The sequence below is a fragment of the Hippopotamus amphibius genome, chromosome 8 (genome assembly GCF_030028045.1).
Source record: "Hippopotamus amphibius kiboko isolate mHipAmp2 chromosome 8, mHipAmp2.hap2, whole genome shotgun sequence".
Taxonomy (NCBI): Eukaryota; Metazoa; Chordata; class Mammalia; order Artiodactyla; family Hippopotamidae; genus Hippopotamus; species Hippopotamus amphibius.
The window spans coordinates 77,209,209-77,279,445 of record NC_080193.1 but is presented as its reverse complement, the minus strand read 5'-3'; the positions used below and the strand labels follow the sequence as shown (position 1 = coordinate 77,279,445).

Genomic DNA, 70,237 nt, shown 5'->3' with positions numbered 1-70,237 from the left:
AAGAAAAATACGTGTAGTCTTGTCCAAGCCACTGTGCTTAGTAGCTATGGCAAGAATTAACAAATCACTTGGAAGCAAAATCCTACATTATGAAAAATACAGGATGAGCTGTTTGAAGCATTTTACTCAGGAGCAGGCAATCATCCCTGGGTACCACGTAGGTACCAATCTAGTGCACCACAATCAGCCCAGAGAATCCCTGGGATGATTCTTGTCTAACCCCTCAGGTTGTCAGCAGTATATAGCATTACCACCCACACCTCACCCCTAATTATCCTGCAAACAGGAACCCAAGAACTACCAACACAATGCCTTACCGTCTTCCTCGTCATCCTCATCCTCATCCTCTTCATCGTCATCTTCATCCTCGTCATCCTCATCATCTGAGGCAGGAGCAGCAGCAGCTGCTTTCATCACTGCTGGCTCGAATTCATCCTCATCCTCCTCTTCATCATCCTCATCCTCTTCTTCACTGTCATCTTCATCTTCCTCATCACTGTCTTCCTTCTTGGCATTCTTGCCGTTCTTTGCTCCCTTGGCTGGAGCAGCTGTTCCCTTCTTACCAGGGGTTGCTACCAATGCTTTGCCTGGTGTGGCTCCCTTTTTCCCAGGTGTTGCTACTGCTTTGGCAGGTGTAACTGTCTTCTTGGCTGGCGTAGCCGCTGCCTTTTTGCCAGGAGTGACAACTGCTTTCTTTGCCGGTGCGGCAACCGCAACCTTCTTTGTTGGGGAAACCATCATCTTCTTTGCTGGAGTTGTGGCAGCCTTTTTGCCTTTTTTCTGAGGGATAACAACCTTAAGAATAAATAAAAACCAACATAAGCCTGTTTCCAAACTCAGATAGCCATAGTCCCATAAATTAACGCTAAATTCTAGCACTGCCTCTAGTTGCAGACCACAGGCACTAGATGTTAGCAAGCTAAACTGTAGGGTCAAGTAACATGTCCTTCTGTACGCTTGAAGTCACAGTCCTCATCTTGCAGCACACCCTAACATGGACTCTGAAAAAAGACTGGATGCCACTGCGTGGGCTTAGGCAAAGTTTTAAAACTTGATTTTAAGCCTCAATACTTTTCCTATCTGAAAATAACTCCTCAACTTTATTTTGCTGTAAGGATTATGAGTTGACATATGTAATTAAAAATAAAAGCCTTACACATAGAAAGGACTAGCTTTTAAGTATTATTAAGTCATTTGGGGCTCTCACAGTAGGTGGAGGTATAAAGTTCACTGAATGCTCATTCTTAGGATCAAAGAGAAAATAAAACATCAGATAGTCAAGTTGTACAATCGTTGAAAAATTAATACAAAGAGTGAGCACAGTAGCCTGATAAAAACCATCATTTATCTACATCTGTCACACTCAAAACCACTTTTTGTTGACTATGGGTTTTATCAGGTTATGTGTGTCAAAATGAAAATTTTTTTATAGCCATTACTTGTCTTTACAGTGAGCCAACAGTAGCTGAGAGTGCTAAATAAGTCCCAACACTATGGGAGGTGGACACCCTCATTCACACATTTTAACAGTGATTACTATTATCAAGCCCATACAGGAATAACAGAGACCAATTAATCCTACTTGGAGGCTAGAAGAATCTGGGAAGGCTAACCTCAGACCTGAATATAATGCTCAGAGCTGACACTTGCAAGGACAGTTATCTGTCCTGGCTGTTTCTCCACCTGGTATGTGGGGCTAATGTTGAAATCAGAAAACTAATGATTTATTGCAATATATCACACCAAGCCCTGAAGAGAGCACATGAAAACTCTCAAGTTCATTCAAATACTTAATTCTTATGGTACCTTGACAGGTCAATAAAAACTCTGTGAAACGCTAGACCATTACAGCAGGTCATATATGAATGATTATAATCCTATTTTTTGCCAGTATTTTCAGACATCCAGTATTACCTGCTTTAACTCTTCATTTTGTAGTTTAACACAATTTGGCATTAAACTATATACCATTACCTCTTCTCCACTGCTATCATCCTCTTCATCTTCTGACATTTCCTCATCTTCACTATCTTCTTCTACCTCCTTTGGGGGAGGAGCCATTTTCTTGGGGTCACCTTGATTTTTACCGGCCTGAAACAGACATATTACACATTACACCTCCCACAGTTCAGGCCATTCTTCATAGTAAAACGGCAGTTGTCCCCTTAGAACCCATTCTTCATACTGTTAAGTACAATTAACAAAAACTATATTCTTCATACCAATCTTAACACAGGTGAATTCTCAACTTCCCACATATTTCCTGCCAAGTTCTTCAAAAACCTTAGGATAAAAAGGCAACTTCAAGAAAACGGTCTCTCTCTTCTTGCTGCCTTCTTTAACCACACCCGTTTTAAAAACAATACCTCCAGCCAGAATCGAACCCTGCACCACGACACAATTTTTCAATACAGCCCGCTGTAACGGCCAACAAATCCATGGCCCTTCACCCGCGGAAAACCACCTTCGAAAAAAGCTTTTGGGGTAAAGTGTGGCACCTAATTCCACAACCCTCGTCTGAATTTCAGTCAGAGCAGCCTCAAAAAAGGAAAAAAAATCCACGTCTTAACTTTTAGTCTTCCATTAAGTTGTCCTCTCCCAGGTTATCAGCCCCGCCCCTATCAGCCCCGGCACGGCCACGTGGGGGTAAGTCGCAGGCCACCACGTGCGCGCAGCCCGGTGCAGAAAGCACGCGGCAGGGTCTCCTTCCGGGACCCACTTCCCGTCCGCCCGCCCGGCTGGAGCGGAGACGCCGTAGGCCGCCGCTCTCCGCTCCAGGGCCCGGTCCCCTCCGCAGGCGCCGCGACCCACGAGGCGCGGCCCACGTGGCGGGCCGCGCGCTGGGGCACGTGCGTCAGGTGGCGGGCCCCATTCGGGCCCGTCGCAGGAGTTTGGCCTCATCCGTCTGAAGCCCAGCTCCCCCTCCCCGCGCTCAGCCCCAAAGTGCTTCGCCGCATCCACCACCCGCGGCACCTGCCGAAGCTCTTCACGTCGCTACCAAGCAGCCAAAAGCCGCGAGACCTCCCAACTAATCGCGCGAGACTTCCCGCAGCATGGCGCCCTGGAACGCGCCTGGGACGGCGCGCAGGCCCTCCTCCTGGCGGCGCCGCGCGCGCGCTCCTCGGAAAACAGGCCTTGATGTCCGTGCTCGCGCGGGCAAGGCCTCTTACCTTTGCGAGTTTTACCATGATGGCCGCTTATGACGGCGGAGTATGTGGCGGGCGAGTGGCGCAGATAAGCCCAGAGAAACCCAAGCAACGTCGATGGCGGCCGCTGATCCCAGAGCGCGTACGCTTGGCTGCCAGCTAGAGCTCGAGACTGAGGCGAAAGACTGAGCCTGCCCAGTAATCGCCTCTGGAAAGGCGACGACGGCACCCTCGTGACTCCGCCTCGACCAACCAGAGTTCGCGTCCCTCCCATGAGCCAATCGCGAGCCTCTATCTGAGAATGGGGCGGGGCGGGGCGCGGGCAGGAGTGGGCAGGCCGAGGAGGCCAGAGAAGGGGGAGGGGATTCGTGGCGGCAGCCTTGGGGCGGGACTCGCTTTGTGCAAGGTCAGCGCTGATTGGGCCATGGGCGCGCGGTTCCCGAAGTATCCATCCACGGCCCGCGCTCGCGGCGCCTGCGCCGGGGGACGGACATTTTTGGCGCCGCGTGTATTCTAACTCAGGGGTAGTGGAAACGGATGGTCTCCGGTTTACCAGTGTGTTCGGGTCTTGTCGACTGTGGTGTTTTTTTTTTTTCTTTTTTTTTAATTTTTGGCTGGGTTGGGTCTTTCTTACTCGTGGGGGCTACTCTTGCTTTTGATGCATGGGCTTCTCAGTGCAGTGGCTTTAGGCGCCTGGGCTTCAGTAGTTGTGGCACCTGGGCTTAGTTGTTCCGTGGCATTTGGAATCTTACGGGACCAAGGATCGACCCATGTCCCCTGCATTTGGCAGGCGGATTCTTAACCACTGTGCCACCTGGGAAGTCCCGACTGGGGAGGTCTTGAGTTTCCTGGGAGGCCTCACGGGTGGCTCCGGCCCACACTCCTCGGAGAGCCTCCTGGAGGCAGTACACATGAGTTTGCCCCGTTTCGTCTCTGCTGAGCCCGAGACCTTCGGGAATTTAGGGTCCATTACCTTGAGAGCCCACCTTAGCGTCGCCCCCCCCCCCCCCCCCACTAGCGAACCAGGCCAGAAAGTGACCCGTCTGCTGGGACTCCCCCCGCCCCACACACACAAGTGCCTGATGCTGCCTCCTGAGAACTTTTAGTATAGACAGTCGCATATGTTTGTGAGGTTTATGGTGAGCACTGCACAAACATAATATTTAATCTCAAGAAACCTTATGCACTAGGTGTTTTTCCTAGTGGGAAACACCCTGGTGGTCACAGGATGTTATAATTGCGGGGTGGGGAGAAGAACTTGGTCAGGCCAACTACAGAGCAGGGCCTTTGACCACTCAGAAGTTCCTTCTTTGTTATTTGGGACTAAAGCACATATTTTAAAATGGTGGCTGCTAAGTCAGTGTCACCAGATGATCTAGGAGTGAGTCAAAAGAGTCAAAGGAAGATTCCCTGGGTGGTGGAGGCACAGAAGATTGCTTTTGCATTGAGCTTTTGACAATTATTCAGATGGGTCACTGTGGCAAAACTTAATTTGTGTTAAACTTAACCCAGAGCACTTTCTTCAGTTTAGAGCCTGCCCAGGTAGGATGGTTACATCCTGGGCATCTGGTATCTGGTACAAAATTAAGATACCTTCGGCTATGACGATATTTCCTGAACTGAACTAATGTTCAGAACCACTTCTGCAGTTTCTAAGTAAAGAGGTGTGGGATTGGGCCCAGGATTTTGTATTTTAACAAGGGCCCATGGGGTTTCTGTGAGCAATCAGGTTATTTTGCAATTCTTAATAGAACACTCTTGTGACTGAGTGAAGAGGAAACTCACAGCTACCCACTGGGGCTCTCCCATTAGGGAATGGGCTGGGGCCAGTTTTGTGGTCTGCACCCTCCTTTCTTATGATCTGTGGAGAGCATCCTGAGGAGGGTCTCAGTTTGAATTCTGGGATGGAGGCCAAGGGGACATTTAGGGTGATGGGGGACAGAAAGAACAGCATAAGGCGAGGTGTGGTGGAGTGTTTGCAAGCAGTTTGGCACAGGGCAAGATTAGGACACTCAGGAGGAGGCTGGAGAGAGGAGCAGACAGGGATGGGTTATAGAAATATTGGCGTGGCTGGCTTTACATCACCTCATAAGAGGCCTTCCTTAATCCTCCAATGAAAAGTGCCACCCAGAGGCTCCCTACCACATCACCCTAATTGAGTCCTCTGCAGGTATCAATACTTACCACTACCTGGCATTTTTCCTGTTTGCTTACTGTCTGTTTGCTCCTTCACCAGCCATGAGAAAAGACTTTGTTCTTTGCTGTATTCCTGGCACCTCAAGCATTGTCCGACATAAGTAGTGGTGAAAATTATTTGTTGAATGAATTAAGTATTTAGGTAAAAGGAGCAGTGGAGAAAGCCAGTATAGCTTAGTGTTCAAGTGCCTTGCTTTGGAGTCGGCCTGGGATAGAAAAATAATAATAGCTAATACTTGCATAATACTTATAAAATTCCAGGCACTATTCCAGTTTGATATATATGTGTATTCATTTACTCTTAGAAAAAAATCACAGTTTTATAGAAACTGGGGCATAGATAAATTAACTTGTCCAGGGTCACATAGCTAGGAACTAGAATTTAAATTGAGACCCTGCTCTGTCATCCAAGTTTCTTCATGAAATGAAGATAATAATAGTACATGGCTTTGGGGTTATTATGAGTATTAAGTGAGGTGTGTAATAAGTCCGCAGTATTAGCTATTGTTATTATTGACAGACTTGGTGACTTGAATAGAGAGGGAGGACAGATCATTTATTTCCATTATCTGTCGCGTGTGGGTATGTAAGTGGAGTGACACCAGCAGGGCTCACTCAGGGGAGAAGCCCCTGAGTTCAGTGTAGGACATGTTGCGTGCATGAGAAATACCCATCGCTTTAGGCAGTTGGCTGTGGGGAGGTGATCGCACAGCTGCAGACACAGATAGCATGAGGGACCAGCCTAGAATAGCAGCCAGAGTGAGGAGGGGAGAAGGCTGGGCAGACCCAGGCCCAGTTGTGGGAAACATCTTGGATGGGAGAAGGCCCAGAGGCAGCAGCCAAGCTAGAAAGGGGAGTTTTGGAAGCCAAGGGAAGAAAGGGTTTCAAGAAAAAGGGAAGAAAGAACAGTATCCAATGCCACAGAAAAGTCAAATAAGGTGAGGCCTGAGAGGGTCTCCTGGATTTGGTATTAAAAGATGTTGGAGATTTTGGCAAGTGTGATGGGCTAGAAGCTACACTGCTGTGGATGGAGCAGTGTAGGGCCCCTGTAGGAAGCCCTCCTGGGAGAGGGAGGGGCCGCAGCGCGAGCTTTGCCATCGTTTATAGCCTATGGGAAAGGAGCTAGTAGAGGGAGAGTTGTAAGCTTAGAAAAGAAACATGAGGACAAGATTAAGCAAGTGAGGATTCTCAAATTAAGGGACTACCTCTTGGTCCAGACCAATTTGAGACTAAAGGTAAGTGTACCTGTGTAACTAACACAGAAGAGTAAGTCAGAATGTGTGTCGGGGGCGGGGGGGCGGAGCTTACTGCCAGGGTGGCTTAGTGCCTGTTAAATGACCAGACAGGGCGTGTGCATAAAAGGTGCTTAGTAAATGTCCATTCAATGAATGGAGTATGGGTGTGAGAATTATAATTTCTGTCGCTGGTGTCTTCTTTTGGAAGAGTAGGAGGCTGTCTTTTAAAAGAAAAGAATGCTTAATGGGTGTTTACTGGGCACCAACTGGCAGGAGAAAAGGAGGGGACACTTTCTTAAACTCCAAAGGATTGATTTAAAAGGTAAGTAAGGGAATGTAAATTGGTACAGCCACTATGGAAAACAATATGGAGGTTCCTCAAAATATTAAAAATAGACTAAATAGGCATTTCTCCAAAGAAGACATACGGATGGCCAAAAAGCACATGAAAAGCTGCTCAACATCACTAATTATTAGAAAAATGCAAATCAAAACTACAATGAGGTATCACCTCACACCGGTTAGAATGGGCATCATCAGAAAATCTACAAACAGTAAATGCTGGAGAGGGTGTGGAGAAAAAGGAACACTCTTGCACTGCTGGTGGGAATATAAATTGATACAGCCACTATGGAGAACAGTATGGAGGTTCCTTGCAAAACTAAAAATAGAATTACCATATGACCCAGCAATCCCACTACTGGGCATATACCCGTATACCCAGAGAACACCAACACCGTAATTCAAAGAGACACATGCACTCCAATGTTCATTGCAGCACTATTTACAATAGCCAGGACATGGAAGCAACCTAAATGTCCATCAACAGATGAATGGATAAAAAAGATGTGGTACATGTATACAATGGAATATTACTCAGCTGTAAGAAGCAATGAAACTGGGACATTTGTAGAGACATGGATGGACCTAGAGACTGTCATACAGAGTGAAGTGAGTCAGAAAGAGAAAAACAAATATCGTATATTAACACATATATGTGGACTGTAGAAAAATGGTACAAATCAACCAGTTTGCAAGGCAGAAATAGAGTCAGATGTAGAGAGCAAACATGGACACCAAGTGGGGAAAGCAGGGAGGGTTGGGGGGGAATGAATTGGGAGATTGGGATACCAAATTGTGCACTAAATATATGCAGTTTATTGAAAAAAAAAATAGAACTACCATGTGATCCAGCATTTCCACTTCTGGGTATATATCCAAAGGAAATGAAATCATTATTATCAAGAGACATCTGCACTTCTGTTTTCGTTAAAACATTATTCACAGTAGCCAAGATATGGAAACAACCTCAGTATCGGGCAACAGATGAATGGATAAAGAAGATGCGATATATTTTTAAAATTGTGATTCACTGTGTTGTACACCTGAAAATTATATAATATTGTAAATCAATTAGCCCTCAATAAAAAAAATCTGTGTACATAAAAAACAAGATGTGGTATATATATACACAATGGAATATTATTCAGCCATAAAAATGAAGAAAGTCTTGCCATTTGCCTCAACATAGATAGACCTTGAGGTCATTATGCTAAGTGAAGTTAGCCAGACAAATACAAATACTGCATGGTATCCGTCATATGTGGAATATCAAAAAAAGGAAAAAGAACTCATGGAAACAGGGAATAGAAAAGTGATTGCCAGGAGCTAGGAGGTGGGAGAAATGGGGATAGGTTGGTTAAAAGGTATAAACTTTCTGTTATAAGATGAATAAGGTCTAAGGATCTAATGTAAAACATGGTAACCATAGTTGATAATGCTGTATTGCATAATTGAAAGTCGCTAAAATAGTAGAACTTATATGTTCTAACAAAAAAAGGATAAAAATGTGAGGTGATGGATGTGCTAATTAATTACTTGGGAAATCCTTAATACAATGTATAGATATATCAAGTCACCACAATGTGCACTTTAAATATCTTAAAATGTTATATGTCAATTATACCTCAAAGCTGAAATTTAAACAGAAAACCAGAGCATCTAAGAGTAACTTTTAAAGATAAATTAAAAGTAAGTAAACACCAAATGAAGTAAATTGCCTACAGCCAGAACAGGGAAGAACAGGTTATTGTTTTGAACAAGATGATGCCCCTCAGGGTGTACCTCCCTAGCAAGTGCACTGGACCTTGGAGGAGTGGAAATTATGAGATCTGAACCTGCCCTGACATGTGATAGGTGGGCAAACATGAAATATTGCCTCTTCACTGTGTGGTCTTCTGCCTCTGTGTTTTTCATCTATTAAATGAAGGCAGGAATTCCTGTTCCCTTTTCTGAGGGTATGCTTAAGTACTAAGAATAAGGCAAAGTTGGTTCAATCCACATCCTCAAGAGGCCTGAATCTGAGAGTCTGGAAGGGAAACCTTGGGTGGCTACCCAAATGCCCAGGAGCATGCTGAAGTCTACCTCTGGCTTTATTCTATTGCCACGAGAGTCCGAATGCTCCCCCTATCCCTAACGCATAACCAGGACCACAGCGCTGTGCAAAGTAGATTGGCGGGGGTGTAGCAGTTTTGTTTCCAAATCTGCCCTTTTTTTTTTTTTCCGTTTGCTAGAAGTGAATTATTTATTTGTTGAATTGTAAAGCACATGAAGTTCAAAAAGTTCTAGAAGATAAACAGTAAACTGTCTCCTCCTTTCCTGTCCTCTAGCCACCCTGTCCTAAGACAGGGCCAGAAGCAGTCTCTTGTGTGTCCTTTCAGATTTAACCGGTGCATTTACAATTAGGTATGTTTATTATATTTCATACGAATGTAGTCATACTACATACACTGTTCTGAACTCTCCCTTTTTTTTTTTATAAAACTAGGTTTATCTCATAATTCATTCCACTTCAGTGCATGCAGAGCTGCCTCATTCTTCTTGATAGCTACAGAGTGTTCCTCATGTGGAAGGATCATTTATTTAACCAGTCCCCAGTGCTGGACATTTAGGGTTGTTTCCTATGTTTTGTTTTTACAAGTTCCATAGTAAATAACCTTTTGATAGACTTCATTTTGCATGTGTACAAATTACACATGTAGAATACTTAAATGTAGAACAGCTGGGTCAAAAGGGATGGCCTTTCACACTTCGATAGATGCTTTCTCAGATGCTGCCTTTGGTTGGGGTTTTTGGTGGGGATTTCAGCCAGGAGAGAGCCCACCTGCCCTGGCTATCTGGGGTCATCTGCTGCCCCAGAGCACTGTACACCCTGGCGGAGGAGGGACTGGGTGGGGGAGAGGTGTGAGGCTACCATACCCCCTACAGGCATTGCTCTAGTTCTATTCCCTGAATTTTCACATCAGGGAGTTTGACCAGCTCCTGACACCAGCCCAGAGCCTCAGAGGTACTTAAGCAGCAGCTGGCCACCTCTTCTGCTCGCTGCCTGGCCTGGCTGGCCCCCAATATCCGCTGCACCTGTCTGCGCTGAGGTGCCCACTCTGGGCATCTATGGGCAGTTCTGGACCCTTCTGACCCACTCGACCACAATAGGCCGCATGTGAATGTGAGGGTCTGACAGCCCACTAGAGGAAGTCTGCCCATCTTCAGAAGGGTTAACTCCAGTGCCCAGTTCCAGGCCACCAGGAACCAAATGCCTCAGACTCCAACCAGCAAAAAAAATCACATCAGGTATTTTAAAACAGAAGGAGTTTGGGAATTCCCTGGCAGTCCAGTGGTTAGGACTCTGCTTTCACTGGCAAGGGCCTGGGTTCCACCCCTCATCTAGGAACTAAGATCCTGCAAGCTGTTCAGTGCAGCCAAAAAAGAAAAAGAGAGGCAGAGGGAGGAAGGAAGGAAGAAAAAAGAAAACAGAAGGAGTTTAATGCAGGGAGTTGGTTACAAGGTTGATAGCATTTCTGAGAGGCCAAATGGAATGTAAGGCACAGGCAGGAAGCTGCAGACTGTGTTCCCCTAGAAGGCTCGTCCACTGAAGGCAGAGCCATGGTGGAGGGACCAGGGCTGGTTCCAGGGAAGGTGCCCAAAGCAGAGGACCAGTGGGTTCCCCACTTGGCTGTGAGGGGAGTTCACAGCCTTAACTCCAATGCTTAAGACTGCTTGAGCCCAGAGGCCTGGGGTGTCTGCTGTGAGGCTGTGAAGATGGCCAGAGCCAGGTTCCCTTTACCAACCCAGCCTGCTTTTGTCTTTGGGCGTTCCCTGAGGCCTCCAGATGCTTTCCAGAACTTTCAGCCAGATACTGAAAGGGGATCCTAAAATCTTCCTCCCTTGCTAGGACTTGCTTGGCGATTAGGCCCGTGTTTTCATGCACAAGGCAACTTGTGCCTCCTAGCCTCTGGGGCTCAGAGGCCTGGGTGAAAGGACCTAGCCTTTGTCTCGCTGAGAGCCCAAGAAGCATCATCTGCCAACTCAGGAGTCGACTCTCAGATCCCCAACCATGCCAGTGACTAGGAGGCCTCTGAGTCTGATGGAGGAGGGCTGGCAGCAGGCTCCAGTCCAGGCCCATGGTCTCCCTTCTCCTACAACCAAGAGGTTGGGCCCTGCTGGAGAGAAATCTTGTGATGACACAGATCTGGGGTCTCCAACTGTCCTGCCCTCGGCAGCTGCCCGGGAGCGCCCATTCCCATCTCCCCAGCATCTATTCCAAGTCTCTTCTCCCAGGAGGCTCCTCACCTCTCCCCCCTCCCCTCCCTCTCAGCAGTTTCCCCATCTTCTACTTCACAGAGAAAAACAGACCTCCCAGGGCATTCCACCCTCTGATTTACACACAGCCCTGGCCCTTAGCATCCACCCTCCAGGCCCAAGGGAAATTGGAATCCTCTAAAACAACACCTTTCTAGGGGCCCTGAAGCCCCTCCCCTCCCTGGGGAAGCCCACTCCAATTATTTCCTCAGCCACGTATTTCATTTCAGTATCCTCCTTCCCTTCTTTTGTCCTTTACAGGAACTAGCTTCTGGGAAGAGTGGAGAAGGGTTGCTGCCAGTCCCTCTCAGACCCTGCAGGGCCTCCAGCCCTCTGCTCTGGGAGCAACCCTTCTCCCCTGCTCTTCACCTTCTTTGTGGCCAGCCAAGGGACACTTTGAGACCTTATCTTTCTGGACCTCTCTTCCGCTTCCTTCTCTTGACCACACCTTCCTTGGAACTTCTCTGCTGCCTCCTTCCTCTTCGCCTACCTTCTGTCTACCCCCTCTATGTTCTCTCCCTGGATGACTCCTTGGCCCCGTGGCCTCAACTCCTTTCTATATATACGCCCACTTCCTGCCCCTCTGCTTGGGGCACCCTCTCTGGTTTTGGCTCCACCTCCTGGGGACAGCTTCCCCCTGACAGCCCCCAAATCAGGGTCTCTGCAGGAGTCACTTTCCTCCTGAGCTCCAGGCAGCTCCCTTTGGTGTGTTACAGATCTTCAAATTCCAAGCATCACAAACTGAACTCAGCTTCTTCCTCCACTCTGAATCACCATCTTTCATACCTCTGTAGATGAGACACAGCAACAGGCCCTCCCAGGCCAGAGCCAGGCATCCTCTTAAACCCCGCCCTCCCCCTCAGCCCAGAGCAGGGGCTTCCCATGGCCTGGCCCTGGATGTCTTTGGAATCAATCCCCTGCTCTTCCCACTGCTTCTCTCTTACTTCAAGCTTCATCATCCTGCCTGGATTAAAGCAGCAATTCTGAAATGGCCTCCCTGACACCAGTCTTGCCCCCTGTATCTTAATGTATCTGTAGCCACATCAGTTTTTGTTTTGTTCTGTTTTGTTTTGTTTTTTGGCTGCTCCACGTGGCTTGCAGAATCTTAGTTCCTCAACCAGGGATTGAACCCGCCCCCTCCGCAATGAAAGCTCAGAGTCCTAACCACTGGACCGCGAGGGAATTCCCACTACATCAGGTTTTTTAATCAACAAATACAAACACATGCTAATAATTAAAAGATTTCAATGATTTCTCCTAGCCAGCAAGATGAACTCCCAGTGCCTCAGACCACCATTGAAAGCCCAATTCGTGCTGCAGAGAGGGGGACTAAGGTGAGGTGGGGGAGGCATTTGTCTCAGGAACAAGACCTAAAGGATACACACAACTCAGTGATCAAGATGATTAATATTTCAGCGCAGTATTTTTTCATTAATGTGAGAAATACACAATGAACACAAAATCAAATTTTAAAAACCCACAGGATCAGAATTACTGATCTTTCTTTGGCCTCAGGCTCCACTATGGCTTGCACGGCACTGTTTATTGATCCTGTGTTTATTTAAAACTTGACGTTTTGTGTATCATGAATTTCCTCACACTACTTTTGGAAAGAGACATTCTTACAATATTCAGTTTTCTATCCTGAAATGTGTTTCATATCTTGCATTAAAATATTGTCTTGATTACTGAGTTTTTGGCCTTGAACCTTGCACCCAAGACAACTGCCTCACTTGTTTCACCCTAGTCCTGGTCCTGTGCCCAGCTGTGACTGCCAGGCTTCAGCCAGCTGGACCACTGGCCTTCCCCCAGTGGGCCCTCTGGGCTCTGTCTCCCTTGCACCCTCTCCTGTGCTCCCCCACTGCCTGAGACCACCTCCCCCAACCCCTGGCCTCCTGGTCCACCTTGCGGACTCAGCCAACTCTTCCTGGTAGGCCCCTGTTATCCACAGACTGGGTTGGAAACTCTTCTCTGCTTCTAAAGCACCAGCTGTCATGATGCCTCTGGGTGAGTATGCTTCCATGTCTGTTTCCCTGTTCAGCAGTGAGCCTCTTGAGGTCATGTGGAATCCATTCTTTTACCCCTAGGCTCTGCACAGTGTCAGCAAACAGGTGGTGCTCAGTAAATGCTGATTCTGTGAATGATGCCCACATGACAGAGCTGTTGGAGGAACTCAGAATTAGCCACGGAGAGCTTAGGAATTCTGATGGGTATTCCAGAGACTGTGAAGGTCTCAGATACTCCAGAGAACAAGGCAGCTGCTTCCAGGTCCTCCAGTTTAACCCCAGCCCAAGGCCACCTTGCCTGAGCTGGGACACCCTGCCTTTCCTGAATCCCCACTGTCCACCACTGGGCCTCCGCCTCTGTTCCTGTCCATCCCTCCAGTTGTCCTTCTGGCTCTAGGAGGGTCAAAGCTGGGTCTAGGGCCCTGCCTTGTGCAGAGGATTGAAAGAAGGTGAGATGGAAAGGAGTTGAGGATCTGGACCTCAGCTTTGTAAATTCAGAAACCTGAACTTTTAAAAGATAATTTATACCTCATACCTATTAGGATGACTGCTATTGAAACAAACAAACAAACAGAAAACAAGTATTGGTAAGGATATAGAGAAATTTAGAACTCTGTGCACTGTTAGTATAAATGCAAAACAGTGCAGCTATTATGGAAAACAGTATGGTGGTTTCTCAAAAAATTAAAAATAGAACTACCAAATGATCCAGCAAAACACTTCTGGGTATGTATCCAAAAGAATTAAAAGCAGGGTCTGGGGGACTTGCCTAGCAGCCCAGTGGTTAGGACTCCGTGCTTCCACTGCAACTGGCACAGGTTCAATCCCTGGTCCAGGAAATAAGATCCTACAGGCGTCGCAGCACGCCCCCCCACCCCCCCCAAAAGAAAGCAGATGGTAATGATTATGTGAGATTATGAAAGACATTTGCACATCCTTGTTCAACAGCCATGTTTGGCTATCATTCACAATAGTCAAATATCCCAAATGTCCATCAACGAGTGAATGGATAAACAAAATAAGAGGAAATTTTAACACATACTACAATGTGAATGACTCTTGAAGATATTATGCTGAGTGAAATAAGTGAATCACAAAAAGACAAATACTGTATGATTTCACTATATGAAGTATCTAGCGTAGTCAAACTCTTAGATACAGGAAGTAGAATGGTGGTTGCCAGGGGCTGGGAGGAGGGGCAATGGGGAGCTGTTGTTTAATGGGTATAGAGTTTCAGTTTTGCAAGATGAACAAGTTCTGGAGGTTGCACAACAGTGTGAATATACTTAACACTACTGGGCTGTATGCTTAAAAATGTTTAATATGGTAAATTTTATATTATGCTTATGTTGCCACAATTTTCTAAAAGATAATTTCATTTTTGTATAAGAAATACATTCAAGAAGCCAAAAAATGTAAAAGGATATACAGGGCTTCCCTGGTGGCACAGCAATTAAGAACCCACCTGCCAACGCAGGGGACACGGGTTTGAGCCCTGGTCTGGGAAGATCCCATGTGCCACAGAGCAGTTAAGCCTGAGAGCCACAACTACTGAGCCCAGGCAAGGCAGCTACTGAATAGCCCCCACTCACTACAACTAGAGAAAGCCTGTGTGCAGCAATGAAGACCCAACACAGCCAAAAATTAAATAAATAAATAAATAAATAATAAAACAAATCTTAAAAAAAAAAAAAAAGAATATGCAGTAACAAGTCTCTCTTGCACTCCTGTCTCCCATTCTCCTGGTTCCTATTCCTCTACCTGCACAGGTAACTGATCTTAAAAATAGCAGAACCGTAAAGGACAGAAACGATATACTATATTCACCTCAACAGACAGATGCAACAAAAGCATTTCACAAACTTCAATACCCTTTCATAATAAAAACACTCAACAAAGAAATAAAAGGGTACTTCCTCAATCTGATAATGGGCATCTACAAAAAACCCCACAACTAACATCATACTCAATGGTGAAAGACTGAAAGTTTTCTCTCCTTAAGATTAGGAACAAAACAAAGATGTCTGCTCTCACCACTTCTATTCAACTTCGTACTGGAGGTTATATCCAGGATGATTTGGGGGAGAAAAAAAGTGATCCAGTTTAGAAGGAGAGAAGTAAAACTATCTCTATGTGCAGATGACATGATCTTATATATAGAAAATTCAACAGGATTCACAAAAAACTATTAGAGCTAATGAAAAGTTCAGCAAGATTGCCTGATAAAAGATCAATGTGCAAAAATCAATTATATTTCTGTACAATAACAATGAATACTCAAAAACGGAATTAAAAAAGCAATTCTGTTTACACTAACATCAAAAGGAATAAAACAATTAGGGATAAGTTTAACAAGTACAAGTCTTATACACTGAAAACTACACTGAAAGAAATCCTACGTTCATGGATGGAAAACTTAATTTTGTTAAGATGGCAATACTCCCCAAATTGATCTCAGTTTCAACACAATCTCTATCAAAAACCAGCTGCCTGGGCTTCCTAGGTGGTACAGTGGTTAAGAATCTGCCTGCCAATGCAGGGGACACGGGTTCGATCCCTGCCCCAGGAAGATCCCACATGCTGCGGAGAAACTAAGCCCGTGCACCACAACTATTGAGCCTGAACTTTAGAGCCTGTGAGCCACAACTATTGAGCCCATGTGCTGCAACTACTGAAGCCCACACACCTAGAACCCGTGCTCCACAGCAAGAGAAGCCATGGCAATGAGGAGCCTGCGCACTACAACGAGGAGTAGCCCCCACTCATCGCAACTAAAGAAAGCCCACGCACAGCAAAAAAGACCCAACACAGCCAATAAAATAAATTAATTTATTAAAAAAAAAAACCAGCTGCCTGCTTTGTAGAAGTTGACAAGCTGATCCTAAAATTCACATAAAAATTTAAGAGACCTAGAATAGGCAAAACAATCTTGGAAAAGAACAAAGTTGGTAGACACACTTTTTGATTTCAAAAGTTACTACAAAGCTATGGTAGTCAAGACTGTGGTACTGGCATAAGAAGAGACATACAAATGAAAGGACTAGATCTGAAAGTCCAGAAATAAACCCATACATTTATGGTCAGTTGATTTTGATAAAGGTGCCAAAATAATTCATTGGGAAAACAAGCTCTTCAGCAAATGGTGCTGGGACAATTGGATATCCACGTGCAAAAGAATGAAATGGGATGCCTATCTCCTACCATTTACAAAAATTAACTCAAAATGGATCAATGACATAAATGTAAGAGCTAAAACTATAAAGCTCTTGGAAGAAAGCATAGGCGGAAATCTTCCCAATCTTATGGTAGGCAATGGTTTCCTAGATATAACACCAAAAGGCATAAGCAATAAGAGAAAAAAGAGATACATTGGACTTTAGCAAAATAAAAAAAAAAAACTTTTGTGTTGCAAAGTACACTATCAAGAAAGTGAAAAGATAATCATATATATTGGGAGAAAATATTTGCTAATCATACATCTGATAAGGGGCTCATATCCAGAATACACAAGGAATTCCTGTAACTCAACAACAAAAACAAAAATGAAACACCCAATTAAAAAATGGGCAAAGGATGTGAATAAACATTCTCCAAAGACATAAATGCTGAACAATGAAAAGAGCTCAACATCATTAGCCATCAAGGAAATACAAATCAAAACCACAACGAAATACATCTTCACACCCACTAGGATGACAATAATCAAAAAGTCAGATAATAACAAGTGTGGGGGAAGAAGTGGAGATCGGAAGCCTTGTACACTACTGGTGGGAGTATAAAATAGTGCAGCTGCTTTGGAAAGTTGTCTGGCAGTCTCTCAAAAGGTTAAACATAGAATTTCCGTGTAACCCAGCAAATCCACTCCTAGGTATATAGCCAAGAGAAAGGAGAGTGTGTGTCCATACAAACACTTGCACGTGACAAAAAAACGTGTACGTGAGTGTTCACAGTAGCATTATTCGTAGTAGAAAAAAACGTGAAACACCCTAAATGTCTAACAAGCAATGAATGGATAAACATGTGGTGTCTCCACACAATGGAATATTATTCAGCAATAAAAAGAAAGTACTTATCTATGCTACAACATGGGTGAACTTTGAAAATACATTAAGTGAAAGAAGACAGATGTAAAATACCATGTATTTTATAATTCCATTTATATGAAGAATTCAACATTAGCAAATCTTTACACAGAAAGGAGGATAGTAGTTTCCAGAGACTAGGGGAAGAGAGAAGTGGGGAGTGACTGCTGACGGGCATAGGGTCTCTTTCTTTTTTTTAAAGTTTATTTATTTTCTTTTTTGTTATTTGGCGCGTCAGGTCTTAGTTGCAGTATGCAGGATCTTTTGTTGCGGCATGAGGGCTCTTCGTCGTGGTGCACAGGCTTCTCCCTAGCTGTGGCGCAGACTCTAGAGCATGCAGGCTTAGTTGCCCTGCAGCATGTGGGACCTTAGTTCCCCAACCAGGGATCAAACCCTAGTCCCCTGCATTGGAAGGTGGATTCTTAACCACTAGACCACCAGGGAAGTCCCCATAAGGTCTCTTTCTGAGGTCATGAAAATATTCTAGAATTAGATAGTTGTGGTGGTCGCAAAACTTTGTGAAGATACCAACAAACAAACAAACAAAAACAGAATTGTACACTTTAAAAGAGTATATATTATGGTTATGTGAATTGTATCACAATTTTAAAATCCATATAAAAATATATTAACCTTCAAGGAAAAATATAGCTCTCACTGGACCAGGACCAGCTTATTTGCAGACCTACAATGGAAGATGAATCAGAAGGTAGCTTGGCAAACACAGAAGGCCAGCTGACTACCTTCACAATATATCTGGAACCCTAAGCCTCCTCGCCACCTCCATGCTCCCATGACAGTAAGATCCATTCCCACCTCCCTGATCCTGCTTTCCAGTCTTACTGGTTTTCTTTGAAATCCCCAGGTTCATCCAGCCACACTCTCACTTCCCTTGCCCGGGTCTCTTCTCTTCATCTGAGGATATGAATGTGACCCTTTGATTCATGTTGCAGTGTCTCCAGAGCTCCCCATGTGGGGCTGGGGGGGTAGAGGTAAACTTAGCCTGGTGCCTGGCAGAGCAAGAGCTCAGCAAATGTTTCTGGAGTGAACCGGAGTTAGGAGGGTATGTCAGTTTCACGCTCAAACCAGCTTTCATCCTGGTGGCAAAAGCTCTTGCTGCAGTCCAAGCAATGACCCTCATGTCTACACATCTTAGGGTCCAGAGGGAGCTAGAAAACACCTTTTCCAGCCTAGCCCCCGCCAAAAAGAAGTCCCCTCCTCTGTCCTTGGATTACAGGCCCACTCTGCAGCCAGGTAATGGGGTTGTGCTGCTCTGTGAGGGCCTGGGCAGCCTCTTCCAGCCCCAGGCCCAGGTGGGTCAGCACTTGGGCTAGTGGGTACCCAAAGAATCATCAGGGGACAAGAGAAAGGTCATGGATCATGGGAGGCAACCACAATAGCCAGGAAACTCAAATTCTTAATTTCCTTTCCTCTTCTAAATGGGGGTATCACCTCTACTTTGTGGGGTTGTAAAGAACAGAGAGGTTCAAGCGCAACAGTTATGTAATGTGGCCTGTGTGACCTCGGGCAGAATGCCCCTGAGGGGGTTGTTTTCTCTTCAGTGAAAGGAAGGGCTAGGTCACCTGGAGATCACCAAGCAGCTTTTCCTGCTCCACCCAAGGTCCTTCTCTGAAGGAAAGGGCAGTGGCCTGACATGGCCAGCAGGTGGCAGCCCCGAGGCATGTCCCGGTTCTAGTGACGCCTGGGAGCCCCAGATGCAGAGGAGGCTGGGTCTGTGGTCCACTGCGCTTTCTTGGGAACCCAACACTCAGGTGGCAGCAGGCCAGCTTCACGGGCATGCCACCCACATTAGAAGGGCCCTGGGATTGGTTTAATGCTCTGCTGTTGCCACTTGAAACCTTAACGACTGTTGAATAGGAACCCTGCATTTTCACTTTGCAGTTGGCCCTAAATTACGGTGCTGCATGGCAGGACTCATGTGCCTCGGGGATCCCATCACTGCTATTTTAAGAAATATGCTGGGCCCTTCCCTTTGCTGTGCCTTCGCTCAGGCTTCCTGGGGCTCCTGATCATGCTTGTCTCCTCAGCTCACTGTCCACTGGGAAGCCTGGAAAGGATGGGGCCCTGCATGGGCTGGATGAAGACCCTGCATGGGGAGGATGGGGACCCTATGTTGGAAGGATGGGATCCTACATGGGAAAAAAAAACCTTCTAGGTCTCATCTTACTTGACCCCTTTGGTATTTGACGCTCAATTCCTCTATTCCATAGCATCTCAGGACTCAGCTCAGGGGCCCTCATTCTCCTCTGGACTCTCTCCTTACTGCCCCACAGCCATCAGAGTCCCCTAGGCTTCCTTCCATTTTTAAAAAAAGTCACTTTTTGAGATGTGATTTACACACAGTAGAAGTCACCCCTTTTAGATATAGTTCAATGAGTTTTAGTAAACATATGCAGTTGTGATATAATCCAGAGTATTTCCACCCCCCACCCCCCAGAATTCCCCACACGCCCCGCCTAGTCAGTTCCATCCCTGACCCGCTCTCGCCCCCACAACCACTGACCCACTTCCTATTTCTCTGGTTTTGCCTCTTCCAGAGTGTCATGTAAGTGGAATCATATAGCCGGTAGGCTTTGGGGTCTGGCTTCTTTCACTTAACATCATGCCACACCCTTTTTTTTTTTTTTTTTTTGGCCAGGAGGCATGTGGGATATTAGTCCCCCAACCAGGAATCAAACCCGTGCCCCCTGTGCCAAGTCTTAACCACTGGACCTCCAGGGAAGTCCCCACACCCATTTTTGAATCTCATTTTTGGCATTCCCTGCGCAGCCATCATTTAAGCACCACTCGGGAATTCACTGGCAGTGCAGTGGTTCGGACTCCGTGCTTTCACTGCCAAGAGCCTGGGGTTCAATACCTGGTCAGGGAACTTGGATCCCACAAGCCATGTGGCATGGTCATAGAGGGAAGGAAAGAAAGGAAGGAAAGAAGGAAGGAAGGAAGGAAGGAAGGAAGGAAGGAAGGAAGGAAGGAAGGAAGGAAGGAAGGGGAGAAAGAAAAAGAAAGAAAGGAAAGAAGGAAGGAAGGAAGGAAGGAAGGAAGGAAGGAAGGAAGGAAGGAAGGGGAGAAAGAAAAAGAAAGAAAGGAAGGAAGGAAGGAAGGAAGGAAATAGAAAGGGAGAAAGAAAATAAAGCACCACTCTCTGCCGATGGCACACGCCCCCTACCCCGACCCTCTAATAAGCTCTGCCTGAAATTCAACCCGCCCCTCAGGTTCCCTCAGACCAGCTCCTCTGCCTTTATTCTCTCTCTCGGTCACTGAGCTAGAATTCTGGGAGGCATCCTTGCCTCTTTGTCTGCTGTCTCCCATAGCCACAGGTCACCCTCCCCAATTAGTTCCCTTCCCTCCATCTCCTCCGCCCCTGCCTTGGACCAGGCTGACACCATGGCGGGGTCTCCTGGCTGGTCTCCCTGTCTGCTCACCTGACCCTGGCCCTGGCTTGTCCCCATCAGTCCTATACCAGTTCACTATTACAGCAGGCAATGGCCTTGGCCGGGATCTGACCTCTGCCTGCCTCTCCAGCCTGACCTCTCTCCACATCCCCTTCTAAGACAGGGGACGCTATTGAAACAAAGTGTTGGTGAGTAAGCAGGGCCATAACATGATAGCCCAAAATGTTTACTAATGATTTCCAAGAAACTGTGAAGTGAAAAAAGTAAAGTGCAAAAGCGATCTATAGCAGGCTACCTATCACTTAAAAGGAACTAGGAAATATACATGTGCAAAAAGAAATATGTTAATAAACAAAAATAAACCAGAAACTAGTGAGGTCGCTCACTTGCTGGGAAGGGCAGGGTGTGAAGGACAGGAGGGGGTAGAAGGCATAGGGGAAGTGACACGTCTCTGAGTATCTCTGTGTAGTTCCAACTTTTAGAATCATTTTTGCGTTTCATAAATTTTTAAAAAATTTTAATCAAAAAGGAATTGGGAAGGGGGGTGGAAACGATCAAAGTGGAATATAAACAGGAACAGACGAATCAAACTGTACTACAAATGAAGAATGTCACAACACAGGGGCACTCAGCTAAGGGACTTCAGAAAAGCGTACTTGACCACCTACTCTAAGACTAAAGGGGAAAGCTGCACAGTATTGTCCTCTAAGCAGTATTGTTTTTCACAGAGCTGTGAGTTAGAAATTCAGAAACTGCTTATGTGTATCCTAGCACTAAGCAAATAAGAAAATACATGGTGACTAACGGGAGCCAAATTTCTCACTGTCAGAAAAATGAGTTAGAAATAAGGAAGGGGTTGGCTGAAATAAACACTGTGGTGTTGGACTGGAACTGGGGGCATCAGTGTGAACTCACGGTTTTCAAAACACATATTGACAGATACAGAAATAGCTTTGGATGTGCATGTGTGTGCAGTCATGCTTCCTAACTCTGGCCACTGAGAGGGCCTAAAAGTCATCACACCTAACACTAGTGAACTCACCCAGCTCCTGGGTCTTGGTATCTCAAGCCTTTCTCCAGTTCCTTAAAAAGCTAAAAACAGAATTACCATATGAGCCAGCAATCCCACTGCTGGGCATATACCCAGAGGAAACCATAATTCAAAAAGATGCATGCACCCCAATGTTCACTGCAGCACTATTTACAATAGCCAGGTCATGGAAGCAAACTAAATGTTCATTGACAGAAGAATGGATAAAGAAGATGGGGTACATATATACAATGGAATATTACTCAGTCATTAAAAGCAAAATTGGGTCATTTGTAGACATGTGGATGGGCCTAGAGACTGTCAAACAGAGTGAAGTAAGTCAGAAACAGAAAAACAAGTATCCTATATTAATGAATATATGTGGAATCTAGAAAAATGGTACAGATCAACTGGTTTGCAAGGCAGAAGTACACAGATGTAGAGAACAAATGTATGGACACCAAGGGGGGAAAGGGGAGTGGGATGAATTGGGAGATTGGGATTGACATATATACATTAATATGTATAAAACATAACTAATGAGAACCTGCTGTATAGTACAGGGAACTCTACTTCACTTCGATGTACAATAGAAACTAACACAACATTGTAAAAACTATAACCCAATTTTTTAAAAAAATGGATTTTAAGAAGGCTTTGAATATATTGCTATATATATATTTGCTAAAAAAATTCTATCATTCAGCCCTTTATTTTAAAAACAGGTGAGAAGGCAATTTATTTTTTTAATTAATTTTTAAATTTATTGGCTGTGTTGGGTCTTTGTTGCTGCGCACAGGCCTTCTCTAGTTGCGGCAAGTGGGGGCTACTCTTTGTTGCAGTGCGTGGGCTTTCTCAGAGGCCTTTCCTGTTGTGAAGCACTGGCTCTGGATGCGCTGGCTTCAGTAGTTGCAGCACGCGGGCTCAGTAGTTGTGGCTCGAAGGCTCTAGAGCCAAGGCACAGTAGTTGTGGCACATGGGCTTAGTTGCTCCACAGCATGTGGGATCTTCCTGGACCAGGGATCAAACCCATGTATCCTGCATTGGCAGGAGGATTCTTAACCACTGTGCCACCAGGGAAGTCCTGAGAAGGCAATTTATATTAATCCTCCTATTTTAAAAAAAAACAACAACACTAAAATGAAATAGTCTGTTTTAAAATTTTCTTTCCCCTGCGGGACAGTAATCTTAAGAAGAAGAAAATGTGACCTATATACTTTAAATGCCAATATTAAAGCAAAACTATTCCTTAAAAAAATTAAAAAAATAAATAAAGCCATTCTCCAATAAGAGGCACCAAGAGTGCTTGGAGAAATGGCTATTTCCAGGGCTGCAGAAAGGAAAGTACAAGATGAGCCTCCAACATCTTATGGTGCCAGAAGGGAAGGAAGAGCTCAAATAATAATGGGAACATATTGGGACATGTCAATAGACACAGAAGGCAACGTGAATGTCCACAGGCCAAATCAGGGACAACCTGACAGACAAAATAAGTAATGACAGGAATGGATGATAATTCATAGCATAAGAACCTATAGAATAAAATAAGAATCTGTGAGTCCATGTTGATATAAATGCTTGAATAAATGAATAAATAAAAGAGGGTGAAGGGAAAAGCCTTCCTCATGGTAGAATTTTAATCTATAAAGTGAAGAAAACTGAAAACCACCACTTGGCAAATATCCCCGTAGTAATTGTGTCAGGCAAGAGTTAGCAATAGATGCTAAAATGAGTGGGGAAAGTAGGATAAGAAATAGGATTTTTTTTTTTTTTTTTTAGTGGCTGTGTTGGGTCTTTGTTGCTTCGCAGGCTTTCTCTAGTTGGGGAGAGCAGGGGCTGCTCTGCTCTTGTTGCAGAGCACGGGCTCTAGGCGTTTGGGCTTCAGCAGTTGCAGCACATGGGCTCAGCAGTTGTGGCTCGTGGGCTCTAGAGCGTAGGCTCAGTAGTTGTGGCGCACAGGCTTATCTGCTCCGAGGCATGTGGGATCTTCCCGGCCCAGGGATCAAACCGAGCCCCCTGCATTGGCAGACGGGTTTTTAACTGCACCACCAGGGAAGTCCCAGAAATAGGATATTTAGAGAGTCTCAAAATCTCTCTCCGCAAGATACTTATAATTTCATAATGAAGGAAACTGACAGAAATCATCTTAACCAGATGACCAAAGTGAACATAGCCCAGAAAGGGGCAGAAGGACAACACGTGCCTCCTGATACGATGCACTGAGAAGGTTACAATTTTTGACGGGTGAGAACACCACTTGAGTGAAAACAAAACAAGGAGTGACAGGGCAGACTGAACAGAGGTGGTCATTCTAAGACAGGTCAGGAGACGCTTCTCTGAAGTGGCAACATTTAAGCTCTGACTTGAGTGGTCAGAAGATCTGAGAGGAGTGCTCCAGGCAGCAGGAACAGCTATGTCAAAGGACTCAAAGCACAGAAAGAAGGCAAGTATCCAGCATGCCGTGAGGAGAGAAGAGACCACTGAGACAGGGGATCCTCTATTACATGGGGCTCTGTGGTCCCGTGGGAGAGATTTGGGGCTTTTTTCCCTGCATTTTTTTATTGTGGTAAAATACACATAACAAAATTTACCATCTCAATTTTTTTTCAGTGTATAGTTCAATGGTATGAAATACATTCATAATGTGCAATTATCACCACCATCCATCTCAAGAACTCTTTTCACCTTATAAAGCTGACACTCTATACCCATGAAACAAATAACTCCCCAGTTCCCCTCCCCACAGGCCTGCCAAACCACTGTTCAACTTTGTTTCTATGATTTTTGACTACTCTATAAGTAGAATCATACTGTATTTGTTTTTTTGAGACTGGTTTATTTCACTTAGCATAGTGTTCTCAAGTTTCATCAATAGTTGTAGCATGTCAGAATTTTCTTCCTTTTAAAGGATGACTAAATATTCCATTGTATGTATATACCACATTTTGCTTACCCACTAATCCAGTGAGAGATACTTAGGTTTTAGTTATTGTGAACATGGAAGTACACATATCTCTTAGAGACCATGCTTTCAGTTCTTTTGGGTATGTACCCAGAAGTGGAATTCCTGGATCACATTTCTTTTTTGATTGATCACTATACTGTTTTCCACAGTGGCTGTACTATTATATTTTATATTCCCATCAGCAGTGTCCAAGGGCTCCAATTTCTTCACATCCTCACCAACACTTATTTTCTGCTTGTTGTTCTTATAGTAGCCATTCTAATAAGTGTGAGGTGGTATCTCATTGTAGTTTTGATTTGCATTTCCCTAATGATCAGTGATGTTGAGCATCTTCTCATATGCTTATTGGCCATTTGGTACATCTTCTTTGGGAAAATGTCTACTCAAGTCCTTTGCCCATTTGTTTTTTTTTTTTTGGCACACGGGCTTAGTTGCTCCGCGGCATGTGGGATCTTCCTGGAGCTGGGATCGAACCCATGACCTCTGCATTGGCAGGCGGATTCTTAACCACTGCGCCACCTAGGAAGCCCAAGTCCTTTGCCCATTTTTTAATTGGTTTTGTTGTTGTTATTTTAAGAAGAGTTTGGGGACTCCCCTGGTGGCGCAGTGGTTAAGAATCCTCCTGCCAATGCAGGGGACATGGGTTCCATCCCTAGTCCCGGAAGATCCCACATGCTATGAAGCAACTAAGCCCATGTGCCACAACTACTGAGCCTGTGCTCTAGAGCCCGTGAACCACAACTACTGAGCCTGTGTGCCGCAACCACTAAAGCCCGAGCACCTAGAGCCCATGCTCAAGAAGAGAAGCCACTGCACTGAGAAGCCCACGCACCACAGCAAAGAGTAGCCCCTGCTCACCACAACTAGAGAAAACCTGCACGTAGCAACAAAGACCCAATTCAGCCAAAAACAAAAAAAAACCCCAAAAAACCAAAACAGTTTGCATTTTATTATAAATGATTTAGGGAATCATTGGAGAATGTTAAGTACGGGAGTAATGTGACCTAATTTAGGTTTGATTTTTCTGTTGTGTTTTTTTGTTTGTTCTTTTGTTTTATTTTTTGGTCCATACCACAAGGTATGCGGAACTTCCCCGACGAGGGATTGAACCCGCATCTCCTGCAGTGGAAGTGTGAAGTCCTAACCACTGGATGACCAGAGAAGTAGTTTTATTTTTTTGATCAGTCTGTTGGGTGGAGAATGTTTTGAAGGCAGAAAGATAAGAGATGGAGAAGCAGGGAGATCAGTTGGGGGGCTTTTGCAGAGATCAAGCAAGAGATGACGATGGTCCCAGTAAGAGTGGTGTGTTCCCTACCGATGGGGTCATAGAGATACGGAAAGATGCAAAAGCTTAAGCAGTGTAGTCAACAGGCTTTAGCAGCCAGACAGAAATGGGAAATGAGTAAGTGGAAGAAGTACAAGACAACTTCCAAGTTTCTGACTTAAGCCAGAAACTGGATAGATGGTGGTACCATTCACTAAAATAAAGCAAGCCTGGGAGAGTTGGTTTAGAAGCCAGTAGAGAAATGATGAATTCGATGATCGACACCATACATTGGCAGGGCCTGGAGGAGCGCCGAAGGGAGAGGTCCAGCACTCACAGGCTGGCATTTAGAAGGAAGTGCTGGGCTGGAGATTCCACTCTGGTAGCCTCTGCATGTAACTGAAGCCTTTGGAGATCAAGGTGGGCTTCTGGGATCTGGGGACCTCCTGAAAATGTAACAAACATACACACATGTATAATTCTTTTTATTTATTTATTTATTTGGCTGCATTGGGTCTTAGTTGTGGCACACAGGATCTTCCTTGCGGCACGCGGGCTCTTTGTTGCCATGCACCGAGCTTCTCTCTAGTCGTGGCTCAAGGGCTCCAGAGCACGCAGGCTCAGTAGTTGCAGCTCTCAGGCTTAGTTGTCCATGCCATGCGGGATCTTAGTTCCCTGACTAGGGATCGAACCTGCATCCCCTGCTTTAGAAGGTGGATTCTTAACCACTGGACCACCAGTTCTTTGTCATTGATACGATCTCCAAGGTACTTTAAATGAAAAAAAAAAAAGCAAGGTACTAATAGGTTACACTTGGATAACCTATTAGTTTTTTTTTGTTTCTTGGGTTTGTTTTGTTTTTTCTTTCAAGCTCTTTATTGCGGAATAATTGCTTTACATTGTTGTTCCAGTTTCTGCTGTACAACAAAGTGAATCAGCTGTACTTATATATATATCCCCACCTATTAGTTTTTTGTGTAAAAAAAAATAGGTGGGAAAAATAATGCAAACACGATTCCTTGACCATGCACAACAGTAGAAGGACACAAGTAACACAATATTATCGGTTTCTTCCTTACAAAGGAGCTAGGTGGCTATTTTGAACTAGTGAATGTGTGTCCTAATTTTAACATTTTAATTAGGAAATTCAGTATGCCAGAGACGTGGGCATGTTTAAATATTGGTGGAAGGAGCCAGTACAAACAAAAATCCCAGAAGTACAGAAAGTGAGAGGTTGGAGGAAAGCCCTAAAGAGACAGGGGATGAAGAGCATGGGGGGAGGGACCGGCCATGGGCAGGAAGAAGGCACCTTGGGAAGGGAGGAGGCTGCAGATCCAGGCAAGCATGTAAAAACGGTGACCAGGAGGGGAGGGGTCCTGCTCAAGTGGCTTTTATTTAGGAGGTGAAGGTACCAAATGAGGAGAGAAGAGTGGTAGATTTGGTTTGACTCCTGGGGAGGAGAGGGGGTCACATCGACAAGGGAAGACTTTCGGGGAGCACTGATGGCCCAGCCAAGACTGCAGCCATTGGTTTAGACCCCGTCCCCAAACCCCCCATCTCCCTCTCTGCTCTGCTGTGGCTGTTCAGCTGAGTTTCTTTTTAGTGGTCCCAGGACCTCCGCTGGGGGGCTGTCCTGAGGGTCAGCAGATGCCATCTGCCTTTCCTTCCCTAGACAACAGGGTAGTTCCCTGGCCTTCTCAGAGCCTAGCAGAATGGGAGAGGAATCCCACCCCTGGAAATCAGCCTTGTGGCCCACATCATGCCCAGAGAACTCAGTCCGGCTGGCGAAGGCCCATCAGTGCACACCTGACAGAATCAAATAAACTCAACCGTGAGCTTGGAAGACTGACAGATGTTTAGAATTTACTAAGCAAGGGAGTGGGGGGAGGCAGCAGGATACATAATGTACTCAACCATACAATATAAGGCATAGAAAGCTGACAAAGAGAAAACATACCTAAATATTTATAGGGGTTACCTCTGGTTGTTGAGATGTTTTTGCCTTTTTTTTTTAACGGTTTGTTTGTTTATTTATTTATGGCTGCGTTGGGTCTTTGTTGCTGCTCACGGGCTTTCTTTAGTTGTGGTGAGTGGGGGCTACTGTTCGTTGCAGTGCGCAGGCTCCTCATTGCGGTGGCTTCTCTTGTTTTGGAGCACAGACTCTAGGTGTGCGGGCTTCAGTAGTTGCAGCACGTGGGCTCAGTAGTTGTGGCACACAGGCTTAGTTGCTCCATGGCATGCGGAATCTTCCAGGCTGGAACCTGTGTCCCCTGCATTGGCAGACAGATTCTTAACCACCGCGCCACCAGGGAAGTCCCCTTTATTTCTTTATATGAGTAGTTTGCAAATGTTCTACAATAAGTACATATCATTTCTATAATGCTACTAATTTTTCAAGATACAGTTTCTGCAACAGTGAGCAGTCCTGTCCCAATTTCACAGCAGAAAAAACACCTTTTGGGTCACAGACCCCTTTAAGAGTCTGAAGGCAGCTATGGGCCTTCTCCCTGGAAAAATGCTCATAAGCTTAGAGGCACTGACACCCCATTCTGCATCCCCCTGGGGTGGCCAGGATGCCAAAGGAATGCCCATCCCTGTCTGTAACAGGCAGAATGGCTCCTGGGTCCAGGCACAACTGACTGTGAGCCAACCGACGATACTGAAATTTCAAAAGAAATGTGTTTAAATGCAAAATGGAAGCACCAAAAAAGAAGCCCAGAGGCCAGTATTGGCTGTGCCACCCCAGCTCTGTCCAAGGAAGGGGGTTACTCTGGCTTGAGTCCCACAGTCATTGTGGCATGTCTATCACCCTAGGGGACAGATGAGGGTTGCACGAGGCATCTAAACATTCCATTCATCCAGCTGACTCGCTGGTTCACATCCCTGGCTCACAAGTGCCTTTAGGAAAAATGTGGCTGCTTTTAGGGCAGAGGTTTATAAACTTGAATAACCTAAGCACCAGAAAGGCAAAGTATAGGAAAAATAAACTGCCAGGATATAATCAAACTTTATTTTATATATTACAAGGTACAAACATACGATGCCACAGATGGTACTTTAAATTTGACATTGGAAAAATATAATTTGGAAATAGAAATAATTATTCGAAGTTCCATATATTACTCCTCAGATTTGAAATTCAAAATCTGACATTCCTTTCTTATGCCCCAAGATGTCACTCAACGTCAGGCTCTGAATCTTGTGTTGCAACATTCATCCTTGAATCCTTTAACTGGGAGCAACATTTAGTTTTCTTTAGTTTCATAGCAGAAAATAGCTGCTCACAAACATAAGCACTTCCAAACATGGTTAGAATCTGTGCACAATGGTTTTTATATTTAGGGTAACCATCCCCAACACATCTGTAGAATTCTGGGATCCCAACATCATCATATTTGGCTTTCAGTATAGTGTTGCACTGCAAGTCAATAATTTCCATTTGTAGCTCTTCATTCGCATTATTAACACTAATTGAGAAAGGGGAACTGAACAATATTAGTTCATTCTCATAAAGTTTGAAATCGGAGAACCTTTTTTGGAATTCAGTCTTCAACTCTTTAATTTGGGGAATGTAGTTCAGGCTGTCATTTTCACTTTCAGCAACTAATTTCAGCGTAGGAAAGTGGGCCAGATTGTTCCTTGCCGAATGAGTCTCCCAAAGACACAATTTCGCTAGGAATGAGCCAACTGAGTCATATATTTGTGTCACCACTTGTGAACGCCTTTGCAGAGAAATATCTAACATGTTTAGGTGTGTCATAATGTCAATCAAAAAGGCTAAGTCTCTGACCCAATCTTTGCTAGTAAGCTGAGGCACAGATTTTCCTCTGGAAGACATGAAAAAGTCAATTTCCTCCAATAGTTCAAAAAACTGCCTTAGGACCATACCATGACTCAGCCACTTAAGTTCCAGGGAGCAGAACATGCTTCCGTATTGTGCATCTAATCCATTAAACAAAGCACTGAACTTTCTGTGGTCTGAGCCTTGGGTGCATATTCAGGTTATGGTGGAAACTACTATGTCCATAATGTGATCCATTTTTAACCTTTTAGTACAAAGTGACTCCTGGAGATTGAGGCCATGCACAGACTTAAGTTCTGTGTCATGGAAAAGCCCTGACACTTTAGATTTCAGTTTTGTAACTAGTTTTTTAACACCAACCATCGCAGAGTCACCATCTGTGCTAATGCTTATCAATTTTGACGAGTCCACGTTAAATCTTTTAAGACTTTTCTCAATACGTAAAACTAATTCATTTCCTGATGTTGTGCCTGTTATGGGGACCATGTCCAGAAGTTCTTCGGTCACATCAAAAGTTTCATTGACACCACGAATAAATACAGCCACGTGGTGGGGTGTTACTGCCATCCCTGCCTTCCTGAGCTGCAATGGAAAAGGCCACGAAGGATTCAGCTTTTCCTCGCAACTTATTCTGTAAGTTCTCAGCTGTGTTGTCAACATGCTGGGCAACAACATTACCAGTCAGTCTTATGTTGTCAAATGCTTGTCTCTGCTCAGGGTGCATGATTTCTGCAGCGTTCAACAGACAGTCCTCGATAAACTCGCTGTCGGCAAGAGGCTTTGCTGCCCGGGCAATTTCCTCGCGTAATACGTAACTGCATTTCATAGCAGCATCACTTATTTTATTCACAGTCAAAAGCAAATCATGTTGAAATTTCAGTCTTTTTTTCAGTTCGCTGAGTTTTCTATCACACATCTTTTCTGTAAAACCATCATGGTTCTTACGATGGTTGCTTTCATAATGGTGTCTTAGGTTACATTCTCTCGACACAGACATATAATATGCTTTGTTTGCATATTAAACATGTAGGAACGTTCTTTACCTCCACAAAGAAATAAGCTCTCTCCCGTTTTTCTTGAAATGTGTGGCTTTCTTGTTCTAACTTTCGTTTTCCCACTTCTGAAAGAGACAAATGCATGAGACATATTAAAATGTCATCTTTACCAATAAGAAAAAAGTACTGCTTTGTGATATAAAAAAGTATTAACTATTTTTTCAGTGTCAGCGTGATGTTCACTCCTTAGATCTGGGGAGAACTTCCAGAACGGTGGGGCCTGTAGCCAGCAGAGCAAATGCCACAGCTGAAAGGAAGCAGCTACCTCTCTCCAGATGCTTGCAGACATGTAGAGATGCAGCCCTGGGCCACCAGATTTTCTGATGTAGCAAAAGAAGCTGGAAATCCAGATTTTATAGTGTGAAATCGCTTGATTTTTAAAAATATTCATGGTAAATTCTATTGTGGTTTTGTTTTGTTTTTTTTTCCCCTCTTCTGTATAAGCCACCACGTCTAGCAATCAGATTAGGCAGATTACAGACACTGGTTTGGGGTCTCTGGTTTAAACCTGGTAAAAACTCTACTTGGGGAAGTTCCCTGGTGGTCTAGTGGTTAGGATTCGGCACTTTCACTGCCATGGCCCACAAGCCATGTGATGTAGCCAAAATTTAAAAAAACAAAAAAAACTCTACTTGAAGGGAATTAAATGTTTGAAGAGAATTAAATATCTAATTCTGAGAGCACAGGTTTAAGAGCTTGTTCAAACAGAATCCTAGAAGATATGCCAAAAGGGGGAACTAAACTGATGTCTCTCAAAGTGCCAGGCTGTCTACACCATCGAGGTCAGTTAACTATGACAATACTCCTCAGACTGTCAGAATTATGAGTATGACTTACACATTTTTGACAGAGGGAGAAATTGTACTTAAAAGTGCCGAGTACCCCTAACCTCACACTAGCCCCTCCTTGGGAACCCCACTGACAACCCTGGCAGGTCTCCATCTACAAACCTTTAACATCCTTACTTCTCCAGGTGTTCCTTCTTCCATCTCTCTCATCATGGCCTTGGCTTTTTTCTCCGACAGGTCCAGAACTACAGCAAGCCCACCGATCTCTGTTCCTTGCTTCTCTTCCAAGGCTCTCTCTGCATCAGCCTGTGACTTGAAGTCAATGTAGGCGATCCTGCAGTTGTGGGGATGGGGTAGGGGAGAGAAGAAAGAATGGTCAACATTTAGTACTTTTCTGTATTGTTTTTCGAATTAGTAATGCACATACAACACTCAAAATGCAAAAGGTAGAAAGGATGTAGTGAAGTCTTCCTTCTGCCCAATTTCTATCCTCAGAGGCAACATGCTGCACAAATAAAAGCAAATGGACACACATACACACACTGGTTTTTTTTTTAAAGCTCTACTGAGATATAATTCCTACATCATAAAATTCACCCATTTGAGGTGTACAATGGTATATTTACAGAATTCTACAACCATCACCATAATCTAATTTTTGGACATTTTTATCATCCCCCAAAGCACCCACTAGCAGTCACTCCTCATTCCCCCCAACCCACTCCCATCCCCCAGCTGCAGGCAGTCACCATGCTACTTTCCATCTCCGTAGGACTGCCAATTCTGGACATTTCACATAAACAGGACTATACAAATACACCATCTTTTGTATCTGGCTTCTTTCATTTGGTCTAATATTTCCGAGATTCATCTGTATTGTAGCATGTATCAGTACTTTGTTCCTTTTCATGGCTGAGTAATAGTACATTGCATGAAAATACTACATGTTGTTTATCCATTCATCAGCTGTTAAGACATTTTGGGTTGTTTCCAGTTTGGGCTATTATGAATAAAGCTGATACAAACATTTGTAGAAATGTGTGGATTTACATTTTCACTTCTTTTCGGTACATACATGATAGCAGAGTTGCTGGACCGTGTGGCAACCCTGTTTAACATTTCAAGAAACTGCCAAACTGTTTTCCAAAGCACCTGCACTATTTTACATTCCCATCAGCAGTGAATGATGGTTCTGATTTCTCCCCAGCCTTGTCAACACCTGTTATTGTCTTTGTTATTGTAGCCATTCTAATGAGTGTGCAGTGGTATCATATCATGGTTTTGATTTGCACTTCCTGAGGGACAAACATTGAGCATCTTTCTACATGTTTATTGGCCATGTGTATACCTTAGAGAAACATCCATTCACATCCTTTCCTCATTTTTTAATTGAGTTGTCTTTTAATTATTGAGCTGTAAGAGTTCTTTATACATATACAGGTGTCTTTTTCAGATATATGATTTGCAATATTTTCTCCCAGGATGCAGAGTTTCTTTTGACTTTTTGGATAGCATCCTTTGAAGCACAAATGTTTTTAATTTTGATAAAGCCCAACTTCTCAATCTTCTCTTTTATCGCTTGTGTAAGACCCTAACCCAGGATCACAAAGATTTACTCCTGTGTTTTCTTCATAGTTTTCTATTTTTGCTCTTACATTTAGATTTTTGATCTTTTTTGAGTTAATTTTTGTGGATGGTAATGCAAGCCTAGCAGACTGCCTCCAAACCTCCTCACAGTAAACACTGCTAACAATTTGGGATTTATCTTTTCAGACTTGTTTTCTAAATTTGTGGGATTCTTTTACAGAGATTATGTTCATCAGAGTATACTGGTATAGATTTTTTTTATTTCTTTTTTTTTTTTTTTTTTTTTTGGCTGTGTTGGGTCTTCGCTGCAAGCAGGCTTTCTCTAGTTGTGGCGAGTGGGCGCTACTCTTTGTTGCAGTGCACAGTCTTTTCATTGCGGTGGCTTCTCTTGTTGTGAAGCATAGGCTCTAGGTGTTCGGGCTTCATTAGCTGCAGCACACAGACTCAGTAGTTGTGGCTCTCGGGCTTTAGAGCACAGGCTCAGTAGTTGTGGCGCAGGGGCTTAATTGCTCTGCAGCATGTGTGATCTTCCTGGACCAGGGATTGAACCTGTGTCCCCTGCATTGGCAGGTGGATTCTTAACCACTGAGCCACCAGGGAAGTCCCTGGTACAGATTATTTTAGAGTTCACCTACACCAACACATTTAGCTCAAATGTATCTGTAATCCTGATATCCAGTTTTCATCACAATGAGGATCCCTTCAAACTACATTCTATTCTATCCTTTCTAATTTCACCATGTTCACCCTCTTATGTTACCAAAGCCTAGATACATAGTGACAGTGTTTCATTAATTGCTTACCACATAATTCAACAGACCAAGTCAAGTCAATGTTCTCTTTCGGTACCTGTCCAGACAAGTCACCAGGGGTGTTATTTTACTGGAGTAAGCCCTGGAGAGGTGGGATGAAGATAACCTATGACTGAATTCTTCCAATCTTCAATCTTGTACTTGACAGAATAAAGTCTTCATTTCTCTACGACACCAATATAAATTTCTAGAAGCCTTTGGCTATCCACTTATGATGCTTTTTATGCCTGCTGGTAGAAAGGTTGGATAACTATTCTTTTCTTCTCTAAAAATCAGGCATGACTGATTTGGGAGAATACAATGAAATTCTGTTATGTTTGAATCCAGCAGACATGTACTCTTTTTCAGTACAAGGCACAAAACATACCTTTCACTCACTCTATCCTTGCTCACCAATCTGATTTGAAAAGCATCCTCAAACACTTCTATTAACTCATGATGAGTGACTCTGTCAGGCAGGTTCTTGACCAAAAGTGTTCTGGCATTTCGATCTGCATAAACACAAAAGAGTATTTTTAGTCTGAGTTTACATCTCATAAGCATCAAGAGTTCTCTAAAAGAGAAAAAAATGCTTCTCAAAGAGTTGGAGAGTGGAAACAGCACATACTCCTTCATTTAACAAATATTTGCACACAGAGTCTGGGTGAGGGCCTGTGCCACGTGCTGGCTGTGAAAATACAGACTTGGCCTCCACTCTTGAGATGCAGTTTTGTTGGGGAAAAGGTTAGTAAACAAATAGTCACATAATTACAAACTAAGGTAAGTGCCAGGAAGGAAAAGTAAAAAAGGAAATTAGAACACCAAGTAGAGAAGACTTAACTAAGTCTGGGGGTGAGAGAAAATTTTTCTGATCTGAAGAAGCGACCTTTAAGCTGAGACTCTATGGATGGGTCGTCAGCAGCCACAGAATGAGTCATGAACATAATGACAGAGAAGGTAAGCCATGCAGCTGGAGCCGGGGGAGTGAGAGCAAGGCAGGCAGAGTCTGTGCTGTGGCAGTAGATGACCTGCCAGAAACTGAGGAGTACTTGCACCGGATAAGTAAGAATGTGAGGGACTTCCGTGGAGGCGCAGTGGTTAGGAACCCGCCTGCCAATGCAGGGGACACAGGTTCGAGCCCTAGTCCGGGAAGATCCCATATGCTGAGGAGCAACTAAGCCTGTGCGCCACAACTACTGAGCCTGTACTCTAGAGCCTGTGAGCCACAACTACTGAGCCCGTGTGCTGTAACTACTGAAGCCCACAAGCCTAGAGCTTCTGCTCTGCAACAAGAGAAGCCACAATAATGAGAAGCCTGCACACCGCAACAAAGATCCAATGCAGCCAAAATAAATTAATTAATTAAACACTAAAGAAAAAGCAAGCAAGCAAGCAAGCAATATTCCTGCCTGATGCAGAGTCTTCTGACAGGTACACAGGTATCTCTGAACAAGTTAACTTGCTTTCATACCTTTCTTTGTTTCCTTTGCTTTCGGTTTTTCAATTTAACTTCATACCTCACTAAGTTCTAGGGCGTTTTCCTGGTCATCAGCAGATTTAAAATTCACATAGCCAAATCTCCTACAGAGATGTAACCGAAAAGCAAAAAAAAAAAAACATAGGTAAAATTAAAAGGCACATGGCTTCCACTTGGCTACTCACACTGGTTGTGAGAGTGGAAATTAGCATTGAGTCAAATGCAGCTGTCAAATTTACAAGTTAAAACCAAAGCAATATCAGTGCCATGAAGTAACCAAAGAGCAGCGTTCTCACCCAGGGTGAGTCTGACAATATCTGGAGACATTTTTGGCTGTCACAGCTGGGGGACTACTACTAGCATCTAGTGGGTAGAATCCAGGGATGCTGCTAACGAACTGGACAGCCCCTCCCACACAAGGAATTATCTGGCCCCAAATGTTAATAGCGCAGGAGTCGAGAAGCCCTCCCCTGGGGCAAGGACTGAGAGTTTGGGCGAACTTGCCCACTGAAATCATTATTAGTTTTCTGTTTAACAACTGACCAAATTTAATCAGAAGCTATAGAAAATGACACTTAAATGACAAGTTTTTGAATTTCTGTTTTAAGAAACAGCCATTGTGGGACTTCCCTGGTGGTACAGTGGTTAAGAATCCACCTTCTAATGCAGGGGACGTGGGTTTAATCCCTGGGCCAAGAACTTAGATCCCACATGTCTCAGGGCAACTAACCAGCGTGCCGCAACTACTGGGCCTGTGCACAACTAGAGAGAAGCCCTTAAACCACAACGAAGATCCTGCATACCGCAACTAAGACGCAACACAGCGAAAGAAGAAAGAAAGGGAGGAAGGGAGGAAGGGAGGAAGGGAGGAAGGGAGGAAGGAAGGAAGGAAGGGAGGAAGGAAGGAAGGAAGGAAGGAAGAAAGAAAGAAAGCGAGCCATTGCATTTGTGAACTGAAACAAAAATATCATTTTTTTTTTTGGCTGTGCCACGTGGCTTGTGGGATATTAGCTCCCCGACCAGGGATTGAACCCAGGCCCTTGGCAGTGAAAGCACAGAGTCCTAACCACTGGACCACCAAGGAATTCCCAAAAATATCCTTCTTAATATAGTCCGTGTTGGCAAACCTAAAGGCAATTACAGTAAGAATTTTTTTTAACGCAACAGGAATCTTTATTTACTACAAGCACAATAATATCTCACAACGTAGTTTATAAAAACGGTAAGAGCAATGTGACAAAATCTGTGGCATAAGCTCTGGAGCCAGAACGCTGGGCTCAAATCCTGATCTGCCACTTTCTAACTGTATGATATTGGGCACGTCCCTTCACTTCTCTGTGCCTCAGTTTCCTCCTTTGTAAAAAGGGGATAATGACAGTAATTACCACTGAGGGCTGTCTTACCGATTCAATGAGTTAAATAAACAAGGAACCAGAACAATGCCCGGTACAGTGAGTGCCCAGTGAATGTTTACGATTATTATTATCTCTTCACTTCTACCTAAGAAATTCTGAGTACCGTAAGTTAAACATGCTCACACCCAAGACACATAATTCTGATGAGAAAGAAATAAGAAAGGATGAAATTCAGCTCGGCAAAAAAGCAGAACTGATACAGAACCTGTATCTGCCACCAAAGCTAGGGGTGTTGTGATTAATTCTAGGCAAGTAACATTGCTCACAGTTGGAAAATCATGAAAATATGTTTCTGTAAAGCCTTGGAAGATCTTGTGATTAGTTTAGTATTTTGGTTGGAAAAATGGGATAGCAAAATTTAGTATAATGGACTTACTAAAAGAGCCACTGAAGGATTTTAAATACTCATTTTGAACTGCAAGAGACTGAGGTAATATCTTATAAAGCATGAAGAACAAGTTACCAAGGGATCTGACAAGTTTAATAATTGTTGGGCTGATAAACTCTTAACAACATTCTTAATTTATCAAACTCTTAACAACATTCTTAATTTATCGCCGTTTACCTAGACAAGCCGACTCTGACACCAAAAACTGCGACACTGTTTTTAGTAAAAAATTCACCGAGGCCAGTTTTTAGTTCAGCAACAGATTTGTTGAAATTCAGGTTTCCAACAAACAGTTTGGAAGCTACAGGTGGTTCAGCTGCCATACAAAAAGGCAAAACAAATAAGTAAACAAATAAGCAAACAGCTCAGAAAGGACACTAAAAAAATTTCCACTAAAATCTCTGGCATATTGTAACACCAGACTGCAATTAAAATCCCCTTGCCCCTCATTTGGGCTAACACAGATTTGGTTTCTGCCAATATGAAATTCTCCATGTGTCTCCTGTGCTTCAAAACACAGCAAAGGGACTTCGCTGATGGTGCAGTGGTTAAGAATCCGCCTGCCAATGCAGGGGATACGGGTTCAAGCCCTGGTTGGGGAATATCCCACATACTGCAGAGCAACTAAGCCCATGTGCCACAACTACTGAGCCCACGCACCGCAACTACTGAAGTCCGAGCGCCTAGAGCCCATGCTCCACAACAAGAGAAGCCTGCACACCACAACAAAGGGTAGCCCCTGCTCACCACAACTAGGGAAAGCCCGCGCGCAGCAATGAAAACCCAACTCAACCAATAAATAAATAAATTTATAAAAGAAAAAAAAAAAAACAAAAAAACGCAGCAGTTACCTTTTAATTTCTGGCTTTTGGTTTCAGGAGAAGCCTTCTGTTTGGTCATTTCCTTCTTCCCTCTATCAGGTGCTTTCTTCATAGGCTCTGTGGGTGGAAGCCAGAACATAGTATTTTTAATGATCTAGGCCGCTAATGAGTAAAGTGGAAGCTTTTACACTGTCCACAAATACCATACCTACACTGGGCCTATTCTCCACAAGATGCCTGGGTTAGGTCTGGTCAGAATACTTTTAAAAGCATTCATAAATTTATTAGGGAAAGTTCTTCAAGTTCATAAAAGCACTCCCAAGGGCTTCGCTACTCCCCTGTTACCGGCCACCACTTCACCGAGCTGGCTTAGGTCACTCTGACCTTCCTCTTCCTCACAGCCTTTGGCATCACTCTCGTGATCCTGCTCTTCTTCCTCTGCCTCCAGGGGAAAGGCTTTTCTGCCCTGACCCACACAGGGCTTCTTTTTCAGAATCTAAGTGAAAATCCACTTAATCAATTACTGCCACACAGACTTGCTGAGAATGAAAATGACAAACTGTTCTTTCAGAGAAACTGCTCATACGTCTGACTATATACACAAATTTAAGAAAAAAAATTCACTGTCATTTTAACCTTTTATTGTGAAATAATTTAAAATGTATTGCCATTGTAGCCTCATAACAAGGCTGAGAATGCCTGCTTTAGAAGCAATACCCTTGGGCTTTCCTGGTGGCGCAGGGGCTAAGAATCCACCTGCCAACCCAGGGGACACGGATTCAAGCCTGGGCTGGGAAGCCCCCACATGCTGCGGAGCAACTAAGCCCGTGCGCCACAGCCACGGAGCCTGCGCTCTAGAGCCGAGAAGCCCACGCACCGCGACGAAGCGTCGCCCCTGCTCACCGCAACTAGAGAAAGCCCGGGCACAGCAACGAAGACCCAATGCAGCCAATAAATAAATTTAATTGGGAGAAAAAAAGCAGCAGCAGCAATACCCTTTAAAATCTTACACAGACAACCATCAGGATAAAAAATCACTAAGAGTCAAGCCTGGGGGACAATTAACCTGCCCGGCTCATAAGCACAAAGAGAGAAACAAGGCACAGTATTCAGAGAGAACACGCTGATTCTGGTCACGTGGACAGAAGAAGTCAAATGTCCACCGGGACTCCTCAAGACAAGCCTGGAGAATCAGCCAGGAATGCCAAGGGTGGCATTTCCACAGAACCCCTCCGAGAGCCATGTGCAACAGCACGCAGGGCTGACCTCCGACAGTCACCAGCAGGGATGTCCCCAGAAGGGGACTGTTTACATCCCTCATACCGATGCAACTCACAGTCCTTACCTTCATCCTCCTCAGGGCTCTCACGTCTCTTCTCATGGTCCTTGAGCGTGGCACTCCTCCTGTCTCTTGGCAACTTGGCCCCCGTGGCTCCCTTTCTGCGTGGTAATGTTAATTTCTCAGCAAACATGGGAGCCAGAAACTTTTTTTCCTGATTTTATGTCCTGGGGCAATAGTAACCCTCCTACCATTCTTCTGAGGGACGTCACCCCCTGTGCCCAGGTGGTGACAGTCACATTGCACAGTCAGCAAGAGCAAGATCTGCTCAGGCCCCCTGTGCTGATTTCTCCAGGACAAGTTTCTCAGTGTGCAGTAAAAGAGCTCCCAGCACTGGCATGCTTATCTAAGAAAAAAAAAGAGAAAAAGAAAATGCTTGGGTTTCACTTAGAGCTTTCCAATCAGAAACTCTCCAGGGAAGGATCTATGTTTCTAAAAGCATGCAAGCTACTGCCTAGGAAAACACACCAAGTCAACTACTGTTTAGGTGGCTCCATGTGCCTGTTGAGTCCCAACTCTCTGCATACAAGTAAAACAGCAAAGGCGAAGGCCCCCACACAGGCACCTGAAACATACACAGGAATGAGAGCCAGGCCCCCCAAACTGGATCTCATGCTTCCTAATTACACCACTGAGTCCCATCCCAGAGCTACTAAAAACTGGGCACGGTATTATAAAACTAAATGACTAAAGATGAAAATGTCAGCAGAACACTGAAGTCTCGGCCATATACAAAAGGAGAAAATGAAGAACTACGGGTGGCGGACGACCGTATGAAAACACAGCGAGAAGGCAACCATCTACATGCCAAGGAGAGAGGCCTCAGAAGTAACCAAACTGCCAACAACTTGGTCTTTGACTTCTGGCCTCCTGAACCATGAGAAAGTAAACTTCTGTTGTTTCAGCCACCCATACATCTGCAATATTTTATTATGACAGCCCCAGCAAAAACACAACTGGGGTGTGTGTGTGTGTGTGTGTGTGTGTACACACATAGAGATCTCAACCCACATCACAGGAAGAGATGGGTCACTATAAGATGATGTGATTAGCATTACCGGTTGTGAACAACATTTACAGGCAAACAGATGAGGGACCAGTTCAGCCAGCATAGCAATGACATGGCATCAGGGAAGGCATATGAAAGAGACTAAGGTTTGAATTAAATAATTTCAATGAGCCAACAGTAGGGTATGATTAGCCTAAAAGTTAATCTAACTGTGATAATAGTACTAAATGATGCACCAGAGTCCACCGTCACAGGCATCACATCTGAAAGAGGCACGATCAAGGGTTGCCAGTGTGAACAATCTAGAACCATACAACTTGCATCTCAGTTTAAGGAAAATACACAGTCCAGGTTCCAAAACAAAAGCTGCCTTCACCAAGAATTTTTTGGCTCTGATTGGTATACAGAGTTAATGCACTGTATTGTGGACATCAAAGTACAGTGGGTGCTCTCCTAACTATGTCTACTATGTCCACTGAACTATGTCACATTAAGCTAGTCTGTGGCTGGATTAAATGACCATCTCAATTCCAAACAGGATTTACTAACTTGATGCCTATGAAATACATGTGAAAAGCACGCGTGGCTAATGGGCTACTAGGTGATACTCAGTACACCTGGGAATTTCTGATCCCATGAGCTGAATAGTATCCTCAATAAGCCACAGTCGTTTGTTTGCAAACCCACATATGACCGTTGTGGTTGCAGTTTCAATTACATAGTAAATGTCAAATAAACCAATCAGATTAATGCAAAAAATTATTGAATCTAGGGTAACAAATTTGAACGCTTTGGATATACTCGATAAAGCTCAAAAACTGCAGTCAAATTAGGTGTGGGTGAGGAACCATAAAAGAATGGAAAAATGTAAAAACACAGGAGTCTCCCACCTTGTTGGTTGTTTGGCCTGAGGCTACCCAGCACTGGCGCTTACAGGCTCTTTGCTGGGGCTAATGGCAGACTCTGGGAGGGCTCACGCCTATGAGCACTTCCCAGAACCCCTGCCGCCAGTGCCCCTGTCTCCTTGGTGAGCCACAGCTGCCCCCCATCTCTGCAGGCAACCCTCCAACACCAGCAGGATTGATGATTATTAAACCCAGACTAAATCAGATCATCTCTTCATCCAAGTCCTTCAGAGTCTCTTCATTTTCTACATTAGAAGGTGGTCACATCTGCTTCACAAGAATAATATGAGGCCATGCTGTTTTCAGAGAGACACACATTTCTTCCATGACCAATTAAGAAGAAATCAGGAGACTTCCCTGGTGGCACAGTGGTTAAGAATCCACCTGCCAATGCAGGGGACACAGGTTTGAGCCCTGGGTGGGGAAGATCCCACATGCCTCAGAGCAACTAAGGTGAGCCACAACTATTGAGCCTGTGCTGTAGAGCCCGCGAGCCACAACTATTGAGTCCATGTGCCACAACTACTGAAGCCCAGTCACCTAGAGCCCGTGCTGCGCAACAAAAGAAGCCACTGCAATGAGAAGTCCATGCACTGCAACGAAGAGTAGCCCCCGCTCATACGCGTACAGCAACGAAGACCCAACGCAGCCAATAAATAAAGAAATTAATTTAAAAAAAAGAAACCAGTATTACAAGGAGTGACATCCATCAGGATGCTAACTGTTCTATTGCCTTGTCTGAATATGCATGATTCAGAGAAGCCCCTATACAATGTATCTGCTTGGCTCCCTTACCCCATAGAAATCGCTCAGGGTAACTGGCTGTTTATTGTATAATAGCTTATACCTAAATATTTATCACACCCATCTCATCTAATACTCTCAATGCCTCATGGAGGAAGTGTCTATTATTTTTATCTACAATGAACTGATACTGAAATTAAAGCTTAGAAAATGAAAAGAATTTATCCAGGATTGCTCAGCAAGTTTCAGGGGCAGGATTCCAGGCTGCCTTGTGACTCCTAAGCCTCCATCCTTTACAAAAAATTACACAATAAAAAGGAAGTGTTACAGTAAAAAAAAAAAAATGTAGGAGTCTGTATTCAAATTGCTTTCCTAGGGTTTAAGTTTTGCTTTGCTTTAAAGAAAAAAATTTTTAATTACAAAAGATACACTATGGGTGTACTTTATACATAGGAGATAAGCTACTGCAACAGTGAACTCAAAGACAAGGCCTTAGTCCCACATCAAAAGATTGGCAACTGAATACTTACCTGCCTCTCCAAAAGAGCTGCTTGGGTGATGTGGGAAGACATTCAGAAGTCTTTCTGAAATCTTGTAAATGTTACTAAAAGTAATTAAAGTATGTGGGCCGAGTGACTGGATGCAGAACATCCTGCTTGAGCAGTGGAGGAGCGAAGGGTGCTGGGCACGGAGACTATGGGGGCATAGGCTACCGTGGAAACAGAATATTGACCCTCTCTGGGGGCGCAGCCCCTTTCTCACTTGCACACCTCATATCACCCTGTTTGGCCCTGGAGGATGGCTGGTTAGCCAGAGACGGGTAAGATTCCTCAGGGGAGGAACAACCTAAGACAGGCACAGTCGCAGAGGGGCCAACAGGGGTGGGGCACAGACCCCTAATCCTTCTGAGAGAGGTCTCCTGCCCCCAGGGCTGCTTTGCTCTCCACGCCCAGCTCAAATCTACACCCTGCTCAGATCCACACCTGCTCAAATCGAACCCAGGAGGCAAACAAAGATCATTGCCCCAGTCACGTGAGGCCTTTGTGTGTTTATTTCAAAGATAGGCTTGTTTACAGGACTAAACTGGAAGCGTTAGACCCTTAGGCTATGCCAAGAATTCAATAAAAGCAACGTGGGATCAATCCGCAAGGCTCTTGATCCTAGAGGTCTTGAGCCCCCCGTCCCATCTTTCTCTTAAATCTGTGTCTGTGTTTTCTTTAAGCTTGCGGCACCCGTCACTCACCTCGAGTCGCCGAGCTGGTCTCGGCAGGGTGAAGACTGAGAAATGAACCAGGAAAGAGTAGGGGCTTTGGATTCGGCAGAAGCAAATGCAAAACCCTGGTTCGGTCACTTATTAATTATGAAACCACGAGCAAGTTAGTCAATGACTAAATCTGTTTTCCTGTTTATAAAATGGAGCTAAGGAGGCCTGCCTAACATGGTCACCGTGAGGATGAAACGAGGTAGTGCATCAAGTCCTACCACAGCGGGTGCACAGATAAAGCAATTTCATTAGCTGTGTACCCACTCACCCACCTCAATTCTTTCAGGACCCAACTTAAACCTATCTAATATTCGAATACTAATGCAGAGGCTCCCAGCTAGAAGCAGAACATACTATGGCCCTAAATATTTGCCGAAAGGATAAATATGCAAACGTGTGTTTGGTGGGCACACAGACTAATGGAATTCAAGGAAGCAATTTTAAGAATCAAGAGATTTTCTTTCAAACCAGTATTTCCCAGGCAATCAATATCACTTTTCAAACAAAGAACACTTTTGCATTCCCCAAATAAAAACACACTTAGTGATAATGTATTATTCTTTTTACATAACACTAATATTTAATTTGCTAATATTTCGCTTAGAATTTTTGCATCTATGCTCATGAGAGTGGTTTGTAATTTTCTTTTCTAAAAATGACCTTATCAGATTTTGGTATAGAGTTTAAGGTGGGCTTGTGAAACTAGTTGGAAAGTGTTCACAGTACCACTTTTCAGATTAAAAAGTGCAGTTTAACTGCTTTATACTGAATTTTTTTTTCTTTTGCTTTACTCTGAATTTTGATTGCTGACAATAATGTTATTCTGCCCCACACTGTACATATAGTTACCTCATCTCTACTGCCATTGTCCTTATCTTCCGACATCTCATCTTCCCCACCTTCTACCTCCTTTGGGGAAAGACTCTTTTTTCTTCAGTTCAGCTTGATTTGTTTTCCTGCTTAAAACGGACAAGATATTTAGGCACATCTGAGGGCCTTCAACATTCCACGCTATGCACCTTTTGCCTCTAGCATTTGTGTTAAAAGTGTCCATTTGCAATAAGTCCGCGTTAGGCCTCATCCTAGTTACTTTCATTCAGAATATCTCACTCGCACCAGCTAACATCAAATATATTGCAAAGGGACTTCCTAAGTGGCGCAGTGGATAAGAATCTGCCTGCCAAAGCAGGCCACACGGGTTCCATCCCTGCTCCAGAAAGATCCCACATGTCATGGAGCAACCAAGCCTATGCGGCACAACTATTGAGCCCTCGGGCTTAGAAGTCCACTCTCTGCAACAAGAGAAGCCACTGCAATGAGGAGCCCGCCCACAACAATGAAGAGTAGTCCCCACTGGTTCCAACAAGAGAAAGCCCACGTGCAGAAACGAAAACCCAACGCAGCCAATAAATAAATTAATTAAAATAATATTGCAAAGACAATTTTTGGTATATGTTTGTAGGTTAGGTCTCCGATACCTTCTCTTTTGCCACGATCTAGAAAGGAAACTCTTCCAGGTAAAAAAGGAATTCCTCCCTTTTCTTCTCATTATGCTTCCTTCACCACGCGTCTTCAAATAACTTTGATGTTCTTAAAAATCAGTAATTCCGCTACCAACTGCTCAAATGGAAGCACACAGGGCCAAAATAAAGCCCCCATAGCTGAACAAAATCAGTACCTACAATTCAAGTGTCTTTACCCCTCCGGACTGAGAACTCACTGTTAACTGCAGCAGCTTCCATCTCTACCCTCATCAAAATTAACAACACAAATAAGCAATCTCAAGGCAGGACCTTTAACCATCACTTCCCAAATTAACCCGCACAGTGTTGTCCCTAACGCGTTCTCCTCCCTTTAAAGCTATCGCTAGTGTAGGGTCCCGCCCACTCAGAGCCCCGCGAACCACCACGCGCGGCCATCGAGACCACACGCCCCGTAGGAACCTGCAGCAACCCGCAAGGGCCAAAAGCCCGTGAACGTCCTCCCAGCGGCGGCCCAGCACTCTCAACCCGGACTGAACACAGCCCGAAAGTGAATGGCGCCCTCGTGACTCCGCCTGGCCCAATCAGAACCCGCGCTGCCGTTAGACCAATCCTGAGCCGCAATCCTGACGGGGGCGGGCGGCGCGCGAGCCTGGGGGCGGGGTCTCGAGCCGGGGCGGCACGTGTTGCGCCTGCGCGCAGGGCGGACATTTTGGTTTGAGCAAGAACGGGAGTCTGCAGAGCGGCTGCGTTGGGCGCCGGGCGAGTGCTTCGAGTTACGTGGCCTGATGCGCAGGGTCCGCACTTGCCGGGACCTGGCAGGCGGTCACAGACCTCCACACTTACCTACTAGTGGGCCTGTAGAAAGCAAACAGGGGTCATAAAAACGCCCACTCATTGCGGCCTGGTGAACCAGGGTCGGTTCCGGGCTTTCGCATCCGCTCATCCGGTTAGGCCGCTACCACTCATTCAGGTGTGTGTTAGGACTCGCGCCGTTTTCAGCCTAGAAGGAGGCACGCGATGTGGTGCGGAGGCCAGAACCCGGCAGTCGGCTTCTTGACCGCAGGGAACCTTCCCTCGCTGCCCACCTGTGCCTGAAGCTGCCCTCAAAGCGGCTAGTGATAGCACTGATGGTCACAGCTAAAACAATGATACCTGTTTTGTGCCAGGCATTGTCCTGATTGTTTTTCATACATTTTATCGTGGACTTTTCAAAACAGACTTGTGACTTAGAATCGATTACAGGTTTCACTTTACGTTTAAGGAAACTGAGGATCACAGAGGTTAAGGAATTCATCTGAGACCGTTGATTTGCATCCTCAATTACTTAATATGGTCTCTTAGTTAGACCACCTTTAATATGAGCTCTCTCAACGACCATTAGCACCATTAGGCTCTGTACTAGCATCAAAATTCTATGAATTATACCCACATTGGGATTTGAAAAAGAGCATTTTGGGTCACGTGTGTGTTCTGAGGAGTGGGGAAGGGTGGCTGTGGGTAAGGGGCACTGCCCTTGTCCTAGCTCCAGAAAGTCCCAAAGGGAAGAAGATCAAGAACTATTTGCCTACATATTTTAGATTTGGTACTTGACTGAATGTAGTGAAAGGTTATTGACCAATAGGATTTATCTCTGGAGTGTAAGATGCTTCAAGGTAAGTAATGTAAAACGAAGAGACTAAAGGAAGAAAAGCACCATATCGTTTTAGAGAAACCTTATCTGTGAAAATGTAAAACATTTGATGGCAAAAATTAAGAAGCATTTTTATTAAAATCCGTAATAAGAACTTGGGATATGAATGTCACTTTTAAGACACAGCAAATTTATGACAGAGCAAAAAAATTATGACAGATTTGGCTATGTTACAATTTAAAACTTTTTGGATGCAAGAGACTATAAACAAATTTAAAATATAAGGAACAAATTGGGAAGAAATACTTGTAACATATATAATAAAAATTTAGTATCAGAATATGAAAAACTACAATAAGAAAAAGGCAAACAGGGACTTCCAGTGCATAAGATGCCACGCTTCCAATGCAGGGGATGCTTGTACAATCCCTGGTTGGGGAAATAAGATCCCAGATGCTGCGGGGTGTGGCCAAAAAAAAAAAGGCAAACAGATAAAGGCAATGAATATGAAAAGTAGTTTTCAGAAGAAATTTAGGTAGTACTAAAAGATAATGAAGAGATGTCCAACTGTACAACAACCAGGGGAAATATCACTTAAAACAGCAATACGATATCATGTTGTATCCATCAGATTAACTGAAATTAAAACATAAAACAACAAGTGTTTGGGGATTGTGTGGAAACTGGTGAGAAGGCAAGTTGTTACTGTAGAGGAGGGAAAAATATCTTTTTCCTCTACCTGTCTGAATTGTTAGCTGGGGCCCTGTAACAAAAGGCAGATTAAGGAGAAAAGCATACAGTTTGATGTGACACAGGAGCCTTCATAAGGAAATGAAGACCCGAAGAATTGGTTAATCCTGAGTGTTTTGCTAGGTTTGGTGAAGAGTGGAGGGTGTGACAAAATGTGATAGGACGGAAAGGAGTATGAGGTAAGTGTGGTCTTAGTGTTCCTCAGTCTTGGAGAAAGGAATGCTCCTTTCCTCTGGGTAGGGGGAGGGCACCTCTCACGTGAGGGTCTTATGACCCACTTCAGGGGAAGGTCAGAGAGTCCTTCAGGCGCCTGCTGTTTTTCCAATGCATTTGGCATAAAATATTCAGTATGCCAAGGTGTTGTATTTTGGGGTAGCATATCCTGAACTTCCTCATTACAAACACTTGGAGAGCAATTTGGCGATTTCCTGTTGAGGTAAAAAGTTCTCCTTCCTTAAATGTAGGAATTCCACTTTTCTCACCTAGGGATAAGGGGTCACACCAATGAAGATACAAATACGACAATCTTTATTGCAAACTTAAAATCTGGTATGGACATTTTCAAACATGCATTATTAAGTAGAATATATAATGAATCCCTTTTTACCCATCACCTCAATCATTTCAATATTTCTGCCATTCTTTTTTCAGCTATTTCCTGCCCCCCCCCTTTTTTTCCTCTCCCACTCTCCCTCCCTCCGCGCCCCCTCCCCCTTTTTTTTAGCGTGAGTGTTTCAGTGTGAATCCCAGGCATCCTGTTATTTTGCCTGTAAACAAGTTTATTAAGTACTGCTACAGGCTATCAGGATTAATATCAGCTAATATCTAGTTTGTGTTCAACTTTCTGTCTCAAAAATGCCTTTTTACTGTTGGCATGATTGAATTAGGATTCAAACATTTCAGCACATTACATTTGGTTGATATGTCTTTTAAGTCTTTTTCACTCTGTAATAGAAACTCCCTTTTAAATACCATTTATTTGTGGAAGAAACCATGCCATTTGTCTTATAGAATTTGTCCTTATGCTGGATTTGGCCTACACCATTGAGGTGTCTTGTAAACTGCCAGTTACATCTGGAGGCTTCCTTAAATTCAGCTTCAGTTTTTTTTTGCAAGACTTAAGGTTGGTGCCCTGTACTTCTTTTACATCCCTCTAGAGGGTACTTAATGTCTGGTTAAGTCACCACTCTGAGTGATAGTAAAATTGAGCAGAGAGTTTGGGTATTGTCAGCTTCATCCATCCATTGTAACCATGGACCTTCTACCAGATGTTTCTAGGCAGTTCTCTTTCAAAGCAAATGATTGAAAACAATCTATTATTCATTAATGGGGGGAGGGTATGTGTGTTGAAGATGACAGGGATCAAATTGCCAAAATGTCAGTAGTGGTTACTTTAGGTGTTGGGAATAGAAGTAATTATTTGTGTACTTCATTTTTTCAAATTTACTAAAATAAAAACAAAAATCCTGCCTGTGCATGAAGGCCAGAAGGACAAGGAAAGAGACTGGAGGGGAAGGTTCCAAGTCCAAATTCCAGGAAAAGCAGCCTGGGAAGTCCAGAGAATAAGAGCAAAGAACTTGGACCACGGTCTGCTTTGCTATTGTTTTTGCCTGTCCAGTCTCCATTGCTCCTCCCGATGGCCCCTGTTCCCTTTAGGGTCTCCCCCTCCCTCCCTGGATTCAAGTTTGGTGAAACTGTTATTATAGGTGCTCCACCCTTCCCTGGCCATAGCTCAGAGGCCAGTCAGACCCCTTCTGCCAGGACTTTGAGTGCTGAGCAGCATCGCCTCCTCCTGGAAACCGTCCCTTCACTGGGGCACGTGTCTCTCTTCTGTGCCTCCAGAGTTCCAGCTGTCAGAACACTTGTATGCCAGCCAGTGCTTGTATGCCACCACCACCACCTCCCCCGCCTGGGCCTTGTACAGAGCCTGGCACGTGGTACTCAATACATGTTAGCTGAATGAATAATGCCCACATTGCCTAGAGCTGATCAATATTAGACTAAAAGATCCCAGGTACTCTTGTAGATATTTCAGAGAATGTGGCAGCAGCTTCCAGGTCCTCCAGTCTAGCCCTAGCTTGTGGCCACCACTCTTGAGGCAGGGCACTCTTACCCAGCCAGGTACAGCCTTCCCTGAATCCCCACTATCCCTCACCTGGGCCATGGCCTCTATTCCTAAACAGCCCCCCAGTTGTCCTGCCCTGCCTTGTGCAGAAGTTTGAAAGAAAGTATACTTGGGGTGTTGCATTAAAGAGGCCACACAAAGGGACACTTACCTTAGTAACTACAATCCTCAAACTAAACCTCACAGACTTGGGAACCTGGACACTGGAAGCATGAAGTGGTCAGTGTTGACTCTCTTATTTGTGTGCAGGCAGATTGCACATCCTTTCTTTAGAAATGTGGGTACCTTTCAGTCCAGTCTGACTTTGGCCTAAGGCCGGTCTAACTTTTGAGTCAAGATTTGAATCCAGGCAGCCTGACCAGAGTCCTTGCTCACCACCTCTGTACCCTTCCACTTTGTCAGAAGAAGCATACTAAAGTTCTTGTGCTGAAGAGAGTTAGACTGTTAGAAAAATGTAAATGTGTTTCTAGGATCAAATTCCTTAAGTTCGTCCTCATCGTTCTTGCCTCTTTAAAAAAAAAAAGGAATTTTAAAAACAGAGTGAGGGAGGAGGAGGAGGATTTAGTATTACAGACTGTAGTTTGGGGTGTTTTTTTTTTTTGATATTTTCATTTTCTTTGGCTGTATTGGGTCCTCTTTGCTGTACGCAGCCTTTCTCTAGTTGCAGAGAGTGGGGGCTACTCTTTGTTGTGGTGTGCGGGCTTCTCATTTTGGTAGCTTCTTGTGGAGCACGGGCTCTAGGCACACGGGCTTAGTTGCTGCATGGCATGTGGGATCTTCTCGGACCAGGGTTTGAACCCGTGTTCCCTACATTGGCAGGCGGATTCTCAACCACTGCACCACCAGGGAAGTCCCTAGTTTGGGGTTTTAAAACAATGATAGTATCTGCTCATCTTAGAAATATGTAGAGATAGCCACTAGTAGAACAAAGAGAATGTGTGACATTCACAGTGGTGATGGATGGATCTGTTAAGGTTCTTGGTTGCAAATAACAGGAAACAACTCTTGCCAACTTAAGCAGAAACAGAATTTATTGAAAGTCTCTTGGTAGCTCAGAAAAACAAGGTTGGAAAACCTGGCAGAGAAAATGGGCAGCAGCCAAGGCAGACTGGGCAGCAGCCAAGGCAGGCTGGGCAGCAGGAGCCCTGGGAGCAGCCTGGATGGGATGCAGCTGTTAGCGCTGCTGCCCTGGGCATGCCTGCCCCTCTTGTCATGGGTCTTAGTATCACTTGCTCCCGATAGAAGTCCCAGGTCAAATCATCCAGCTGCCAGTGTGCAAGTCATGGGTCACACAGTGATGTCAGTGATGCAGTGTCCAGAACGCTTTCAGCTCCTGCAGTAGGAGCCTGGGCTTGGTCTCCCACCGAGAGTCACACACTGAGGGAAGGGAGTAGAAATACCAGGGAGCCCTCTGAAAGGGCAACTCCTCTCTACAGGGAAGACTTGGAACAAAGAAAACTTGGTGGATCCAGTAGAAGACAAGAATGGGAAAGAGGGAGGCACTTAGAAGTGTACAAAATGAGATGGGCTCCCAGATGTCAGGATTGATTCGGAAACGCCGTCTGACTTACGGAGAATAGATGTGAAGTGCTGTGTACTTTACGTTTCCTGAGCAGATACTTAACAGAAGGAAGGGTGGGCGAGCGCAGCTTTGTTGATGACACTCAGTGAGTTCCCAGAGAAAATGAACCTTTTTCCTGAGAAGGAAAGGGTCATCTGAGTATGTTCACCTTGGCCCTCAGAAATACTAGCAGAGAGGGTCGTGTGTGATGGACCATGGGATCTGGCACCCATCGAAAGGAAGTGAAGATCAGAGGAAGCTGATGGACTGGGAGGAAGCAGAGCAGTCAAACACTGGGAAGGTTAGATGAGGTTAACGAATAAGTGTACCATTTATAGAGCAACAGAGCAGGAAGGAGGCAGTCATGGTCAAGAGCTCACACTTCCAGAAATGGAAGAACTGGAGGTCCTGGGAGTGAGGATGTGACCAAGGAGCCAAAAGGCCAGGGTGGAGGAGTGTCTCCAGAGCTGCAGGAAAGATCCAGAGCTGATACCAGGGCAGCAGTGGGCCCTCCACCTGGACTTCAGCATCCCCCAGGATAATGGCAGGAGTGAAGTAGACAGGAAGTAAGAGAGGCCCCAAACTCTCAAACATGGGAGGAGGAGGGATGTCTGTGACTGCAGCCAGGACAGGAGGTGACTCGAGCCCCAGATGAGCCAGGACTCCTGTCCCGGGAGCAGCACTGGGCACTCGGGAACACTGCCGTCCCCCTGACCAGTGCAGAAGAGCAAGCTGAGGGGAATGTTGCTTCCGGGAGGGAGTGGGATCTCGCTGGCTGGGCTTTCCACCTCCATCTCTTTTTCTCGAGGGCTGAGCCATGTTTCCACTTTACATAGTAACCAGGGACTCATGACAAATGGGACCTCTCCAGGGACATGCTCTGGAGACACCTGAGAGACATCACATTTACGCTAAGAGCCCGGGCCTTCTGAGAACGCACATCACCTTCCCTGATCTGTCCAGTGCTCCTCTGCCCATCGTAGGCCCTTCATAAACACTGACCAAAGCCTCGGGAGCGTGTCATCTCTGACTGTCCCTTAAGAGAGGCCCTGGGGAGTCCAGTTAGTCTTTGGGAACAACGGCAGGCTCCAGCCTGAAGCTTGGCGTCGGCTGCTTCCCCTGACGCCACCCCAAGGTCTCCTGGGAGCTCATCTCAGGGGACGTTGGGCACGCGTAGCTCTGCATGGCCTCTTTTCACAAGCCCGTTTCTTGAATCCCCCTATCCTTATATATGGTGGTTACCTCTGGAAAGGAAAGCTATGGGTGGCTTTTTAATTTTTTCTTTTCTTTTAGACAATCCTTTCTTTAAAAAAACTGTAGTAAAATACATGTAAAATTTACCATCTTAACCATTTAAGTGTACAGTTCAATATTATTCAAGCATATTCACACTGTTTTGCAACCAATCTCCAGAACTTTTTCATCTTGAAAAACTGAAACTCTATACCCATTAAACAACTATTTCTCCTTCTCCGATGCCCTAGCAAGGGTGGTTTTTAAATTGTTTTCATTTTTGCTCATTTGTACTTTCCAGTTTTTCTAAAATGAGTATTATTTTTACAGTTGAATTTCAAAAAACTCCAGGACATTTTGTATAATCTCCTCCACTTTGTAGTCAGGGGACCTGGGGCCTGAGCTGGGGAAGGTCTGCAGGGAGAAGCCTGTAGCACCCCAGGTGCCCTGCAGCTCCCTGCAAGGGAGGCCAGGGTTCCTTCTGCTGCAGTCTCCTCTCAGGAGGAGGATAGGTCAGGGACTGCAGCAGGACAAGTTCCAGCCATTAACTGGGTCCTGACTGAGCACCCAGTTGCCCACAGGGATTCAGGATAGAAGTTCATTTCAGGACTTACCCCATCTCTCTTCTCACTGAGCCCCAAGCAGTCCTCACGGGGTCTCTCCTTACCTTGGTTGGCCCACGTCTCTTGCCCCCAGAGATTCCCTGGCCAGTTAGGCCCAATGCTCTGCTCATTTCAGGCCCCCAAGCCAGCCTATGAGGAGGTGAGGACAGAGGCAGGCAGGGGCCTCTGCTCACACGCAGTCCCTTGGTGCCAAGTCTCACTTGCTCTAGGACCAGCAAAGAATGTTCCCTGAGTGGCTCTTGAGAGGGTGGGGTGGGGGGCTTGTAGGGGTCATGGAGGGAGTGAGGGTTGGGGGGCTGTGTGAGGATGTAAAGAGTAATTTCCGCCTTGTTAATCTGAAGGTATCTGTTTTGTTACAAGCAGTGACTTAGGCACACACACAGAAAACCACAGCTAAAGTGCCAAAGCACAACACTCTAGAATGTCAGGGCCGCTTTCATTTTGCAAACAAGGGACCGAGGCTTATAAGGTGAGGCGATGTGCTTGATGCCGGGGCAAGGTGGTGGCACAGCTGAGATTGGAACCAGGTCCCCTGGATCCCTGGCACCTGCCACTTAGTGGCTTCACCAGGTGGAGATCCCAGAGCAGAACACGCTGACTGGGGACGAGGGAGGGGTCGGGTCAGAGGAGGGTCCCAAGCGCAGGCCAAGAGCTGGAGAGGGACAGAATGGGCCAGAACCCGCAGAAGCTCGGCAAGAAATGGGAAGAAAAGGTAGGGCCCCAGGGAAACCCTTCAGAAACTGGGGGTGGGGGTGGGGAAGTCCCCAGATGGAGGCTTGCTGTGTGCAGTTATTCAGTCTCGACTGATGTTCGCCTTCAAGGGGAAGGGCTGTAACTGGGGGCCTGGGGGTCTGGAGGGCAGATAGCAACCTTGTAGTTCTTCTGATACATGGGTAGGGGCAGGAATCACGGTGCTGGTCAGGGTTTCTAGGCTGAAGTGGGGGTGAGGCACAAAGGGGGACAGGCCACGAAGACACCCAGCAGAGGAGGCGGGTGTGGCCCTCTGGCCTCTCAGGGTGAAGGTGCCTGAGGCTCCTCTCTGGAGGGGTCCATCTCTTGCTGCCCGTCTGGGCCACCGTTCTCAGCCAGAGACTGGGCCCTGCTGCCCAGGGAGCCCGTGTCACAGAGGGTGGTGCCCGTGGTCACCCTGCTGAGGCTGTGGGAGCTGCGGCGGCGTCTGTGGTGGTGGCACCGGGTCCCCAAGCACAGGGCCTCCCGGAAGGTGTCCCGGAAGCGGCTGGACATGAGACTGTAGAGCACAGGGTTGGCAGCCGAGCTGAGGTAGAAGAAGACACCGGAGACAACGTGCACGTACTGGAAGGCCAGGTGCAGGCCCTCGGTCCAGCGGGACACGAGACTCCACATGAGGCGGTCGATGTGGAACGGGGCCCAGCAGATCCCAAACACCACGACCAGCACAACTGCGGACAGAGAGGGAGCCTGTTCTCACCTCCTCTCCTATCCCACAGGCCACCCACACCCACTGTCCATCTGAAAGTTTCTGGAAGTTTGCCTGCCGTGGCCACACCCCTTTAGGAGAGGCTGCTCTCACCACGGTCGCTGACTGGGCAGTGGGCGTGTGCCCTGGACCAGGCGTGGACACACCAGCCAAGCTGGCCTGGTCCAGTTCTCTCACTGTGGAACTGGAACTGAGTGACAGCTATGGTGGCTGAGCCCCAGTGTGACACAAACCGTGTGGCTAAGGCCCACGCTGGGTGACATTCAGGGGCCACGCCTGCTGATGCATAAGCAGAGGGAAGCAGGAGAATGAGGCCCATGGTCAGACAGCAGTGGACAGGGAGGTTATGGAGAGAGAGGGAGGTTATGGAGAGAGAGCGAGACAACACCCCCCCCCCAACACACACACTCGCCTGCCTTGACACTACAAGCCTTCCCAGCTCCAGCCCCCAGCTCTCCTGGGCTCAGCTAAATATCCTGTCCTTTCCTTGACAGCCCACCCCAACCCCCAGTAAAAGGCAGGACAGGCCAGCCAAGCCTTCACTCTTTCTCCCGAGCTTTCCTCCAGCCCTGGTTTTCACCCTGCCCTTCCTTGGGTCTCTGCTATCAGGTCTGCATTGATTTTTGTTTCTTGTTACTCGTGTTTGCATCTCCAACTCACGATCCTTCCCCTGCAGTGTCTTCCCCCTTACATTCTAGTATGGTTTTCCTCATAAACCCAGATTTCAATCAGGACATTGCTTACAACATTCCCAGGACACAGTCTGGTGCACAGCAGGCCCTCAGAGAGAGAAGACAGGAGGGCCTCCCTGGTGGTGCAGTGGTTAAGAATCCACCTGCCAACGCAGGGGACACGGGTTCAAGCCGTGGTCCGGGGAGATCCCACATGCTGTGCAGCAACTAAGCCTGTGCGCCACAACTATTGAAGCCTGCACATCTAGAGCCCAGGCTCTGCAACAAGAGAAGCCACCGCAATAAGAAGACTGCGCACTGCAATGAAGAGTAGTCCCTGCTCTCCACAACTACAGAAAGCCTGCGCGCAGCAATGAAGACCCAATGCAGCCAATAAATTAAATAAATACATAAACAAACAATTTAAAAAAGAGAGAGAGAGAAGACAGGAGAAGGAGGGAGAGAAGAAAGCCAGAGCCCCAGGCCAGCAAGGCAGCCTTAAGGACACCCCACTTTCCCAGGGCAAGAGCCATCCCAGATGAGCAGACTCAGCCCCAGTGGATGGCGGAGTAGGAGGCAGCAGAGGTGGACAGGGGCAGGTGGTCTGTAGTGCAGGAGGCAAGCACAGAGCTCCAGGTCAGTCCCATCTTAGGAGGCTGTACCAGTGACCCTGGGCTCTGGGACACTGTTCTGGGGGGTGAGAGAAATGGCTCTCTGGGAATGGGGCAGTCCTCAGTTAGCCGGACATGGCTTTGACCAAGGGATCACCAGTCCCGCCCTGGCTTACCCCACCTACCTGATGGAGAGGGAACCAGTGACTGGCTTAGCCTCAGTTTGCCTGGTTTCCCCAGGGCCACTGTTTTTGAAAAAGCACCAGGCCTAGGCCACAGTGAGCTCCAGAGCCTCAAGCCAGCAGGGCGTGTCCTGGCCAGCCCCAATCCACACTTCTGCCCTGATTCTCCTGTGCTCTGCACACTGACCCTCACAAACATGCTTCCAACAGCCTCTTTTGGATCATGGTCACTCCTGTGGTCCCCGCAGAACTGCAGACATAGTGTGGTGGAAACTCCTCATCTTGCCTTTCCAGCACCCTGCTCCCCTTCTTTTGGGAACGTTGCTCCCCCCAGACCCCACCATGGGGGTCTGTGGGGGCTGCTCACCTCAGCATCCTGCCACTCTGGCCCAGTGGCAGGCCATGACCTAAGCCCACCAATCAGAATCCTTCCTTGGGAGTTTCAGTAGCCACGAAGGGAAGAGGACAGGCAGTTCCTCAGGAAAGGAGAACTCTGTGCCTGTGTTCACGACTCCCAGGCTGCTTAGAGAAGGACAGAACCAAGACATATTCAGGAGCAAAGACGAGAGACCTGGAGGGTCCAGAGCCCACGAACAGCTCTGTCAGCCTGGAGCCCAGCCACATGCTTCTGTCCTGTCTGGTTCTGTGAGCCAGGGCTGGCTTCATGGGCGCCACCTGTGCGTTTACACGGAGCCCTGACCTTAGAACAGTCAAGAGAGTAGCTCTACTATTGCTGTCTTGACATTCTTAATGATTTTTAACAGGGGACCCTGAATTTTCATTTTGCATTGGGCCCCACAAATTACGTAGCAGATCCTGCCATGAACCATTAACATTTATCTTTGGTGTCACTTGCTCACAGGGTAATCTAAAAGAGCGTACACACGTGCAGTGCATGTGCGTGCACATACGGGGTGGGGGGTGTCACTCCACATCTCACGCTCAGCCTCCATCATAAGCGGAAGCCCTCAGCCGCTTCCCCCAGACCCCTGGAAGCCCCAGCCTCAGACCCAGTGCCTGGCTCAGCCCCTCTTCCCAGCAGCAACACTTACACAGCATCCTGGTCACCTGTGTCCGACCTCTATTCTGCAGCCGCTGAAGCCTGCGGCTGTTGCTAGTCCTGGCCCTGCCCTTGGCCTCCTGCCCGAGACTCAGCAGCCTGTCACGCCGCAGCCGCAGCCCGATGAGCAGGTAGAGCACGCTGATGGTGGCCATGGGCAGGCAGAAGAAGAGCAGCGCGGTGGTCTGCACCACCAGGTTGTAGAGGGCTCTCTGGCGGACCAGGGTGCACATGGCCGAGTTGGGCACTGTGCCCCGGCAGGGCACGTCCAGCTGCCGGATGCCATGCAGGCTGGTGTTGGGCAGAGAGCAAAGCACCGCGAGGGCCCAGATGGCCCCGAGCACGCGGCGCACGTGAGCGTGCGTCACCACGGACCTAGCCTGCAGCGGGTGCACCACGGCCATGTAGCGCTCCACGCTCAGGGCGGTGACGTTGAGCACTGAGGCCAGGCAGACTGTCTCGAAGAGCAGTGTGCGGAAGTAGCAGCCGCCAGCGCCCAGCAGGAAAGGGTAGTTGCGCCACATCTCGTAGAGCTCCAGGGGCAGGCCCATGAGCAGCACCAGCAGGTCTGACACAGCCAGGCTGAAGAGGTAGTAGTTGGTGGGCGTCCGCATGGCCCTGTGGCGCAGGATAACCGTGCATGTCAGTGCGTTGCCCAGGGCACCCACCACAAAGATCAATAGGTACGTCACACAGATGGGCACGAACAGCTCCGTCTGCTGGGGCCCCAGGTACTTGAGCCTGAGCTCCTCATCAGTCAGATTCAAGTCCTGGGGGTCAAAGAACTCCAGGGCCCTGCTGCCATTGCAGGGCACCAGGCTCCTTGCACCCAGGGTCCTGTCTCCAGGGAGGATGGAGCAATTGAAGCAGAGAGGAGCCTGTGGAGCAGAAGAGAGAGAGAAACATCCAGAAAAGTCACTCAGGAAGCCTGGTTCTGTTGTAATTCGTCAAACCAAAGGTGCCATCGACACCAAGAGGGCCATTATTTTATGTGCTGCTGAGAAGGAAAAACTCTGCCATCCATTGTAAGATGCATTACAATTTCATCTCAAAAATGTACATCTTAGGGACTTTCTTGGTGGTCCAGTGGTTAAGACTCGGTGCTTCCACTAGGGGGCCCAGGTTCAATCCCTGGTTGAGGAACTAAGATACCACGTGCAGCATGGTGTGGCCAAAAAAAAAAAAGTACATCTTAAAAATGATAAAAAGTGGGACTTCAATTTTAAATTTCACGATCTAATGAAACCTTTGAATAGTGATGGAGACTCTTAAGCATGGGCTACTCCCCCTTTGGGTCTCTCTCCTTTCAAGTCATGGACTTTGGGAAAGACACTCAATTTGGGCATCTGTAAAATGGGCACAATGCACAGTTTCACATGGTCTTTAAGAGCAAGGGCACTGGAAACAGCTGCCTGGATTCAAATCCAGCCTCCCCAATTTTGAGCTGTGGGACCATTTGCATGGTAACCTCTCTGTGGCTGTTCCCATATTACAAGGATCCAAGAATTTAATCCACGAAAGGTTGATACACAGGGCCTGCCTGACACACAAGAGGATCTGATTACTTCACCTCACTGTGAGGACTGAGTCACGTGGGGATCAGTGAAAAGGCCAAAAACTATAATGCTGAACCAAAAGTTGGTTCTTATTTCTGTTTTCTATCACCTGAACTGTTTGAAGTAGAAATATTTGACACCCTTGACACTGCCAGTTCTGGGGTTCCCTCTCCTCTCTCCAGCTCCCCATCTTTTTGCCAGTCCACCAGATATAGTACTTAAGGACCCAGGCCATGGAGCTAAACAGACTGGCCTGGGGTCAAATGCTAGCTCTGCCATCCTCTTCTGTGACATGCCCTCACTGTGCTTCAGTCTCCTCATCTGTAAAATGAGTAAGTAGATAGAGCCTACGTCATAGTTTCTGGGAAGAGTAAATGAGAGAATAAAGTTCTCGGGAGTGTGCCTGATACACTTCAGGTGCTCAACTTCAATGCGTAGTGGCATGCTTCTTATTTCCTACCTGGCAAGGGAAGGACAGTCTAAGGGACATGGGGCAGAGGCTGAACGGGATTCCGTTGGGCATGTGGCTTGGTGCGAAAGACCTAGAGCTGCACTCCTGAGCCTCTTCCCCCAAGCCGGCCACCAACACTTCCCCATCCTTCTGAGCAACCCTGGATTTTCAGGCTCGGTTCCTGGATCCTCTCTTCAGCTCCATTTCGTCCTCAGATGGTGGTTTGGGGCTCCCGTGGCCCACGTACCTCCGCACTCACCATTCAACTTTCTTTTTCAGGTCCTTTTCTCTCCCAGACCCCAAGTATTCTTAATCCCGAGTATCTTCCTCCTCGCCAAAGCCTCCACCCAGAAGCCTCCCCCAGCCTCCCTGCCTCTCTTACACCTAATCCCCGCATTTTGGCATCGAGGGGCATCTTCATCCATTCAGACGTTCCTGCCGTCACCACCGCACCGGCACTCCCCACCCGGGCTGCTGGGGGAGCCTCACTGGGACCGCGGATGAGCTGGGAACGCGCAGGCGCCGACCCGAGTTCAAGAGAGGCTCCCTTCGCCCCTGGGAAAGGTCGCCGCACCTGAGCCTCCAACCCCGGAGCGCGTGCGTCCGTCAGAAAGACAGAAATAGCCCAGGAGGCTGCGAGTCGCCTGGGTAGGGGGGCATCCCGACGGGCCCTCCGACCCCTACCGCCCTGGGGGAGACCCTGCCCCCGCGTTCTCCCCGGCTCGCCGCGCCCGGTCCAGCCGCCGCGCCCGCGCCCACACCAGCATCCCGCTCACCTACCATGCCGTCTGCGTCCTTCGAGATCCAGAGGCCGCGAGCCCACCCGCCGAGCGTGAGGCGGGCGTCCGGGGATCGCCCGACGGACAGACGCGGCGCCAGAGCGAGCGGACCGGCCGACGTGACGGCGGCAGGCCCACTCGCAGCCCGCCGGGTCGCCCCGCCTGTCGGGGGCCCTGGGCGCTCGGGCCAGGACCGCCAACAGGGGGCAGTGGCGCCGCCGCAGCCCGCTTGGCTGCAGAACCCAGACACGCACTTATCTGGCGCCGCCCGCCCCCCTCCCCAAACCGAAGCGATTGTGTTCCCGAGTAGTTGATGGGGCGCTTCCAGGAACAACTTTACCTCATGGAACCCTCACGACAACCCATTTTACAGATGAGAAAACTCAGAGATGAAGTTTGAATGATCTGGGTCTCACACGCTGTCCCCGCGCTCCCGCGTGCTGACTCTTAGCACAACCCCTTATTACCGCGGGCCTCCCACCTCCTCCTGCCCCACGTTTCAAACGCACCTCCAAGGGCGTCCCACCAGCCCCTCTCCTAGGCTTCACATGGGACTCCTTCCCCTCTATCTCAGTCCCAGGACAGCAGTCTCCACTCTCCCTTCACGCCCTCTCCCTTCGGGTCCCCCAGCCCCTGAGTGCAGGTCCTGGTTCCCCCTCCACCCCCCAGGACTGCTGCTGGAACCGCCATTCTCCATCCGGTCTGGGCTGCCACAGCCCAGTCATCCTCCTGAACCCCTGACAATGGCATTCCTCTACTTGAAAACCCTCTGTAGGGCCCCCCACTCCCTTCTGAAAAAGAACACCAAAGTCTAGCCTGGTGTTGGACCTCCCCACCCCTATTTGCCTTCCTGGTCCCTCCATCACTATATTCTCCCACTCCAAAAACCCCAAATACCTCTCGGCATTCAAATGTTCCCCCTGCGCCTCTTGCCCGGACCGCACGGGGTCCACATGAGGGAGGGAACTGTAGAGACGGAAGAGGCCTCCTCCTGCTCCCCAAAACTGTGCACTTGTAAACCCAGCAGGGAGTGCTTCCCTGCTCAGCCCCCCTCCTCCCACCAGCTCCTTAGCTGAAGTGATTTCATCAGGAACTTGCTAGGGAGCTTAGCAGCAAGGATCTCACAGGCTGCTGGCTCCTGGGCCTCTTCCCAGGGTCTGATTTACTTAGTCTGGGTGAGACCCAGAAATCTTCGTTTTTGACACACACACCCTCCAGAGAGCCCCAGGGCCCAGAATCACACTGTGAGAAGCATCAGGAAGGGTTAAGTGCAAAGCCCCAGGCCCCAGGAAGGCTGCTGTGAGCTGTGTGAGGGGGAAGAGACTCAGCCCCTCTGTGCCTTGTAGAATGTTTAACCATCCTTACTGCTATTGTGTGCGTGCGGTGAGACACAGACTGCCAAGATTTAGCACAGGCTGGCGCACAGCCAGCACTCAAGAACATGGAGGGGGGGATTATCTCCACTTAATGACAACCGGATGCAAGATCTTCTTCTCTCAGACTCTCTCTGCCCCGCCCCCCTCCCCATGAGTCACTGTCTGGCCTTGGAGACTGGGAGTTAGACCCTGTCCGCCAAGCTGCCTTCCAAGGAACTCCACATGTAAACACAGCCTCAAGCACAGCAAGGTTGAAGGCAGCGCAGGGATACATTGTCCCCATGTCCCTGGGGGAAAGGATTCTGGGGTGTCCCTGAGAGTTAACTACTCAACCTCAGATGTGTGGGCGTGGCTGGATGGAAACTTCAAGATCAGGGCTGCCATCACATCAGCTGAGCCGTGAGGTGCAGACAGCAACGCTGGGAACAGCCCACCATGGGGTCACAGATGGCACTTAGCATGTGTTGAGCCTTGTTGACCCCTCCCCCCTCACTGGAACACACACACACACCACTATGACCACTTTGCACAGACTCTGAGCGGCCTGAAACCCACCGTGGATCCTTTTGGAAGTGCTCAGAGCCCAGGAAAGGATGGGGAAGGACCTTATGTCTGCCTTGCAGAGGGAGAACGGCTCCTCTCCAGTTAGGAATTCCTGCAGCTGACTGCATCATTCACAGCACTAGCAGCCATCAAAGACCACATCACATGGCTTCCCTGGTGGCGCAGTGGTTGAGAATCTGCCTGCCAATGCAGGGTCCATGGGTTCCATCCTTGATCTGGGAAGATCCCACATGCCATGGAGCAATTAAGCCTGTGTGCCACAACTACTGAGCCCACGTGCCACAACTACTGAAACCTGCACACCTAGAGCCAGTGTTCCGCCACAAGAGAAGCCACCGCAATGAGAAGCCAGTGTACCACAAAGAAGACCCAACACAGCCAAAAGAAAAACCACAACCCACATTAGGCAAAAAGGGTAGCCCCCCAAAAGGAGAGGCCCAGTGGCCATCATGGCTGTAGCACTGTGCAGAGACCCCTGGGTATCCCAGCCCCTGGGCTGGAGCTTGAAACCACCACGGCAGCATGTCCCATCAGAACCCCACGACATCCACTGCCTTTCTTTCCATCCTGAGGTGGCTTCCCCATGGCCATGTCTGTCCGGGAACTCCCACAGGGCTGAGGCCTGCAATAGACAGATGCCAGGTTTTCTGGGTGTGTACCTCAGTCTCCTGAGCATGGTGGACATCTACACAGACTTGGGTGCTAAGGGCCCAACTCCACACGACAGCGAACCTGCCAAGGGTGTGCCGCTGCCGCCTCCAGGAGCCAGTGGGTACACCTTCCAGGTCCTGGAGCGCACGCAGGGCTCACTGGGCCCGAGGCACGGGGTGAGTCCCATAGCCCCCCTCACCCTGCTGATTCCCGGAAGGCCTAGAAACCCCCACCCCCACCCTGTTTAACTGCCCTAGGGGATGAAACAAGGAGGAGGAGATGAGCTTGGGGACACTGAGGCCCTGGATGGGACAGAGGGGCTGTTCTGCAGCCTGGGCAATGGAGACAGCCCCGGACCCACCCGTAATCAGGTTCGGCAAACACGGAGAGCTGGGAACAGCACACATCAGGACGGGAGTCTCCGTGCCTACCTAGGCACTTCCCCAGGTCAAAGTCCTTCCCATCTGGCTGCGTTCGGGCTGGGCCTGAGCCAGGCCATGGCCGGGAGAGAGGAGGAAAGGTCTGAGCCCCTCAGGGTGGTGGGAGCTGGGATGCACCTCCACAGGCCATGGGGCTTATGGGGTCATCGGCTCTCCCCAAGTTCCCAGGCCTGGTTCTGCTCACAGAAACTGGCCCACTGCCAAGTAGAGAGATGGCAGGCAGGGGACCGTGGGCCTGGAAGAGAATTCCCACTGTGCCAGAGACTGTCCACCCCAGACCCCAGCTTCCTGGTCTGTAAAACAGCAAGAACAGCACTGGTCTGTCAGGGTACTGTGAGGATTCCGCCGGATAACATGGGCTGACACTTAGGGCAGACACGGGCTGACAGTTAGAGCTGACACACTCAAGAAATGGCAGTCATAACTCTGCTCAGAATTCTCTGGGAGATACTAGAAAACTGCCAGGAGTCAGTGCTGGGGTGACAGCTGGAGGACAGAGGAGCTTCACTCAGTAGGTTGGAAGGGAAGTTCCCCAGCAAGCTGGGGTGGGAGAGCTGGCCCTAGTAGGAGGGAAGGAGAGCACAAAGCTGTGGGGAGCATGAACGGGCCAGGCCCTGCAGCTGGACCTCGGAGACCTCCGCGCCTCCTGTCCGTGGAGAAGCCCACTTGGGACCGTCCGGCCCCTTGCCGCCCAAGGGCCGTGCAGCTGGTTCTGAGCTACCCCAGTCTTCCTGGCCCCTGAGGGCCTGGAACACAGGGAGTCAGCCACCTCCTCCCCCAGCAGCTCATTGGTGTACCAGGCCCCGACCTCCACTTGTGGCCAAGGTGAGGACATGGACACAGAGTAAGAGGACCAGAAAATGCCTGGGCTTCTCTCGTCCTGAGCCTGTGTGTCCCTCGTGCTGTCTCAGGGTGAGGCTGGCTGTTCCCGGGTGACCACAGTGTTCTCCTGCCATCTGCTTATCCACACACCTTCCTACCTAACAAACCACATTCAGACGCAGTACAGGGGCCCCTCTTAAGGCTGTCCCTCTTATGAACGCTCACGGTTAGCTCAGAACCAAAGCCCCTGATCACCCGACAGTGACTGATGTCAGAGGGCTTGGGAATTTGTTAGTCCACCGTGGTTTGCTGTGTCTACCTTAGAGTTTTTGCTTTTCCTTTTAACTTTTTATATTGGCACAATTTCACACTTACAGAAAAGTTGAAAAAATAGAGCCAAGAATTCCTATACACCCTTCACACTGACTCACCAAATGTTAAAATTATACATTTCTTGAATACTTTTCTGTGTGTATGTATATGGGTATATGCAATTTTTTTGGACTGTATGAGAATCAGTTGCAAACATAATGCCCCTTTACCACTTAGTACTTCAGTTCTGGTTTAGCTTCAAAGTGTTCCATGAATATTACTAATTCTACCTTCCCATAGGCAGTGGTGTTCCAAGGAGTCGGGGTAGAAGACATAGGCAGCCTGGCAGGAGTAATATCTTTCTACTCAGCACATAGTGATTATAGAAAGCAGACCACTTCTAGTTAGTCTGATTACCTTTCTTCCCAATTATTGCCGTTCCCAAGGCAGACTGCTTCCAAGCTAATAGATATAAAAGCAGTATTCAAAGTGCTAGCAGGACTTCCCTGGTGGTGCAGTAGTTAAGAATCCACCAGCCAATGCGGGGGACATGGGTTCGATCCCTGGTCCGGGAAGATTTCACATGCCGCAGAGCAACTAAGCCCGTGCCCCACAATTACTGAAGCCCACTCGCCTAGAGCTCGTGCTCTGCAACAAGAGAAGCCACCACAGCGAGAAGCCTGGCACCGCAACGAAAAGTAGCCCCCGCTCATGGCAACTAGAGAAAGCCCCCTTGCAGCAATGAACACCCAACACAGCCAAAAATAAAATAAATAAAATAAAATAAAAGTATCAAAACTTAAAAAAAAGTGCTAGCAAAAAGAGGCTCAGGATTACAAATAATATTAACTTGGAAAAAATAAATTAAAGAATCTAAAAGTAGTGAAAAAGTGACGAGTTGTTTGTGTATGTGGGTGAATCTTTCAAAGGTTATCACAAGGTAAGTGAAAAGTGCTGGGTGTATCCACCAGCAATGGTTAGACATGCAGAAGGACACAGACCACGGGACACTGAGAGCATGTGGTTAGGGTGTAGGCACCAGTGTGGGTACAGCTGGCCCAAAGTTAAAGAAGGTCAGGAGTTAAGCACTTGAAGGCAGAGTGCTAGATATGTTGCTGCAATAATTCTTGTTGCAAGTGATGGTGGGCTCCTGTACCAGGTGAGAATCTTGGTTTGCAAATATCAAAACTGGCTCTGGCATAAAAAGGAATGAAATGGAGCTATATGTAATGAGATGGATAGACCTAGAGTCTGTCATACTGACCGAAGTAAGCCAGAAAGAGAAAAACAAATACTGTATGCTAATTCATATGTATGGAATCTTAAAAAAAAAAATGATACTGATGATGCCAGTGACAGGGCAAGAATAAGGATGCAGATGCAGAGAATGGACTGGAGGACACAGGGTTGGGGGGCAGGGGGTGAAGGGGAAGCTGGGACGAAGTGAGAGTGTAGCATAGACATATATATACTACCAACTGTAAAATAGATAGCTAGTGGAAAGTTGCTGTATAACAAAGGGAGATCAACTTGATGATGGGCGATGCCTTAGAGGGCCAGGACAGGGAGGGTGGGAGGGAGTCACGGGAGGGAAGGGATATGGGGATATATGTATAAATACAGCAGATTCACTTTGGTGTACCTCAAAAGCTGGTACAGGAGTGTAAAGCAATTATATTCCAATAAAGAGCTTAAAACACACACACACACACACACAATAGAGCTAAGAATGAAAAAAAAAAAAAAAAAAAAACTGGCTCTGGGACTTTCCTGGTGGTGCAGTGGTTAAGAATCCGCCTGCCAAAGCAGGGGACACAGGTCCAATCCCTGGTCCAGGAAGATCCAACATGCCACAGAGCAAGTAAGCCTGTGTGCCACAACTACTGAGCCTGTACTCTAGAACCCACGAGCCACAACTACTGAGCCCACACACCACAACAACTGAAGCCTGTGAGCCTAGAGCCCGTGCTCTGCCACAAGAGAAGCCACCGCAATGAAAAGCCCTCTCACGGCAATGAAGAGTAGCCCCTGCTCGACGGAACTAGAGAAAGTCCGCTAGCAGCAATGAAGACCCAATGCAGCCAAAAACAAACAAACAAACAAAACAAAACAAAAAACTGGCTCTGGCTAATTTAGGCAGGATTTCCTGAAGACCATCAAATAGCTGAAGCCCCTTTGTCCCCTGGACCTGAGCCCCAGGCTGGGACCATGTCCCTACTTTTTTTTTTTTTTAAGCTCTATATTGGAGTAAAATTGCTTTACACTGTTATGCCAGTTTCTGCTGTCATGTCCCTACTTCTTTGAGGCACTTGATGGACCCCTGCCTGGGGTGAGACTCCAGATGCTGTGAACTTGGCTCCTACCCCAGTAGTCTTACTGTTTGGAACGGGTAAGCCTTCAGGCCTTACTATGCCCAGGAGAATATGTGTCTGCAGAGAAGATAAGAGATTCCAGTTATTCAAAGTTGGAAGGACCAGTTCACACTCCAATTTGAGGGGCCACATCTGGGAACTGAAAGTTTAAACCTTTTTTGGTCCATTTGGACTAAAAAAATAGCAGACTTATAAATAGCCTGTCCTCAAGTAGAGAATCAGTTCTCCTCCCAGCTGTCTTGAGACGGATATTATAACAAATTGGTTTTAAACACGTGGAAACAGGGAGCCCATGATGTTAATAACTTGCCCAAGGTCCCACAGTTAAGTGCTGGAGCTGGGATTTGAAGTTTATGCGAGTAAGAACTTTCCCTTTTACTCTACAGTTCTGACCGTGGTTCTCCCATTTCTAAAGAGGGTCAAATTTCAAGAGTCTGAGCTTAAAAAAGAAAACTTAATGTGTATATTTACCCCCTCAGAGACTTGTCTGTCTCTGGTTCCCCTTCTGGAGCCCATTTGCCTTTCCCTCACTGGGCTATGAGTTTTCTCCAAGAGCTGTCTGGGTGCAGCAGGGGTCTTCACAGCCTTGAACTGCTTAGGGGCAGCACCTGCCATGGGCGAGACTAGCACCCTCTCGCCCAGGGGTAGCTGCTCCACAGGGACAAGCCAGGCCACTGAGTGCCTTTCCCAAGGGTGTTGGTACCTAATTCACTCTGGAACTTTTGGTAAAAATCCAAATGTTCCCTAGTTAGGGCTTGGTGCCTAACCCCTCTTCCAAGGGGTTATAATGTGTGGTCCCAGCTCAGAGAGGCTGTTAGATGCATTTCCAGGGACAGAAGTTATGTTATCTTCGTCCTTCAGCTGTTGGGGTATGATGCTTAGGCTTTCTATGCCTCAGTTTCCTCATCTGTAAAATGGGGATGACAACAGATCTATTTCATAAGGTTATTATGAGGATTAAATGAAATAAAGGATGTGGAGTGCCCAGAAAGCACTCAGCCAGCACCTGATAATTATTTTTCAAACAAATCAGGGTAGGTGCATGTCTCAGAAACTTGGTGCATTTTCAGAACACAAAGAAAGGGATTTTTAAATATTTTTCTTCCAAGGCAGCAAGAGAAAATAATATAGAGGTTTCTTTCTTTCTCCCCTGGGAAGAGGGGCTCATGGAGAGTGAAACGGAAGGATATAGACGCTGTGGGTTGGAGGCAGGCCCCATCCGCAGTCATTGTCCTCCCTCAGGTGGTCTCGCTAGGATCCTGCCTTCCAGTGAGAGCTCTCAAGTTCCCAGAACGCTCTCAAGTGCGTTTGTGTGGAAGTGCTGTAAACAAGGACGGGAAGAGCATGCTGAAACCAGCAGGTCTTTATTAGGGCAGAACCACTTCAGGCAGGCTGAACCCCCGCCACAGGAAAGGCTTCCAACCTCACAGGGCCCCAAAGGACCCCGGAGGACCCCAGCCCCCACCCTGCACCAGGCCAGGAGCGGGAAGGGGCCAGGGCCTCCTCTGCAACAAGGGAGGGCAGCTGCAGCAAGAGCAAGGACGGGGCCTGGAGCAGCCGTGTGACCTTGGCTGAGGCCCTTCTCTCCTCCGGCCTCAGCCTCCTCATCTGTAGAATGGGGACAGTTGTCCCCCTGGGGAGTGAAGCTGGGAGGGCCCCAACCCAGACACCCAGCAGCACTCAATTCTGAAACTGACAGTGGATGTCTCTTGGGAGTAGATTAGGGTGAGAGAAGAGGAGGTAGTTCTTTTTGTTTTCCGTTAAAAAATTTTTTTCCAACAGTCAACATTATTTCTTCTTATAATAATTATATATGCAGACACACACACATATATGTACACATATACATGTTTGTTTGTTTGTTTTTAATTTTAAAAGGAAGTTCCTTGCTTAATCCTTGTGTCTTGTCTCTGGCCAAGCCTTTGTTCAGGCCATCATTAGGGTCAGGTCTAGTATAGTGAGAAACCTTCCTAGGACAGCTGGGGAAAACTTGGGCACAGAAATGCACTCCAGCTGGTCACATGCCCTGGTGCTCCTGAGGCCCCCTCCATAGTGCTGCTGTTTTGTCACCCCCAACTGTCACCCCTCTACTGTGTCACCCCTACCATGCACCCAGTATCCCCAGGCCCTGTGTGAGGAGCCAGGAGCCACGCCCCCAGCCTGCTCCACTCCCCACTCCTTGCCCGCAGGTGCAGGGCCTCCTGCCCTATGGTCCCCGCTCCTGGTCCTGGTGCAGGGGCCGGGATGGAAGGGCAACCTCTGCCCAGGCCCAGCATGGGCACTTCCTGGCCACCAGGGGCACTAGGGGCCTGTGACCAGGAGCCTGGACCCAGATCCCATCCCCTATGTGGTCCCTGTGTGGGGGTAGGACAGCGTGGGCCTGTGGGCACTTACAGGCTTTAGTATTGTTTCTGTGGGGAAGGCGCCATCCTCTATATTTTTCCCTACTTCTCGCTCCCTGTGCTCTTGACCGACCACATCCCTCAGTGAATGACTTAAAAGGACAGCACAGGCCTGGCTGAAACCCCCGCTGCCCCAACTGCCTGTGTGAGCCACACAGCCTCATTAACCATCTTTCCCCAGCTGCCGTGAGGATTAAATGAGATCATTGGTTGCATTGGGTCTTCATTGCTGCATGCAAGCTTTCTCTAGTTGTGGCAAGTAGGGGTACTCTTCGTTGTGGTGTGCAGGCTTCTCAGTGTTGTGGCTTCTCTTGTTGGGGAGCACGGGCTCTAGGTGTACAGGCTTCAGTAGTTGCAGCTCATGGGCTCAGTAATTGTGGCGTACAGGTTTAGTTGCTCTGCAGCATGTGGGATTTTCCCGGCCCAGCGATTGAACCCATGTCCCCTGCACTGGTAGGTGGATTCTTAACCACTGTGCCATCAGGGAACCCCTACCTCCAAAAATTTATGGGAAAGAATAGTAGCTCAAATACAGAGACAAGTGTAAGAGGATACTAGTTATAACTTTGTCTGTAATAATGAAAAATTGGAGACAAGATAAATTTTTATCTCAGCTGCTGAAAGCAGTGTCCTGCATGCCTACTAGAGCCATCTGCCTGAAGGACTAGACAATTGGTTTCTAATTGACTTCCTCTGGAGCTCTTAGCTATCCCCCCCCCACTTCCTGTGTTTGTACAAAAGTCCAGAGGGCTCCCGTGTGCCAGAGAAGGTCTTGGAGCAGAAAGCAGAAGATGCAAGGCCTGTCCCTGAGCAGGGACCTTTCCTCCTCAGCTGAGGCTGAAATCATAGTCAAGCCAAGAGGAGGAGACAGGGGACCCCAAAGGCATCTGCTATCTCCATCAATAGGGAACGGGCAAAATAAATGGTGGAACATGTTAAGTGGTACTGTGCATGCATGTGAAAGATGGAGGCTGATCTACACATGTTGTCCTAGAAAGGCACCCAGGCAAGATATGTTGCCAAGAGAAACCTATAAGGAACATAGCAGCAGGGAGGGTTGGATTCTAGACATGTAAATTATTAGGTGGTTTTGTTTTTTTTTAAAGCTAGGGTAGGCTTTTATGCCCAGGAAATTGTTGAAGAACATACGTCAATCAGGCAACAGTGATCGTTTCTAGAGAGTGGGATTATAAGGGACTTCTACTTCCTAAGTAATACATTTTTGTGTTGTTTGTATTTTCAGCAATGTGTATTGCTTGTATAATCACAAAACAGACAAACAAAAAAATCAATTGAGTAAGTAGTTAAAGAAAGTCTGTGGAATCTGCTGAAACAGCTGTTGACCAAGTAAGGGAGGAACAGATAAGAACGCACAGGCAGGGGAGGGGAGAGATGTTAGCATGAGGGCAAGTTTCGGGTGGTGGCGGGCCTTTCAGCAAGGAAGGAGGACACAGGAGACCTGATGTGGGATGGGTTTGATCACTATAACAGGCGAAGTCAGCAGCCTGCCCTTATCTCCTGTAAACATCTGCAAATAACGGCTCATACACAGTGACAATTTCCTGAGTCTCTCTCTCTCTCTTTCTGCCTGAGGAAGTTCTTTAGCCTGATAGTGTCATTAGGGTGTTCTGGTTTAGGCCAAAAGTGCCAGGGACTTAACTCCCCAGGAACAACCCTCCTATGGAGGGATGGAAATGGATGGATAAGGGCCCCATGCGGTAGGCACCTTCCAAGATGGCCCCTAATGAGCTTTGCTTCCTGGT

General features: G+C 46.9%; 3 protein-coding genes across 10 annotated transcripts in view; all 3 read right to left on the bottom strand.

The window, feature by feature from the left end:
* The window catches only part of LOC130858491 (nucleolin), a 9,777-nt gene extending 6,436 nt beyond the window's left edge, over positions 1–3,341 (bottom strand). Inside the window, exons 1-3 of one of the 2 annotated variants that reach the window (XM_057744997.1) lie at positions 3,171–3,341; positions 1,975–2,091; positions 318–795 (exon numbers count right to left, since the gene is read on the bottom strand). In XM_057744997.1, coding sequence (XP_057600980.1) covers positions 318–795; positions 1,975–2,091; positions 3,171–3,188 — 613 coding nt within the window. In that variant the 5' untranslated portion in view covers positions 3,189–3,341. The remainder of the gene's footprint in view (positions 1–317; positions 796–1,974; positions 2,092–3,170) is intronic. The other variant, XM_057744998.1, reaches the window with a different exon arrangement.
* Positions 3,342–28,970: 25,629 nt separating this feature from the next.
* Positions 28,971–45,372, bottom strand: LOC130859448 (nucleolin-like). Of its 7 annotated transcripts, none has more exons than XR_009055203.1 (8): positions 44,210–45,372; positions 39,445–39,784; positions 38,130–38,216; positions 37,456–37,594; positions 35,470–35,579; positions 34,387–34,510; positions 31,783–31,954; positions 28,971–30,897 (listed from the first exon to the last, which is right to left on the bottom strand). XR_009055203.1 is itself a non-coding variant. In XM_057746866.1 (6 exons), the coding sequence occupies exons 2-6, from the start codon at positions 39,569–39,571 to the stop codon at positions 30,877–30,879; spliced, it is 531 nt and encodes a 176-aa protein (XP_057602849.1). In that variant the 5' UTR covers positions 39,572–39,784; positions 44,210–45,372; the 3' UTR covers positions 28,971–30,876. The 7 variants fall into 7 exon arrangements, 3 of the variants coding, with proteins under 3 accessions (XP_057602849.1, XP_057602850.1, XP_057602851.1); XR_009055205.1 differs by lacking the exon at positions 37,456–37,594 and having other exon boundaries at positions 44,210–44,319; positions 44,839–45,372; XR_009055204.1 differs by lacking the exon at positions 37,456–37,594 and having other exon boundaries at positions 44,210–44,316; positions 44,839–45,372.
* An 8,220-nt stretch (positions 45,373–53,592) lies between these two features.
* NMUR1 (neuromedin U receptor 1) lies at positions 53,593–59,539 on the bottom strand. Its single transcript, XM_057746489.1, has 3 exons — positions 59,441–59,539; positions 56,742–57,627; positions 53,593–54,187 (listed from the first exon to the last, which is right to left on the bottom strand). The coding sequence occupies exons 1-3, from the start codon at positions 59,537–59,539 to the stop codon at positions 53,778–53,780; spliced, it is 1,395 nt and encodes a 464-aa protein (XP_057602472.1). The 3' UTR covers positions 53,593–53,777.
* Between the last annotated feature and the right edge of the window lie 10,698 nt (positions 59,540–70,237).

What these genes read in the sequence shown, in the direction of transcription:
- LOC130859448 (XM_057746866.1), bottom strand. Translation starts at nt 39,571, where the DNA reads ATGTTTGCTGAGAAATTAACATTACCACGCAGAAAGGGAGCCACGGGG. An exon ending in GAGCCCTGAGGAGGATGAAG is followed by an intron (nt 38,217 to 39,444) that starts GTAAGGACTGTG and finishes TTCCACCCACAG; the next exon opens with AGCCTATGAAGAAAGCACCT. An exon ending in AAGGATAGAGTGAGTGAAAG is followed by an intron (nt 31,955 to 34,386) that starts GTATGTTTTGTG and finishes CCACAACTGCAG; the next exon opens with GATCGCCTACATTGACTTCA.
- NMUR1 (XM_057746489.1), bottom strand. Translation starts at nt 59,539, where the DNA reads ATGGTAGGTGAGCGGGATGCTGGTGTGGGCGCGGGCGCGGCGGCTGGA. An exon ending in GCAGGGTCTCCCCCAGGGCG is followed by an intron (nt 57,628 to 59,440) that starts GTAGGGGTCGGA and finishes TCTGCTCCACAG; the next exon opens with GCTCCTCTCTGCTTCAATTG. An exon ending in ACAGGTGACCAGGATGCTGT is followed by an intron (nt 54,188 to 56,741) that starts GTAAGTGTTGCT and finishes CTCTGTCCGCAG; the next exon opens with TTGTGCTGGTCGTGGTGTTT.